At 34.9% G+C, this 72,089-nt stretch overlaps 1 protein-coding gene and 3 long non-coding RNA genes across 5 annotated transcripts; 1 reads left to right on the plus strand and 3 right to left on the minus strand.

Moving 5' to 3' along the window:
* Positions 1-24,418: 24,418 nt before the first annotated feature.
* On the plus strand, positions 24,419-25,831 carry LOC131655468 (probable indole-3-pyruvate monooxygenase YUCCA10). The gene is made up of 3 exons (XM_058925334.1): positions 24,419-25,030; positions 25,141-25,500; positions 25,595-25,831. Exons 1-3 carry the CDS (start codon positions 24,419-24,421, stop codon positions 25,769-25,771), a joined length of 1,149 nt encoding a protein of 382 aa, XP_058781317.1. The 3' UTR covers positions 25,772-25,831.
* Positions 25,832-30,130: 4,299 nt separating this feature from the next.
* Positions 30,131-31,545, minus strand: LOC131655469 (uncharacterized). The gene is made up of 2 exons (XR_009299779.1): positions 30,887-31,545; positions 30,131-30,475 (listed from the first exon to the last, which is right to left on the minus strand). It is a non-coding gene; the product is annotated as an uncharacterized LOC131655469 (long non-coding RNA).
* A 3,541-nt stretch (positions 31,546-35,086) lies between these two features.
* LOC131655470 (uncharacterized) lies at positions 35,087-37,082 on the minus strand. 2 transcript variants are annotated; one of them, XR_009299781.1, is made up of 4 exons: positions 36,668-37,082; positions 35,943-36,073; positions 35,709-35,845; positions 35,087-35,561 (listed from the first exon to the last, which is right to left on the minus strand). It is a non-coding gene; the product is annotated as an uncharacterized LOC131655470 (long non-coding RNA). The 2 variants fall into 2 exon arrangements; XR_009299780.1 differs by lacking the exon at positions 36,668-37,082 and having other exon boundaries at positions 35,943-36,169.
* A 15,393-nt stretch (positions 37,083-52,475) lies between these two features.
* LOC131655471 (uncharacterized) lies at positions 52,476-54,596 on the minus strand. The gene is made up of 3 exons (XR_009299782.1): positions 54,361-54,596; positions 52,876-53,939; positions 52,476-52,791 (listed from the first exon to the last, which is right to left on the minus strand). It is a non-coding gene; the product is annotated as an uncharacterized LOC131655471 (long non-coding RNA).
* Between the last annotated feature and the right edge of the window lie 17,493 nt (positions 54,597-72,089).

The raw sequence follows: 72,089 nt of genomic DNA on the forward strand, positions 1-72,089 counted from the left end.
ACACCTCTACATTAGAGATCTTGTTGAGGACAAAATAATTGACTTGGAACATGTTGCTACAGACCTTCAACCTACTGACATTTTTACAAAAGCCTTAGAGACAAATCAATTTGGAAATCTAAGAAACAAATTAGGCATTTGTCTTTGTGAAGGATTATAGCAATTAATTGGGGGTGGGGCCAGCATTATTTCTCTCTCCAAATCTTGGATATCATTACACATTAAAGTGCATTTTCCCCCCCTTTTGCAAGTTACCCAAACGGTTTTCATTCCTCCAAAACCTCTCTTCCACACTCACGTTATCTCTTTGTGTCTCTGCATTCATCACTCTTTACCCAGCCTCTCATTTTCTCTCACCATGCCTCAGAATTCTTCCTCAAAGAAATCTTCTCCTATCTCTGAAACAGCATCAGGCTCTAGGGCACCAAATGTTGTGAGCGATCAAGATGTCGTGCTGGATGTTGTGCCTTTGAACTCTGTTCCTGCCTCCGATTCTGTTCGCAGTCAACCAAGAAAGATGCATGCAAGAAAATCAACCGGAGGATCTGTTCCAGAAACTTTTTCTGTCCAGGGTAGAGAGGGCTCTTCCTATGTTCATAATGCGATTGCAAATATGGTCACCAGAATCTTGAATGAAGGGCACAAAGTTGAAGGAATTTCTGTTCCTCTAGCCCAAATGCCTGCTTCCGATATTGATCAAGGTGTGCAAGATGATGAGACCCCTGTTGCTAAAGATGTTGAGACAACTGTTGATAATGATGAGACATCTGCTGAGAAAAATGATGAGATTCCTGTTACTAAAGATGTTGAGACATCTGTTAATGAGACCCCTGTTGCCAAAGATGTTGAAACATCTGAAGCTATCAATGTTGAAGCATCTGATTCCAAAGATGATGAGACTCTTGCTCCTGAGAAAGATGAAGAGGTTCCTGCTGTTCCTGCTAAGAAAGATGAAAACCCTAATGTGCATGATGTGGTGGATCTAGATGAACTTGATGATCCTATTGATTTTGCTGATGATGACCTCATCTCCAGCATCTCCAACAGGGTCAAGGCTCGTAAGGGAAAACAAGTCTGTGAGCAACATTCTCTCAAGCCACGGGTTACTCCTCTGAAGACTGTTACTAAAGATAAGATGAAGAAAGATCCTACTGGACCCTCAAAATCTGGAAGCAAAGTCAGTGTGAAGAAGAGGAAGGAAAGAAGCATTTCTGACTCTGAAGCTGATGTCCCAAGTGATGTCCCTGACATCCCCTCCAAGAAGAAGATTGCTGTTACTAAATCTGCTACAAAGGTTCGTGATGTTCCTTTGGATAACATATATCTGCACTATGCCTCTAATGCAATCCAGTGGAAATTTGTGTATCAAAGAAGGCTGGCCCTTGAAAGAGAGTTAGCAAATGATGCTCTGGAGAATCAAGAGGTAATGCAGCTCATCAAAACTGCAGGTTTGATTAAGACTGTTTCTCAATTCTCTAAATGTTATGAAATGCTTGTGAAAGAGTTTATTGTCAATTTATCTCAAGACTGTGCTGATGGTAGAACAGATGATTTTCATAAAGTTTATGTTAGAAGAAAATGCATAGAGTTCTCCCCTGCTGTTATCAATCACTATCTAGGTAGAAATGCTGAAGCTCAACCTGAGCTTGAAGTAACTGATAATGAGGTCTGCAACACCATCACTGGGGGTAAGGTTAAAAAGTGGCCCATCAAAAGCAAACTGTATGCTAGTCTCTTGACTGTTAAGTATGCTCTGCTGCATAAAATTGGCTCTGCCAACTGGGTGCCCACAAATCACACCTCTACCATTGCTGTTGGCTTAGGTAGATTCATTTATGCTATAGGGACCAAGACTGTGTTTGACTATGCGACCTATATTTTTGACCAGACTATGAGACATGCAGGTACCTCTGCCACTAAGCTTCCTATTGCCTTTCCATCCCTAATATGTGGAATCATCCTGAAGCAATACCCTGGCATCTTGAAAGCTAAAGATTCTGTCTGCAAAAGGGAAAGTGCTTTGACTTTTCACTACAAGCTGCTTCAAAGGACTGATGCCTCAACATCTGCTGGGACATCTCAAACTAGCAAGTCTGTGACCAAAGCTTCTCTTATAGCTGAGCTGAAGGAGACCTGCAAAGAGCTGGAAAATAGGAAGATGAAGCTTGAACAGCTTATACTTAGTCTTGAGCAGTCTGCTGATAGTGGTGTTGATGATGTTGCTGGTAGTGATGGTGAGAAGATGGATGCTGATAGTGAGGATGAATATAAGGTTGAGGATGATGAGGATGCTGATGCCCAGACTGATAGCTCCAGTGATGTGGAGATGAGTGAGGAGGATGATGATGGTACTGCTGGCTCTGAAGATTAAATCTTCATTTGATGTTTGGCTCCTTTTGTGGCTAAAAAGGGGGAGTAGTGTGTTTGTTGTTTTGATTGTAATGGTTGTATTGATTGTCTTGATTGTTCTGATGATCTTTTGGTCTTTTGGTTTTTCTTGGACAATGTTCTGTTTGGTTCCCTTTATTTGGGTGTTCTCTGGTTCTCCCTGACAGTGACAAGTGGTTTCTGTAATAATTGATTAAGTAGTTGGTTTTTGGTGATTAATCAAGTTGAATCAAGTTGCTGCTGTTTTTTTTCACAGAATTTATTTTTCTGTTGTTAGCTGCTGTATGCTCTGATATCTGTTTGCATCTATTATTGTTTTAGCCAAAAATTCGCCAAAGGGGGAGTTTGTAGATGTTGTGGATTGGCTGTAATTTTTGGTAAAACTAATTGTGGTTCTATCATGTCAAAAACAGTATCATGACATGCTTTCTGTTGTTGTGAAGTCCTTCATTATGCAGGCCTTTACCTGATGTCAGGGCCGATGTCATGACATTCGCAGCTGTTCGTTATTTTCTATTACTACTTATGGTTGTATGATCTGATAAGACCTTATGCGCTATATTTGGTAATAATGGATTCTGATCTGTTTCAAGGACGTCTTGGATGATTACTATTATGGGTTCCTTGTGTAATGGAGATTTGTTTTAATTAGGGCAAAAACTATTTTGTGGATCCAAGGCCCAGTTGCTGTATTGTCTGAAGGCTATTTAATCCTTGCAGGTGCTGCTGTTGTCGTCAGGGGTTTTTGGTTGAGAAACTGTTAGAGCTCTTTTTGATTTAGTTTTCTCGTTGTAGTTTTCTTGTAAGCCAAACAATCATCATGATGATTGTCTTGGTCTAGGCGTTTTTGTTTTGAGTTGTAGAAGTACTCGAAGCTTTTAAGCAAGAGTACTATTGTACTTGATCAAAGCTTTTAAGCAAGATCAAGTTGTGTTTTTGAAGAGTGTCTTCTTATGGTTTTAATTGGTTAGTTTTTCATCACTGCTGTGATTGAGGGGGAGTGAGTAGGATCTCTGGTCTAAGTTGTTTAGATTGAAGTTGCATTGGGTAGATAGTAAGTGAAAGGCGTAATATTGAGTTGTATTACCTTGAATTGATATTACTTATAGTGGACTTCCTCCCTGGCTTGGTAGCCCCCAGATGTAGGTGTGTTTGCACCGAACTGGGTTAACAATTTTCCTGTGTTGTTTTCTATTTACACTTTGTTCATTTGTTTAAAAACATTCAGATAGTGATGTCGTGACATCCTGTAAGACATCGCGTGTCTGAGTCCAGAATTTCAAAAAGTTTCTTTTCTTGCATACTACGTTTTCCTCTCATTTCGATACCATTTGCAAAGGATAAATTATTTTCATAAACTTTAACTTGGATTTAATATGAGAAACTTACAAACTTTCAATACAAAAGCAATAGGATAAAAACTACGAAATCTACGGAAAGCTACATACGCCCTACGTTGCGATCATTCTCATCTAATACAACTCTTTCACGAAGGATAATATCAATGAATCATTCAAATACAATCCGAACTAGGATTCACGAACATTTCAAAAGGGGTTAAACAAAGGCAATGGGTGATGAGGAAATAAGGTGTTATCATACATACTCATTTGCATACACGCAACATTTACGTGTGTAAACACTCATACATATACATTATACAAACAACAGGAGCATATGCATACGCATGATGCATATGCATTTACAGAACAAACGTCTACGCAGGTGAACTTTCCCGAACCAGGGTAAGCGATCCTAATGGTGCAGGTGAAATATGTCCGAACAAGGGCAGATGATCCAAATGGTGTAGGTGAAATTTGTCCGAACAAGGGTAAATGATCCAATGGTGCAGGTGAGACTTGTCCGAACCAAGGCAAGTAATCCAAATGGTGCGGGTGAAATTTGTCCGAACCAGGGCAAATAATCCAAAAGGTGCAGGTGAAGTTTGTCCGAACCAGGGCAAATAATCTTAACAGTGCAGGTGAAATTTGTCCGAACTAGGACAAATGATCCAAATGGTGCAGGTGAGCTTGTCAGAGCTATGACAAGTAACCCTATGGGTGCAGGTGAACTCACTAGAACTATAGCAAGTGATCTTTTGGGGTTTCACAGACTACAGAAACTTACTAGAACTATAGTAAGTGGGGTTCACAAACTGCGAAAGCTTGCTAGCAATAATAACAAGCCGATCATACAATTGATTGCAAGTCCTTGCTATGTAGGACCCAGGCTTTGGCAGGATAATTCTTTTTTCTCACACTCAAGCAGGAGGTAAATTCAGGGGTCTTCCATTATTTAATAACTCTTCAATCCGAAAAGCGTGAGACCTGCGTATTCTCACACCATTCAATCCAAGATAATTAAATAGGGGTAGCTGTCATACCGCAAAATTTACCCGTTGTAATTCACATCTATTGATTTATTAAGGGTGTTAAAAATTAAGAGCCATAGAGTTTAATATATCTATTATTAAATTCGATCTCTTATGAAATCCCCTTATAAATTAATTAAGGTAAAATGAGGTGTGGGTAGCAAGTATTTGGATCCAATTTACTTTGGCCCATTTATCCCTTTGGTTTTCTCTTTGTTCCTTGGTTCTCTGATTATATTTTACCATTTCTATTTTTAGGATTATCAAAACAAATATTGTTGCTAATTATTGTTATGGTTTTAGTATTAGTATTAATTAATTAATGTTAGTATTAATTTAATTATTATTAGTACAATAGTATTAATTTAATCATGTTAATGCATTAATATTAGTTTGATTATTATTAGTACGTTAGTTAAAAATCAGTATTACTGAAAATATTAGTAATTAGTATTATTAATTCCATTTGTAATTATAAGTTATTTAATGATTTATTAATTAATTAAATGGGTTAATTGTGTGTTTTTTGGTTTTTTTGTTGTTGTTGTTCGTCTGGGCCGGAAAAAAAAGAAGACAAAAGAAATATGGGCCGGGTATGACATGGGCCAAACGCACCAAGGTAGTGAACCGGGTCAAACCGACCCGGCCACTATTCATCATCTTCCTCCACGCGAACCCTAGTGGCCGCCGCTCCCTCACCAACCAAACCCTAGCTGCGAATTCAACACCCAGGCCCATAGATCAAAATGCAAACAAATCTTCAATCAAATTAAAACATAAACTAAATCTAATATTAACAAAACAGAATTGAATCAAATAATTTTTATTAAAAATTTTACAAACCAATTTACAAACGAATCAATCTCTAACCTAAAAGCAAATCAAATGTGAAATTGATAATGAATCCAATCCCTAATTTCCTAAATGAATTTAACCTAATGTTATAAAAGAAATAGAAGAAGACAGAAAAAGGGTCGGGAAAAATTTTGGAAAAGAGGATATCTTTTGCGCCTCCGCGAGCACAAACCCTAGAACATGGATCTTCAATCAAACCTGTAAACAGAGAAAAGAGAAGAGGATTAGAGCGAGGGGGAGCTTACACGATCCAGAAAATCAAGAACACAAGGTAACCACCGTCAAAATTAGCTTAGGGCTCCGATGCTTGCGTGATTTTGTGTTTGCTTTGTGTGTTTAAATCTCTAAATTGCATGTCGAATTTAAGAATGCTATGTGAATTCGGGTTTAATTTGGGGATTGGGGTTGTTATTCTATATTGTTTGTTGGGTTTTAGATGAAGGTGTGTGATCGGAAAAATAGCAAGTGTACTATTTTCTACCGATGTAGTTTATAAAGTGGAGATTATCCAAGTATCGATCTCAAGGATTGCTGTGGAAATATAAGTTCTATAATGATTCAATCAAACTAAAAGAACCAGGGGGTTTGGTTTGATGTTGTAAAATAATGACTAAAATTATATAAAACAAACGATAAAAATAAATCACAAATTATCAGATATGAGCAGATTGCTAGGGGGGGTCAGTTAATGATTTCACTTATAACAAACTTGTCTTCTTAATGCAACAACGTAGGTTCATCAGTTAATTACCGGTTCTCTATAGTGTCTTATTCTAAGTCCTTAGTAATAAGATTTTCTTGACGTCTCTACCTAATCACTATGTCCATAGGTAATTACGGTAGGAACAAGTATTCAAATAACAAGAATTCCGGTTATAATAAGATATCCCTAGTCCTAGGTGATATAAGTTATAATATGTTCTGCATCATGTCAACAAGAGAATTACTGTCCAGTTAAAATCACTTATCAAAATCACCATCCATTTTTCTGACGGGAAGAGCATTACGATCAGACAAAGAACAAATCAACTGAATGAAACTAATATTATTATTGCATCAATTCAACATGTTTATCACAATTGAAATCAGAATCATCCCCCTAGCAATGGGGGGTTTAGCTACTCATAACAGAAAATATAATTAAAATAAAAATAGTGTTCATTACAGCAATTTTTTTGGATGAATCAATCTTCAGACGTATTGTAGTCTTCAATCATGAAACTTCCGCCAGTCCTGAGTTCTCCAGTATTCTCAAATCTATTTTCCTCTGTAAAATTCGTCGAACCCGCTCCCAAACGCGTTTCCTTCCTTTTATATTTCTCTTTCTGGGCTTTTTGCAACTAAAGCCCAAAATATCACGCAGAGACGCGTGTGGAAACGCGTATGGACCAGAGAGACGCGTCCAGGGACGCGTGTGGCCAGAGGGGACTTCTCCTTTGCTTTTTCTTCAGTTGGAACGCGTCCTGGGACGCATGTGGCCAGAGACCACAATTCTTGGCCTTTTGAGACGCGTCTGGGCATGCGTGTGGGACGCAGAAACGCATCCAGGGACGCGTGTGAGCAGAACATTAACTTTTTGACTCCCTTCTGGAGTGGGACGCGTTTGGGGACGCGTATGGGTAGCAGCATGGTTTTCTGGCTTCCTGGAGGCTTGGAGACGCGTTTGGACATGTGTTTGGGCAGAATGTCTTTTTCCTTAACTTTCACACATGTCCGGAGTTGCGTCTGAACAATGCTCGATTCCCTTCTTCGCCATTTTTTCTGCAAAAACACACAAAATCTCCCTACAAAGATCAGTAGTCTCGGAATCAAACCAATTAGCCAAACAATTATAAAACAATGACATCTTTATTGTAACTGGCTTAATTTAGTAACCAAACATCACAAAAATTAACCGAGATGACTGATGAATTATAGCAAAACTGTGACTGATCACAACCCCAAACTTAGCTCGTTGCTTGTCCTCAAGCAACTTGTTCAAAAGAATCACACATTTACCTCATTCTTTCCTTCTTTAGTGTTCTCCAATGATAGTTACCTGCTGGAGTGTTAGCTATGCATTTTCATCACATCCAACTTGTTCACCAACGTTTCACATAAACACAATGCATCAGTCGCTATCCCATAACACACTCTCTCAACATCTCTCGATTGGTTGCAAATGTTCGATCGCTCAACAATCTAGATATGCACTTTATACCATAAGCTTGAAAATATTCTCACCAGATTCTGCTATACTGACACACACACTTTTTGAGGTCTTCAGGGTTGTAACGGGGCTATGGTTAAGGTGGGATAAGAAAAGTGACGGTTACAGGTTTCAGGGTTCAGAGTAAATGTTACCCGTTCTTTCACTGTATATCTTCTCACATCAAATTCTATATTCTTTTTCAATCAGATCCGAGGTACCACCAGATTTCTTATTATTTTTTTTTATATATTTTTTTTGAATGAACTCACCGAGTATTTCCTTTAGTGAGTGTTCCTCTTTTCTTCCTCTTTTATTTATTTTTTTTTGTTTTTTTAAAAGAAGAATAAATTCCTTGTACTCAGTTATCTGTGAGCAGTACCCTAAACTTAAAGGTTGCTATTCCAAACGCAACCCCAAACTTAGAAAGAAACACATATTCAAGAACGACCCACATTACTCTGAATATGGTAGGAAAGTGTTTGGGCTAATGGTTAAATGATGGTGAATACAAAATGGAAAACAAAGAAAGAAGAAAAGAAACAAAACAAAACTTAATGGGTTAAACAAAGGATAGATGATAAACGGGGATGGAAAAAAAAGTTTTGCCTCGGTGTGTGTGTCAAGTCTAGTGTGAATCACGAAGAATAAGTGCAAGTCCTGGATAAAGTAACATACCAGACTTCCCTCAAAAGATAAATGGTGTTTGGCTTTTTCTGATTCTCACAGGTCGGGAAGGGATGAGCGACGTCTACACTGTATTTTTGCTAGATGCAGTGTCTCAATCAGACGTGGTGAACTTGCAGCTTTTTCCACAACGCGTAATCTACCACAACAGAACAACAAAAGTTATCAAAGATTGGAAGTACACGTGTGAATTAGTATATATTTTTTTGTTTATTTTTTTTTTATAAAAATAAAAGGTGTGTCTAGTCAACCAGTTTTTGCCATTATTATCAATACATACCACAACTATTTCAGAAAATAAAAGACAAACATGTTTTCATGAATTTCAGACAAGACTTACATACTAAAGCTCACAGAGGAAATAAAGACAACAAAACAGAATAAAACACACACAAATTGCATCAGGAAAAGGAAAAATAAATAACCAGAATAAAACCCAAACAACTACTAATCAGCGAGGCCAAGATCCTTGTGAATGCTACCAATATCTGCCTGACGAAGTATCTCCATGTCATCAGCAGTAGGCTGGAAGTGGTCCATGGGATCAGTTGATGGTGGAGGTCGCGGAGCTGCTTGAGGCGCTATGGGTGTGCCTATCTGCATATCATGTGAAAAACCGGGTACCTGATAACGACCATAAAAAGGAGCCGGAGGATCCGCAGCTGCACGATTTCTGTAACGCTGTGCAGCAGCCCATGTATCAGTCTCGTGGGTGAGATATCTTCCAGACATATTGAATGTGGCGCACATATCCTGCATGAAACAAAATTGGCGCATCTCTACCCGATGAGCATACGAATCCTCATCCACAAATGTGTGATGACGGAAGGTGGGGGTCACTCCAGAAGATGTGTCAGGCATGGGGTGGTCCTCTTGGCCCAGATCTTCAGGTTGGTTTCGGGTTCCCTGTCGGTTGATTTCCTCATTGGCAATCACTGTCATCTGAGCGATCCATGTGGTATCAATCGCTTTAGAAGGCATCACCTGAATTCCACCTATAGAAACGTCAACACCTGCCTTCAGACATAACTGTAGAATCACAGAAGCGTGGCCCAATGCTTTCTTTGTCTTAGATTGAGCAATAGCTTCCATGTCATCTGCAATAATCCTTCCCAGATTCACTGGTTCATTGTTCAGCATGTAGTAGACGGCTAAAGCTCTCCCTGTAGTTAACTCCGAGCCACTAATGTTGGTGTCAAAGTTATGGTGATAGAAGGAGACCCACGCCTTCGGGACAGGTGCTAAACAACGAGAGAAAATTTTCTTGGGAACATTCTCTGGGTCATTACTGGGAACAAAACCATACCATCCCTGTCCTTGAATTGCCAGTGTATTTAACATTTCATCATATGGCCAACTCCTACGCATCGCCCTTTTGTTTTCAGCATACTTACAGACTGGATCTTTGAACTTGAGTTTCAGCACTTTATCAATAGATTTCCAACCGAAAGGAACTTGCTTCCCTCTAACAAAACTAGTGAATTGAGGTTCCTCAGGAGAGACCCTGTATGCATTTGCATAAAACTCCTTTACCAACTCCGCAAAAACAGGTTGAATGATGCTGTTGAAATGCTTTATCTTGTATTTGTTGATGGTGGCCACAATATCAGAATACTCTCCTTTCTTCAAGTCAAATTTTCTTTCAGCGATAAAATTCCGCTCAGCCAAACTCTCATACCTTTGTTCATGAGCAGAAGATGAGAACCTTTCCTTATCAAATTCAAAGGAGGAAGAAGATGGCATGACCTCCTTTCCCTTGTTGGATCTCTTAGCCATAAGATGAGAGTGGTGGAGAGGTAGTGATACAAAGATCTGCACACAAGCAACAAACAACTTGCCAAGAAATCGAAATTTACACACAAAACGCGTTTGGAAAAGTAGGAGAACCAAAATACAGACAGAGGCAAGATGAAACGCGTTTGGAGATATGAAGGGGGTATTTATACTCTTTTGCAAACCTGGAAACGCGTCCAGAAACGCGTGTGGGGATTTGTTACCGTTGGGAACGCGTTCTGGGACGCGTTTGGAGAAGGGGGACGCGTTTGCAGACGCGTATGGTTGGAGGAACGCGTCTCTGTACGCGTTTGAGAGGATGGTCGTAGTTCCTGCTTTGGCATGCGTCCCTACACGCGTTTGGGCAGCAGTGTGAGATCATGGACGACCGGACGCGTCCGTACACGCGTTTGGGCAGGCATGTGGAGGTTTAGAGACAAGTACGCGTTTCAGGACGCGTCTGGGCAGGGCCTTTGCAACTGTAGTTGTATGTATGCAAGGATGTGCTGTTAAACATCTTCTGTGCTCTTATTTTCCCTGACTTACACAAAATCAAAACACACCAAAATCTGACAAGAAAATAATACATAAAAATAAAAATTAAGAAAATTAAAATTTGAAATCACGCAATAAAAATACTTCCCTTGGGTTGCCTCCCAAGAAGCGCTTCGTTTAACGTCGCCTGACTCGACGGTCGTTCATCTTACCCTGTGAGACGAACATTATCGATTAAACCACTCCCTTGTCCCTGATAGTACGGTTTCAGTCTCTGTCCATTCACCTTAAAGGTGTCTCCGTTGACCTGATTTTTCAGTTGTACCGCTCCGTGGGGAAACACTTTGTGAACCAAGAATGGTCCTGACCATCGTGATTTTAACTTTCTAGGAAATAGCTTCAACCTGGAATTAAAGAGTAATACCAGTTGTCCTTCCCAAAACTCTTTTTTTTGAATCTTTTGGTCATGCCATTTCTTTGTTTGTTCTTTATACATTTTAGCATTCTCATAAGCGTGATTCCTAAACTCTTCCAACTCCTGGAGTTGAAGAATTCGAGATTCACCAGCTTTTAACAGTTCACAATTTAAGAACTTAGTAGCCCAAAAAGCTTTGTGCTCAAGTTCGAGCGGTAAGTGACAGGCTTTACCATAAACCAGTTGATAAGGCGACATACCTATTGGCGTCTTGTACGCTGTTCTGTAGGCCCATAGTGCGTCATCTAACTTCATAGACCAGTCTTTTCGAGAAGCACTAACCGTCTTTTCAAGGATTTGTTTTATTTGTCTGTTAGAGACTTCGACTTGTCCACTCGTTTGAGGATGATATGGGGTAGCAACCTTGTGTTTGACATTATACTTCCTCAACAAGTTTTCCATCAGTTTATTTAAGAAGTGAGTACCTTCATCACTGATTAGTGCTCTGGGTACTCCAAACCTAGAAAAAATGTTATGCTTAAGGAAATTCACCACAACTTTAGCATCATTGGTGGGTAATGCTACAGCTTCAACCCATTTTGATACATAGTCTACTGCCACAAGGATGTAATTTTTTCCACAAGATGGTGGAAAAGGTCCCATAAAGTCAATTCCCCACAGATCAAACAGCTCTACCTCCAGCATTGCATTCTGAGGCATTTGGTTTCTCTTGGAGATGTTACCTGTTCTTTGACATCTATCACATTCTCGGACGACATGATGAGCATCCTTGAATAGGGTAGGCCAACATAAACCCGATTGCAGAACTTTTGCAGCAGTTCTGTCTCCACTAAAATGCCCCCCGTACTCCGAGTCATGGCATGCTTTGAGTACATCCCTTTGTTCCTCCTCTGGGACATATCTTCTAATCAGCACATCAATTCCTTTCTTGTACAAGAAGGGGTCATCCCATAAGTAAAACCTGCAATCATGCAAAAACTTTTTTCTTCGGTTAAAATCAAAGTCATCTGGGATTACCCCACCTACCAGATAGTTAGCATAGTCGGCAAACCAAGGTACACCAATAACAGCGAGGATGTGTTCATCTGCGAATTCATCCTTTATTGGGCGTTTGTCTTCGGTCTCCTCAATGGGTGACATCCGAGAAAGGTGATCCGCCACCGTGTTTTCACACCCTTTCTTATCACGAATTTCCACATCAAATTCCTGAAGGAGTAAAATCCATCTCAGCAGTCTTGGTTTAGAGTCCTGTTTAGCAAAAAGATACTTCAAAGCAGCATGGTCAGTGTAAACAATTACTCTAGAACCTAACAGATATTGCCTAAATTTATCAAAGGCATAAACAACCGCTAGCAACTCCTTTTCAGTTGTTGCGTAGTTCATCTGTGCAGGGTTCAAAACATGACTAGCATAATAAATAACATGTAGCAATTTGTCTCTACGCTGTCCTAGGACCGCCCCTACTGCGATATCAGTAGCATCACACATGATCTCAAAAGGTAGAGACCAATCCGGTGCTACAACAATTGGTGCTGACACTAATTTGTTCTTTATTGTTTCAAAAGCTACAACACAATCATTATCAAAAGCAAAAACTTTATCCTTAACCAAAAGAGTAGTTAAGGGTTTGGCAATCTTAGAGAAATCTCTTATGAACCTGCGGTAGAATCCCGCATGCCCTAAGAAACTTCGAATACCTTTTTCATTCATTGGCGGGGGTAGCTTTGTTATTACCTCGATCTTTGCTTGGTCGACTTCTATTCCTCTATGGGAAATTTTGTGACCCAACACTATACCTTCTCGCACCATAAAGTGACACTTCTCCCAGTTTAGGATTAAATTTGTCTGTTGGCATCTTTCTAACACATGAGCAAGGTTAGTTAAACAATTATCAAAAGACTTACCAAAAACTGAGAAGTCGTCCATGAACACCTCCATGTGCTTTTCAAGCATATCATCAAAGATGGCTTGCATGCATCTTTGAAAAGTAGCGGGGGCATTACATAACCCGAATGACATCCTTCTGTAAGCAAAAACACCAAATAGGCACGTAAATGCGGTTTTCTCTTGATCTTCTGGTGCCACTGCTATCTGATTATACCCCGAATAGCCATCGAGGAAACAATAATAGTCGTGACCTGCCAACCTTTCCAGCATCTGATCAATGAAGGGTAACGGGAAGTGATCCTTCCTCGTAGCCAGATTCAACCTTCTATAATCTATACAGACTCTCCATCCAGTTACCGTCCTTGTTGGGATTAATTCATTTTTTTCATTCTTAATCACTGTAATTCCTCCTTTTTTTGGTACTACATGAACAGGGCTCACCCAAGAACTATCAGATATAGGGTAAATCATCCCCGCATCTAAAAGTTTCACAACTTCTTTTCTGACAACTTCTTTCATCGCGGGATTTAGCCGCCTTTGGGGTTGGACTACCGGTTTTGATCATCTTCCATGAGAATTTTGTGCATGCAAACCGTAGGACTAATTCCTTTCAAATCTTCAATCGACCATCCCATGGCACTTTTATGTTTCTTCAGAACTTCGACAAGCCTGTTTTCTTGAAGAACTTCAAGGTGGGAACTTATTATAGCCGGGCATTTACTTTCGGTGTCTAAAAAGACATATTTGAGGTTTTCCGGAAGTTGTTTCAATTCAGCCCCCTTCTTTGATTCACATTTCTTCTCCTCCATTAAAGGTTGCCTTAAATCCTCCCATCGGTTTTGTCGAGAGCCTTTACAAGTTGGTGACGCTCCCATCATTGCTATTACTTCCATTTCTTTTTCGTCAACCACTTCCGTTTCATCGAAAATTGATAGACTCAACACCCTCTCTAAAGGTAATTGTTGTGACTTTAAAGCATGTGCATCAATAACAATTTGATCAATTACCTCAATATGTTGACTGGTTGCAACATCATCCTTATACTTCATAGTGTTTCGAACATCAATTTTTAACTCCTCATCATATACCTTCAAAGTCATTGTGCCTTCTTCTATATCTATCAAACATCTTCCAGTCTCTAAGAATGGTCTTCCCAAAATTATCGGAATTTCTTCATCCTCCGGCATCTCTAAGATGACAAAATCCACCGGGAACACAAACTTATCAATCTTTACAAGCACATCTTCTACTATCCCGTAAGGTCTCTTTACTGAGTGATCCGCAAATTGGAGTGTCATCCTTGTATCTTGCACTTTGCCAATTCCTAGTCTTTTGTAAATAGATAGCGGCATGAGACTCACACTTGCTCCTAAATCGATAAGAGCTTTCTTGAAGGACCGATCCCCAATTGTGCAAGGGATAGTCACAGAACCTCGGTCCTTCTTTTTCACCGGGATCTTCATACCCTGCAAAATAGCACTACAAGTTTCGGTTAGAATAATAGGGTCATGATCGGTGGTTCTTTTCTTTGAGATGATGTCCTTCATGAATTTGGCATATGTAGGCATTTGCTCCAACGCCTCCAGGACAGGAATATTTAACTCAAGCTTTTTGAACATCTCCAAGAATTTTTCAAAATTTTTCTCATGCTGCCCGTTCTTCTTATTTCTTGTAGGGAAAGGAAGTTTAATGGTTGGTTTTGGCTCAACCTCCTTCTCTTTTGTCACAGGTTCCGACACAACCAAATCTTTAGCTTCCACCTCATTCTCCTTTATTTCTAGATCAACTTCCAATAATGGCTCTTCTCCTTCGGCATTTTCCTTCATAGCTTCTTTTGCTTTACCACTTCTAGTGATTATGGCACTCACATTATTGTGATCTTTGGGATTTGGAATTGTTGCACTAGGCAGAGCACCAGGTTGTTGGGGACTTGCTAGTTGTTGTGCTATCTGACTCATCTTAATTTCAAGATTCTTAATGGATGCACCTGTATTCCGAAAATTACTTCTTGTTTCTTCTTGGAATTGACAGCTCTGAGCAGCCATTTTTTCAATGGCAATTTCCCAATCTGCTTTTCTTTGTCCTTGTTGCTGAAATTGTTGCTGAGGTTGTTGATATGGTTGTTGTAGTGGTGGCCGACATTGTTGTTGTTGTTGTGATAAACCTTGATATGGAGTAACCCCTTATTTAGGAACATTTCCTTGTTGATCTTTCCATGCAAAATTCGGATGATTTTTCCATCCTGGATTATAAGTGTTGGAATAGGGATTGTTCTGCTTCAAAAATTTAATTTCCTCAACTTGTTGTGCTGTTACCACACAATGCATGGCAAAGTGAGGTCCTCCACATATTTCACAATTTACCGCTTGACTCGGCTGAGCTGGTTGAACCTGTGCAACAGTTTGCTTTTCAAGTGCCATTTGTTTCAATCTGCGTTCAACTTCAGCTGCGATCTGATCTTCCATTTTCACAACTTGATTTGACAGCTTCAAATCAACTAACCCCTCGGGTTGATTAACACAGCGGTCATACAGCTCTAAATGTTCGTTTGCCGCAATAGCATCTATGATCTTCTTTATCTCCGTGGCTGTTTTAAAATTTGTTGAACCACCGGCAGCTGTGTCAATTAGTTGCTTAGTTTTCAACTTCAGACCATTCACAAAGTTCTGCATTTGTTCGGTTACATCCATGTTATGAGTTGGGCATGCAACTAACAACCCCTTGAACCTTTTATATGCATCTCCAAGTGATTCTCCTTCCTTCTGTTTAAAATTAACGATGTCATATCTCTTGCGTTGTCTCCATTTGTTGCCAAGTTGTGATACTTCCAGCAGGCAAAGAGTAAAACCACTCTTCAGCATCATCTGACAAAGTAAATGGAAACATTACCAGTTTCTTCGCCTCTTCAGAATGCCCCTCTATTTTTAACGACGTTGTCATAGTAAGAAACCTCTGCAAGTGTTTGTTTGCATCTTCATTGATTCTTCCAGAGAAAGGTTTCTTTTCAAGTTGTCGTATCGTTGCTGGGTGCAACTGAAAGTGAGCGACATCGACCGGTTGATTCACAATCGTCATCCGGCCGGTTGGTGCATTTGCTCCACCATAATCACCTAATAATCTTTCTACGGGAGCTGCCATTGTTTCAGCTTCCGAATCCAAATGCTCTGAATGAATAGAAAAAGTCTCGTCTCTTTCAGATTCCGAAGATGTTTGGTTCTCTTTTATAGCTTCCAGTCTATCTCGTTTCGCTTTCCGAAGTCTAGCTTGCAACGATCGTTCTGGCTCTGCGTCAAAGAGAAAATCTGCTGAGGCCTTACCTCGCATAAAAGATTAGACAATTATTAGTGATGAGCAAACAGCAAACAAAATATAATTTTAGTTGCTGAGCAACAGAAAATTCAATTGAATTATTATTTAACTTATATTTTGGCAATCCCCGGCAACGGCGCCAAAAACTTGATCGGAAAAATAGCAAGTGTACTATTTTCTACCGATGTAGTTTATAAAGTGGAGATTATCCAAGTATCGATCTCAAGGATTGCTGTGGCAATATAAGTTGTATAATGATTCAATCAAACTAAAAGAACCAGGGGGTTTGGTTTGATGTTGTAAAATAATGACTAAAATTATATAAAACAAACGATAAAAATAAATCACAAATTATCAGATATGAGCAGATTGCTAGGGGGGTCAGTTAATGATTTCACTTATAACAAACTTGTCTTCTTAATGCAACAACGTAGGTTCATCAATTAATTACCGGTTCTCTATAGTGTCTTATTCTAAGTCCTTAGTAATAAGATTTTCTTGACGTCTCTACCTAATCACTATGTCCATAGGTAATTACGGTAGGAACAAGTATTCAAATAACAAGAATTCCGGTTATAATAAGATATCCCTAGTCCTAGGTGATATAAGTTATAATATGTTCTGCATCATGTCAACAAGAGAATTACTGTCCAGTTAAAATCACTTATCAAAATCACCATCCGTTTTTCTGACGGGAAGAGCATTACGATCAGACAAAGAACAAATCAACTGAATGAAACTAATATTATTATTGCATCAATTCAACATGTTTATCACAATTGAAATCAGAATCACCCCCTAGCAATGGGGGGTTTAGCTACTCATAACAGAAAATATAATTAAAATAAAAACAGTGTTCATTACAGCAATTTTTTTGGATGAATCAATCTTTAGACGTATTGTAGTCTTCAATCATGAAACTTCCGCCAATCCTGAGTTCTCCAGTATTCTCAAATCTATTTTCCTCTGCAAAATTCGTCGAACCTGCTCCCAAACGCGTTTCCTTCCTTTTATATTTCTCTTTCTGGGCTTTTTGCAACTAAACCCAAAATATCACGCAGAGACGCGTGTGGAAACGCGTATGGACCAGAGAGACGCGTCCAGGGACGCGTGTGGCCAGAGGGGACTTCTCCTTTGCTTTTTCTTCAGTTGGAACGCGTCCTGGGACGCATGTGGCCAGAGATCACAACTCTTGGCCTTTTGAGACGCGTCTGGGCACGCGTGTGGGAGGCAGAAACGCGTCCAGGGACGCGTGTGAGCAGAACATTAACTTTTTGACTCCCTTCTGGAGTGGGACGCGTTTGGGGACGCGTATGGGCAGCAGCATGGTTTTCTGGCTTCCTGGAGGCTTGGAGACGCGTTTGGACATGCGTTTGGGCAGAATGTCTTTTTCCTTAACTTTCACACATGTCCGGAGTTGCGTCTGAACAATGCTCGATTCCCTTCTTCGCCATTTTTCCTGCAAAAACACACAAAATCTCCCTACAAAGATCAGTAGTCTCGGAGTCAAACCAATTAGCCAAACAATTATAAAACAATGATATCTTTATTGTAACTGGCTTAATTTAGTAACCAAACATCACAAAAATTAACCTATATGACTGATGAATTATAGCAAAACTGTGACTGATCAGTGTGGGTCGGGAATGATGAAGATTCCTCTGAATCTTCATCGGAAACTGGGGTTTGTGGTGGTTGGAAGGGTGGGTCACGGTGGTGTGAAGGTGGTTTCTGGGTTAGGTTTGAAGGGTTGAGAGAGAGACGAGAGAAGTAGAGAGAACGAAGAGAGCAGAGAGATAAAGGAAATGTGGAATGAAGAAGAAAGAGGGGAAAGGGATTGGGTGATGGCTATCACCGCGGTTCGATGATTGACACTTGGCCTCCTGATGGCCACCTGTCGGCGTGAGCGAACTTGATTCGCTGCGTGTGTCCCACCATACACCTCTAGCATAGCACATGCAAACCATACGATTAGATCATATCCAAATTCCACGCCCCAGATCTGTGTACGCACTGCAATACCACGCATGCGCCCACACACGATCCAACGGATCTTAAAACCTTAATGGGCTTACCTCTTTGTTGTTAAATCCCTCAAATTCCTACCTTGAACACAAAATGCACCCCCCTTGCGCAAACAAAAAAAAGAAAAAAATAATTTAAAAACTAATTAAATTTTATTTGATAATTTTATCAATTGTTTAATTGTTTTTTCTGATAACTCAATTTAATTTTCTCCTCGAACCGACTAAATCTATTAGTCGCATTAGACGAGAAATAATTTTGATTAATTTAATTTATTTGGGAATAATAATTTAATTAATTCTTACTAATTCTCTCCTCGACCCGACTAAAGCTATTAGTCGCATTAGACGAGAGATAAAAAAATATACATAATTTAAAACACATTTAATTTGTTGCCCGCGATGATCGAACCTATCGATCTGAGTAACCAGCAATGACCATTAATCTGTTAGCTATACTGACCAAATCTATTGGTCATCGCATCTAACGATGACATATCAAATCAGGGTTGTATGCCAAACCTCGAAACTTTTTTCACCTTCAAATCAAATTCAAAACTGCGATAGGCCACTCAAAAATCCTTTAAACAATTTCAAACCATAAATTCTAATTCTAAGGCGTACAACCCTGTGCCCCGAACTACGTTGATTCTGATTCTCCATAAGGAGATACGTAGGCACTTGGTAACAAGGCGAGTCTCCCACCCTATAATCTCAATTCATTTTAAAAATCTCAATTTTTACCCTTTTTAATTAATTAGCTATAAACATCATAAATATTGCCATAAACCTTTAACTTTACAATGTAGCCTTTAGGAAAGGATTGAGGGTGCCTAATACCTTCCCTCAACCTGACTATAATAACTTACCCCGATCTCATATCTGCGTAGGGTTTCCTATTCTCCCTTCAGAATAGGTGGCGACACTAAACCTTTCAATTCTAGGGCAGGTTGCTACAATGCGCTTTTGAGAAGCTATGTGCTTTGAGAAAAATTAACTAGCATCTTATAGATCAGATGCGTCTTACTGATTTGGACTCAGGGAAGTTAGAGATTAATTCCTCAGTTTAGAGTTTCTAGACTTCATCATGAGGTTCTTTATCAGAGTCATAAGTTTACCATCTTCCTTCTCTACTTAAATAAACTCCCAATGAGATCTGTATGAGAAAGTCAAGGGCAGACTAATCCAATTCTTGAAAACATCTCACACTCACCAGGAACTTATCTTTAGCAAACAAGGATGTGTTGATCTTTCGGTTGAAGTTTTGAGATATGCATTCAACAGATATTACTCCTTATCTGATGAATCTATCTTATCAGCTGATTCTTCATTTTTTTAAAAGAAGATGAAACATCTGTTGGCCATAGTATTTCTTCACAGCATATGGATCTATATCTGACACTATTAGGTGCTTGATAACGACTCGCGCTCATTATCATACTCAGAACTGGGGCTCTAATACCAATTGAAGGTGAAGAAAACACTAGAAAGGGGGGTTTGAATAGGGTTTTTACTCTTTGAATGTTTTTCGCTTCTTAACATTACAATGGGAATTAATAATTTATAAAGACAATGCGGAAGTTAGAACAATAAAGCAAGAGAGTAAAGAACACACACTATATATTTTGGTTCACTTGAGAAACCCTCAAGCTAATCCAGTCCACCTTTCTGAGGTGATTTTGCCTTAAACAAGGTCTTAATCCACTATAACCGAACCGATTACAATTGCACAGGCCAATTGCCGGTGACTAACGTTGCACAGACAATCCTGTGACTAACAACCTGCACAGGCAACTCCTGTGACTAACAACCTGCACAAGCCACTGCTTGTGACTAACCAATAATGAAATGTTCAGTGATTTGAGTTAACAAATATAACATTCATTGACCCCTTTAGACTCGTGACCTTCACTCGGTCTTCTAAGAGGATTTCTCACAATGACCGCAGTCACTGTCTTCTCGAGCTTCTGACCTTCACTTGGTCTCTCAAGGTATAATCAAACAACGGTTTGAAGAGTGTTTGTTTACAATTAATTGCTTCTACACTAGCTTAAGTAAACTCAATTAAGTACGTCAGAATATCATAATATACACTAAGAATATTACATTGTATTATAGCTTGATGTGTAGTCTTCTGTTCTTCAAGTAGCTTCTTACAGACAACAGCCTAAAGCTCTTGAGAAGTACGACCACATCTATCCTTTTTCCATAAAGCACGCTGAAGGAGAGATAGTGGTATAAACCATTTATGGACTTTATACTTTATCATTGATAATGGTAACATTTGTCTTCTCGACTTCAGAGGCTTTTGATGATAGTTTATTGAAGCATGAGTAGAGGAGTGAAACGAAATTCTTATCAGGTCTTCAGTCTTTGGGATTTGTCCACTTCAAAACCTCTGTCTTCGAAACTGCATCCTTTATCTTGAGGACTCGTTCTTCAAAACTTCAAATCTTCAGAGTCTTCAGAGCTGCGTCTTACGAGTGTTTAGTACTTGGTCTTCGGAATTCCATTGTATTTAGGAGCCAAATCTTCAGAACTTCAATATTCAGAACCTTCAGTCTTCTGAATCTTCAACACTTGTTCCTTCAGAACTTTTAGTCTTCAGCACTTCAATCTTCAGAATCTTCAGCACTTCAGAATCTTCAGTCTTCAGAACTTCAATCTTCAGAATCTTCGGCACTTCAAAATCTTCAGTCTTCAGAATCTTTGGCACTTGGTTCTTCAGAAGATCACTCGTTCAGAATCTCTGCAGGCTTCTGAATCAGGTTCACTTCTCAGAAGAGAATCCATAGGATCATTTCAACAACAATACCAGATGTCCTAATATCTTTCCAATTATGACCAGATACAAAAGAATACATGCTTATTTTGAAATGTTTGCGACTTGTGTTACACATAGTAACTTCGCATATAATCTTCAACGCACATCTTGCAGTGTTTGTTTGATCTGATAATTTTGATAAACATAATCTTGCACAGAAACAAACATCACAATACAGATAGTTCTTTCACAAATACTTCATTGTTATCATCAAAACATGGAGACGTATTGCATAACCAAATCTTGTTCTAACAAAAAATTCAAGATGTTAGAGTTAAACTGAGGCTTCAAGATAAGATTTATGGGTTTCTGGAAGATTGGTCTAAAAAATATTTGGTACAAACTTTATTAGTTGGGATACCTATAAGACATTATGGATTATGGATAGAGAAGGTGGTAATGCTAACAGATATGGCATCCCATCTACTTGACTGATGATCTATTAAGGATCAATGTATCCCGGGCTCAACTTCTTGGTCTTGAAGGGTCCATTTAGTTCAAGCTTAGGGTAACCTTTAAAAACACACGGTCTCCCTCTTGAAACTCTAAAGGTCTTCTCCTCTTATTGGAATAACTCTTTTGGCAGTCTTGAGCCTTTTTCATATTTTCCTAGATCACTTTTATATTCTTAGTGGTCTCTTGGATTACCTCTGGTCTAAGAATGTCTCTCTCTCTTCCACTTTCTTACATATAATGCCTCATATGGCCACTCTGATACTAGAGTGGTAATTGTTGTTGTAAGCAAAATTAATCAAGGTTAAGTGATCTTTCTAACTACCTCCACTCTCCAAAATACAAGCTCGTATCATATCTTCAATGGTTTGCATATTTATTTCTGTCTGTCTATAGGATTGATGGTGGTTTGAGGTACTAAGATTCAAATGAGTCCCTATTTCATGGTGAAAAGCCTTCCAAACCTCAAACTAAACTCCATATCTCGATTGAATACAATACTGGTTGGTATGCCATGCAACCACATTATCCATGCAATGAAGAATATTTATAAGTGAATGACTTTATACGTTGTTTTATCAGGCAGGAAGTGAGTCGGCTTAGTTAATCTACATGTGATCAAATGAATCGAGTCATGGCCACAAAGCGTACGAGGTATTTCCATTCTGAAATCCATTTATATGCTCTCCGATTTCCACTTGGGTATATCAAGTGGTTGTAACATTCTACCTAGCTTCTAGTGTTCAATTCTGACTTGTAGGCATACTATGCACCGAGCTACAAATTCTTCCACATCTCTCTCCACTCTATGACATATGTAGTTCGTTTTCAGATTTGGATACATTTTAAAGACCCATGGTGAATGGTAAAGTGGCTCTTGTGGGCTTCCTCCAAAATCATCCTCTTCAATTCTGGATCTTTAGGTATTCACATCCTCTGGTTATAAAATAGAATTTCATCCATGGATCGGTTGAAACCTGGATGGCCCTCCCTTGATAGCAACTGTGAATCAAAGGGATAATCTTGTGTTACCACATCTCTCAAATCACACACGATTCTTAAATTACTAAGAATCGGCGCCCATGTGAACTAGAGATCAAGATTTATGAATCTTTCTAAAAGATTGTGTTTGAACATCATCAACTCCTCTGTGTGCATCTCTTTCATGCTAAGAGTATCATCCATTTTGTTGTCCATATACGGATGGTACTTCAAATCAAAATCATAATCATTCAGAAATTTCACCCACATGTGTTGTCGCATATTCAATCCTTCTAAAACAAATATAATAAACAAGCTTACAAAAGAAGAAGAATTTTATGTAAGGGCCAATAACAAATTAGAAAATTAATTAAGGTTCAATAGATACCTATTTGCCTTAATTCCTTATCTCACACAATGATTCAATACTGGCACAGAAGTGATGTTACTCCAATTTTGGGTTCTTCATCAACATAATTTTTCTAATTTCTTTAAAAATCAACATCACTTACCTCATGTCCACAAACACTGCATTATTTCTTCTCATTCTATTTACATTTACATTGTCTCATGTCTTCCAATTTTATTTTTATCTTTCATCTATATAATTTTAAATGTTTGTTATAATCAATTTTTTAATCTAAACAAAGAAAACAAGTGAAGTAAAACATAAAAATTAACTTTGATTTTTTGAACCATCAACTTCAGCGAAACCGATCCCAAATTTAGAGTTACTTTGATTTTTTGTGGTTAAATATTTTCAGTATAATGCTATGTTTTAAAATTCTAACCAGCATAAATTTAATCAAATTATTAGATTATTGGATTATTGATCAGATCAATGAGTTATTTGTCGATCCACGTGACTCTGATTTATACAAATCAAAAATAAAAATATTTATAAAATAGATTTCTTAACGTAATTTTATGATTGTAAATTTTTTAAATAAACTATAAAATTATTCATGCCAATAAATGAATAACAATCTTACATAAAATTTTTATTTCCAAACGTAACAAGTTTTAAATATTCTTAGAAATCAAAATCTAAAAATAATTTTAATACATATTAAAAATATATAAACTTAAATAAGATATATAAATACATCAATATATATTTTTAAAAAATTTTAAGTAAGGGAGGAGAAACATTTTTGTGTTTCTTTCAAATATTTTTTTATTGTTTTTACTCCACCCAAAAATCTATTGTTTGGATGAATTACAAATATACATATATACATATAAAGATCAATCTTTTAATTTAAGAAATTCACCGTTTCATTAATCTAATTAGTGAACCGGAATAATTACAAATATGATCATATGCTGTTATTGGATTGTCGGACCAATTTCCGGTCTAACCGGTTTAATTCAGATTTTAAAACACTGGAATCATTGAATATGATCAATATGATTTTACCATGTATAGAAATCTAGATGAATAAACATTGTAATCTTATCACCTTATTTTATACCATTTTTAAGATGTAGAATACATTGCATTGAGAGAGAGAAAAACATGAATATACACGTTTTTCATATAGAAAGTTTTGAAAAGAAAAAACATATAGTAATTATCTGAATACACGGTCAAACTAAAATATTATCAACAAATTTTTTATTTTTACATTCATGTACCGATGCGCCAAAACATATTCTTAACCTTCCACCAGTGCTTATAAATTCTACAAGTTCTAGTTGAATAAAAACATTGAAGATACTTAGATCCTAGATTACTAATAACAATATGCAAGAATTCACTGTTGTAATTGTTGGTGGTGGTCCTTCTGGCCTAGCAATTTCAGCTTTACTAAGTCAAAACTCCATTTCTCACGTCATACTTGAAAAAGAGGAGTGCAATGCTTCTCTTTGGAGAAAAAATGCTTATGATCGTTTGAACCTCCACTTAGCTAGTGAATTTTGCTCTTTACCCCTCATGCCACATCCATCCTCTAGCCCAACATACCTAACCAAAGACCAATTTCTTCAATACATAGATAAATATGTTGATCATTTTGACCTAAAACCTCGTTATTACCGTGTCGTTGAGTTTGCTAAGTATGATGAAGTTAAAAACAAATGGGTTATTGAAGCAAAAAACACCATTGAAGGTACCTTAGAAGTTTATGGGGCAAAGTTTCTTGTGGTTGCATCTGGTGAAAATAGTGAAGGTTTTATTCCGGATGTGTCTGGATTAGGACAATTTGAAGGAGATGTGATACACTCCAAGAACTACAAATCTGGTTCGAAATATAAATCAAAAGATGTTTTGGTTGTTGGGTGTGGTAACTCAGGAATGGAGATTGCATATGATCTCCATAACTGGGGTGCTAACACTTCCATTGTTATTCGAAATCCGGTAAAGACATTTCTTTATTTACTTTTTTCATGCAACTTAGGTCAATAATAGTTTATTGAAAAATAAATGTGTTGTTATAATATTAATAGCTTAATAACATTTTTTTGTAGCTTCATGTCTTCACCAGAGATATGATTCGTTTAGGGATGCGCTTGGTGCAATATATTCCTGTTTATATAGTGGATACAATCATTACACTCCAAGCAAAATTCAAATATGGCGATCTGTCCCAATACGGGATTTATCGTCCTAAAGATGGACCTTTGTATCTCAAAAACACTACCGGAAAATCTGCCGTTATTGATGTTGGAACCATTGAAAAAATTAAGGAAGGAGCTATAAAGGTTGTTCCTTCAGGTATAAAGAAAATTGTGAAGAAAAATATTATCTTTGAAAATAATGTGGAAAGAGAGTTTGATGCAATTATTTTTGCTACCGGTTACAAAAGTGTAGCTAATGGATGGCTAAAGGTACAATTTTATTTTTTCTTCTTTGAATTTTATTCTTTATTTTCTCAAACTCTTTGTAATTATAATTTATAAATTGTTTGATTATTTTTTTAAGGATTATAAATATGCTCTTAATGAAAAGGGATTTCCTAAAAATCCTTTTCCAAAACATTGGAAGGGAGATCGTGGATTGTACTGTGCTGGACTTGCAAGAAAAGGTTTGTTTGGAGTCAAAAAGGATGCTGAGGCAATTGCTGAAGACATCAAGCAAATTTTAAAGTTGAAAAATTAATTATTATTATGCATTGAATAAGTCTTGTATGCCCTTTTAGTTTCTACATTAATTAATGAAATCTAGACTGAGAATTGAATAATGAGTTGTGTTGTTATCTAGTTATAACAAGTTCTTAGAATCTATATTCTGTAATGAATCTCTTCTAGAATACTATCATTCAATAAACACATTGTATTTTCCATTTCTCATATATATATATATATATATATATATATATATATATATATATATATATATATATATATATATATATATATATATATATATATATATATATATATATATATATATATATATATATATATATATATATATATATATATATATATATATATATATATATAATTATCGTTATTCTCTTGTTAATAAAATTTAACCCATTAGTTATAAAGAAGAATTAAAAGCTTCAAAACAAACACAATTGAAATGTGATATGTGTTAGGTTAAATTCTATTTGCATCTTAATATTAAGACTTTCAAAACTCTATGAATTTCTATCAAACAATAACAAAACCTACCCAGATCCATGATGCCAATTCCTGTCCGGTTTTGATTCTTTATTGATTTTTTCTCTCCACTCTTCATTTTTCTTTTATGTATCTTTGATTATAAAGATACTAATATTTTGTTTTATGGGTTAGAAAATTCTTATGTATGCGTTATATTCAGGGGAAACCCTGAGCACGGGCTCGCAGGACGGGAGTCCAGGGCCCCATAATTTTAGGGGCACCAAAACTTTTTTTTACCCTATATATATTAAAAGAAAATTTTCTAATATAAAAATACTTGCTAGAATTTTATTTTTGAAAGATACTGGGTATCAAAATTATAGGGGCACTACAAAGTCAAAATTAATTAATAAAATAATGTAATTTCCCATAAATAAAATATATAGTAGAATAAAATCAATTAATATTATGATGAAAATTCCCTAAAAACAACACTATGATGAAAATCCGTCTCAACTCATACGACTGAATCTTGAGTCTGCTGAAGAGTCTTTCTGAAATAACTATTTCTTATATATTGTAGATCAAACAATTGGCTCACTTAGAAGATTTGAGCAGTATAGCACATATAAAAATATTTTTGAATTCTTGTTTAGTATTGAAAGACTTAGATCATTATCTGATAGGAACTTGAAAGCATGTTGTAAACATCTTGAAACTTGTTTAAAACATGACGATTCTCTTGATCTTGATAGTGAAATTTTGTTTGAAGAATTTAAAGTCATTAGAAAAGTTTTAACAATTGAATCAAAATCAAGCTATATGATATTGAGTTCTTTAAATACTTTTAATTGTTTTCCTAATGCACGCATAGCTTATAGATTAATATTGACTATTCTTATCAGTGTTGCATCTACTGAAAGAAGTTTTCTGAATTAAAATTATTAAAATCTTATTTGAGATCTACTATGTCACAATATAGATTAAATAGTCTTGCGTTAATTTCAATTGAAAATAATTTTTTGAAGAACCTTGAGTATGGGCAAATTATTAATGATTTTGCAATAAAAAATATTAACAGAACGATATTGAAATAATTTTAAAGGTTTGAAAAAAATTCATAGAAAAAAAGATCGGATCAAGAATAAGAATAATAAGTCTTTTTATAGTGATTTATGTTTTGATGTAGTATAAACATTGATTCAAAGATTCATACTTGTATTCTTTTTGCAAGATGTCAAATAAAAATGTGTTTTTATCCTTATGTATTTATTATTAAAAACAATTTTTTGGACACTACTTTTTTGATTTGCCCAGGGCACCCAAATTCAAAGGACCGGCCCTGGTTATATTCCTTTGATTTCTATTTTCTTAGCAAAAATATCAATAAGCATATTCCCAACAATCATGAAGGAAGATGAGAGGGGTTTGAATTTTATTTTTAATTTCAAAATAAAAATTCCATTGGCAAAACTATCATTAAGCCCGAACAATCATCACATTAGGTCACCTTTCATTTAAAGTCAAATCATTATTCACATGAGTCAAACAAATATATTTATTTAATAATCCAACAGTCTCTCACTTTACTCATATGACAACTTTGATGTTTAAGTATTATACCATGATTGTGAACCATTCATTGAAAGTATCAAGTCATTATCTTTAAAGAAATCAAATGGTTAGATAATGGCGGTCACAAGTTATTAATCAACTTGATTCCTTCCATGTGTCAAGGATCAACCCAATTCAAATGACTCTAGGGGATATAATAATGATTATTTTGTGTATCTTTAAAGATATCCTTGTCATGACATATTAACAATAACATATATAACATAATAAGGATAACAAAACTAAGTAGAAAAATAACCTTAATTAAACCATACATGTACTCATTTTCCTTTTAACTACCTAAGAACCTTCTTTGCATCTTTCCTATGATCCATTCAAAGATTACTTTGATATAAGCCCAACATACCAATAAAAAACTGATATTTGGCCAATACATGTTTAGAAATACATCAAGCTCTTGACCTCTGATGCATAAGGAATATACTGTGTTTTTCATTCTAATTCATTTCTGGGACATTGATTTTGACTAAACTTTTCCCTTTTCTAAATAGGAACTATCTATGCTATGAATTTATCAATTTTGTGCTTGAGCAAGGAGGTGTTTGGAATAGTCACCTTCCCCTAATAGAATTTACATATAACAATAGTTACCATTCTAGTATTGGAATGACACCTTTCGAAGCGTTGTACGGTCGAAAGTGTAAAACTCCATTGTGTTGGTCTGAATCTGGAGAGAGTGTAGTGCTTGGACCTGAAATTGTTCAACAAACAATCGAGAAAGTGAAGTTAATTTAGGAAAAGATGAAGGCTTCACAGAGTAGACAGAAGAGTTACCACGACAAGAGAAGAAAGGATTTTGAGTTTGATGAAGGAGATCATGTGTTTTTGAGAGTCACTCCGGTGACCGGTGTTGGAAGGGATTGAAATCGAAAAAGCTGACATCTCGGTTTATTGGCCCGTATCAAATTTCAGAAAGAGTGGGAGTTTTTTCTTATCGAGTGGCTCTGCCGCCTAATCTGTCAAATTTGCATGATGTATTCCACGTCTCACAACTTCGGAAATACATCTCGGATCCGTCTCATGTGATTACGATGGATGATATACAAGTACGGGACAACCTTACGGTTGCGATGTTACCGGTAAGGATTGAGGACCGTGAAGTGAAGAAGCTGAGGGGAAAGGATATATCCCTCGTGAAGGTAGTTTGGGAAGGAGCTACCGGTGAAAGCATGCCATGGGAATTAGAAATCTCGATGCGGGATGTAACATCCTAGTTTTATTAGATTTTATTTAATTAGGTTTATGTAGTGTTTTATAATTGTTTGTGTGATTTATATTCACATCCTCTGGTTATAAAAGAGAATTTCATTCATGGATCGGTTGAAACTTGGATGGCACTGCCTTGATAGCAATTGTGAATCAAATGGGTGATCTTGCTTTACCACATCTCTCAAACACACGATTCTTAAATTACTAAGAATACTCGTGTCGGTGCCCATGTGAACTAGAGATCAAGATTTATGAATCTTTCTAAAAGATTGTGTTTGAACATCATCAACTCCTCTGTGCGCATCTCTTTCATGCTAAGAGCATCATCCATTTTGTTGTCTATACAAGGATTGTACTTCACATCATAATCATTCAGAAATTTATGTGTTGTCGCATATCCAATCCTTCTAAAACAAATATAATAAACAAGCTTACAAAAGAAGAAGAATTCTATGTAAGGGGCCAATAACAAATTAAAAAATTAATTAAGGTTCAATAGATACCTATTTGCCTTAATTCCTTATCTCACACAATGATTCAATAGAAGTGATGTTACTCAAATTTTGGGTTCTTCGCCAATATAATTTGTCTCATCTCTTTCAAAATCAACATCACGTACCTCATGTCCACAAACACTACATTATTTATTCACATTCTATTTACATTTACATTGTCTCATGTCTTCCAATTTTATTTTTATCTTTCATCTATATAATTTTAAATGTTTGTTATAATCAATTATTTTAATCTAAACAAAGAAAACAAGTAAAGTAAAACATAAAATTAACTTTGATTTTTTGAACAATCGCGAAACCGATCCCAAATTTACATTTACTTCAATTTTTTGTGATTAAAAGGATTTTATCCAAGTTTTATAAACCCGATTTATTGATCCAAACTAAATCAAATTAGACTACGGTTCAAGGTTAAACCGGTTCAACCGAAGATTTCGATCCGATTTCAAAACATTCCTTTCCCTTGAAAAATAACTATTTTGTTCTATTGGACATATTTTCTAATCTCACTATCAAAAAACAACTTTTAAATGTTCGATTATCAATAATGAAAATGGTGCAAAAATTTTCTACTTTTCAGATGAACATCAACAAACAATAACAACAATAGTATTTCCTAGGTCCAAGTCGGCCTAGTGCACCTAAGCAAGCAAAGCAAAGATAACACAAAATACAAATTATTATAAAGACGACAAAAAACACAAGAGCTAGCGCCAACTTATGTTAACAACTCCTTTTGCAATAGCAATGACTGAAGAATCCTCTGCATTTACCACCTGCAATATAACCTTCATTATTACAAACTCTAGCACAACTGCGATCACTAAAACAAATTCCTTGAAACTGAAAACTCTCTGATTCACAACGTGTTCCATCGATTTGTACCACCATCTCTGCATTCATTCATGGAATCAATCATTAATATGATTAACACATATATACCTTAATTAAATACATATAATCAATCTTTGGATATAATAAATCTTTGGGTTAAATATATATGATATCCCTATGCCATTGTAGCGGTTTTAATTTTTTCTCCTATAAATTTTTTTTTGATTTTTCCCCTGTAACATTTTGTTTTTTAAATTCCCCATAAGTGTACAATTTGAACACTGAATTTGAGAGGATTAATAAAATTTAAATTTACAGGAAATAATTTGTACACTTAGAGAATAAAAGACGTATAATTTTTACTTTTCAAGGGAGAATCCAAAAAAAAAAAACATTATAAAAGATAAACCGAATCTCACCTATATTATATATATAATCCTAAATCTTTAATATGTACATATAAGACTTACCAGTAGCAAGGAGAATAAGACAAATGAATAAAAACTTGTTCATGATTTATACTCACTACAATCTTCACTTATAGATCTATTAACACGTTAATAAACAAACTAACATTGTGTTATCTATATATAGAAATTGAAGGGTCTATGAAATTGTTTTGTTGTTGTTGAAAACTTGGCCTTTAAATTCATTTTGGAGTTATATGTTCCTTCGGTTACCATACTAGTTTCAATGAATTTACTATAGAACTCATGTTTGGCTCATGGAATATATATCTTGCATATATTCCATAAACATAACACTAAATAGATAATTTTGACGTTAATATGTGTAAATACATTAATGATTATATATATGTTGTTATATCATTCATAAGATCACATACAAGAAGGAAAGAAAATAAGCAAAATGAAGAAAATTCTAAAGTGTGCCTTGTTCATGATTACATGGGAATAAACAAACTTGTTGGCCCCTCGTATCTAATTTTTTTTATAAGCAAAAAATTATATTAAAAGAGCACATGGGTGCTAAAAACAAAATCATAAAAGCTATTCATCTTCTAGTAAGGATGAAAACTAAAGAAATTTAAAAACTACACATAACTGTTCACTTTGATATAGCTGAGAAGTTATCATCCATTCATTTTTATCTGTTTAGTTTAATACAAAATTACTTATTAGGGTTTATGTTAGTGCTTTTAAAGGTCTCAACAAATGAAGGCGTTTTTATCATAATAGGTAGAAAGAAAAAGAAAGACAACCCTTTTATATATGCATAAGTGTTTATGTTCCATTAATAGATTTTAATTGGGACGATGTTGTCTAAATAAAATGTTGTAGAAGATAAATAAGGAGAACACTTTTTTTTTTTTAAAACTCCGATTAAACTTGCAAATATTAATAGTTCTTTTTATTAAAAAAACTCTCTTTCTGATTTATATAAGAATACCATAAAACAATAATACATCGAAAAAAATATATTCTATGACAAATACACATCATCATATAAAAAATATTATACATCTGTAATATATCGAAACATATTTATATATTTCCATGTGAAGAGGTCTATATATTCATGAAGCATATGAATGATTTCTTTATTCAAATATTCATCTAAGAAAGAAATCACATATATGGGTGTAGGATTTTCTCTTTGTTTTAAAAAATTGATCTCTTCAAGTGAGTTTTATGTCTCGAGTTTTCCAATCTTGTAAGGCCTTATTGCACTTCAATTAACAAGTATAATATTATCGCATCTACAAAGATTGGTTGTACTTAAAAGACAGGTTTAGTAATTTTTATAATTTTAAGTAAGGGTTTATAGTTGTTTGGTTGTGGAAAAGTAAATGAGAGAAAATAAATGAAAATTTCGGTTTTAACCGTGAAAAAACTTGCAAGGAATAGATTTTGTCATCATTTATCCCCATGAATAATCATTGGTCATCAATACGCTCTTCTACTCAATTATTAATATTATCACATGTTAATTGTTCTCATCGTATCTCATCCAAGTCTTCATCTATATTAGGTTCAATCTCTCGCACTATTAAATACAATAACATTAATTTCTAACAGTGATATAAAGATATTGTTACTTCCTTCGTTCTAAATTATTTGTCGCAATAGCTCACTTCACACAGAATAAGAAACAGTAATAAATGAAAGAGAGAGAATGATGATTTTACCAAATTATCTTGATTAACTATTGGTGTATTCGAAATAACATTAATATTAAGTGAGAAAACAATAAATTAAGAATATTTATTAGAGGGTACAATTGGAAGATTAAATATAAAATTGTATTGGTAATGTAAAGTGACAATTTTTTTGGGACAATTTTTTTCCCAAATGTGATATTTATTTTGGGACACAGGGAGTACTAATTATCAATATTTTGTAGATAGTGAACCTAATCCTATATCTTGGCATTAGCGTCATATATATGGAGACTTGGATCTAGTAACAACCTGCACCTCTTATATGTCAAGTTATACCATAAAAATGTATTTTAGGTAGCTAATCTAAAATAAACATAAGAATGAAGAATTGTCAATATTAAAACTTAAGTAGAATTACATAAAACGTCATGGTCGTAATTAATATATATGAATATAAAGATTATTACACCTAACCCCCAAAGGAAGGGAATTAGCTACACTTACTCATCATAGATGTACAAGTAATCTGGAGAGGACAGACATAGAAAGTCATTTGCATCAATATCTCAAGTTGCGCTTCTTCCTCTAATCTCCTCTCATATTCTCTTATTGAGACTAGTGTGAACCTACTATATTTCATTACTACCTTAAATCCATTGAAACTCTCTTTGAACTTGAAACTGGACGTCCTATTTATAAGCTTGAGAAAGATAGGCATGCTAGGCGCACTATCCATCTTCTCCTAGCTCGCCTGCTTTCTCCTCTATTAAGAAATTCCAACTCACCCTGCAACTAGCTATAGCCACCCTAGCTCGCTAGGCATATTGCTCATCTTATCATAGCGCACAAACCTTTCATTCACCAAGAAGTTACTTATCCTTGAAATATTTTGTCTCGTGTGCTCGCCTAGCACGTACATATACATGACCTAGCAAACCTTGCTTGTAGGAAAATGGTTTTGGAAAGGTCTTTGTGTGTTGCTTATTGATTTTTTAATCATTTTCACTTGTTTTTAATAAATATGCAAGTAAACAAGTTTAAAAAGGTGTTTTTATCATTTTTCATAGATAAATCGAGGTTTTTTCTCTAAATTGCTTGTAAAATAAGTAAATAAGTGCCTACGTATTTTACGTAAGTTAAGTACTTATTAGGATGCATGTTATTGAAATCTAAGAGTGAATCATCAAGAATGTAGTAAAAGATGTGATTGAAAAGCACTATGTTTTTCTTTTCTTGAAACCTCTTCTGTTTGATGGGATGGGTATTCTCCTATTTCATCTCTTTATTCCTCTTATGGAATTTAATTCGCTTCCTCTTCATAACCCTCTCATTTTGGATAGTATTGCTTTATCCTTTTTTTTAAGGTTGACCATAATGGTCATTTCTTTTTCTTCGACTAATAAGGTCGTCCTCAATTTATTTTAATGATTGTAACATGGTATCAATAACTAGATAATGTTCGTGGTTCTCCATTCCACACAAAAATAGCCAGCATTGTAGATTTCTAGTTATTCAATTTGAATGCCTAAATATATAGCCTGATACTAGCAAAGAAAGTTGGCGGAAATGCCTGGTATTGCATAAGTTCCCAGTATAAGTTGTATAAACCCTAGTGGATTTCCATAAGGAGGTTTGGTTTTGTTTATTCTTTGATTTAGTGAATTGTCCAATTGATGATAGTCAGTTTTTCTTTGAATGATCAACGAATCGTAAGGTAAATTTACTTGGAGTACTTGATCTATATTATTATCTTGGTTATTTTTTATGTTAAAATGCTATTACACTACTAGAAATACTCAAATTTCCTGCGGATTTACCTGCGGAATTTAGCTAAATTTCCGCAGGAAACACGTTACCTGCGGATTTTCCTGCGGTTTTATGTCCCCAGCTAAAACCTTCGTGGGTAATATTTTCGGCAGGAAGTTCCGCAGGTAATTCCGCAGCTAAATCCGCAGGAAAAATGCGCAGGTAATTCCGCAGGAAAAATGCGCAGGTAATTCCGCAGGTAATATATTTTTAAAATAAAAAAATATATTATCCATATTAATATTTGCTCCCCTAGCAGTATTACAGGGAGGGGTGTACCACGTGGTGTTGGACTTTTCAGAGCATGCAGGTCATTAACAATTTATCTATTACTGCATAAACTAGTGAAACAACAAAAAAAGCATTCATTGTACATTAATCTAATGAAAAAAGAAACACATTTTGAAACAAAATCATGAATAATTGAAAAAATAAGTAAAAAAAGCATACTCAAGAGTGTTTTGACTTTATTGCTTTGCAAATGGCCAATGAAGTGCCACTGAATGTCTTGTGGAAGCTGCAGACAAGCCCCAATATAAAATTATTAGAAGTTACAAATTTGTAGCGATACATAATGAAAATAACACACTATAACCAATAACTGAAAATAATGCACAGAAGATTGTATTTCCAATGACAATCTACAAAACATTGTGTGCACATGCTTCCAACTTTGAGACTATCACATTCAGCTAAGAACTTTCTAAAAAGTTGATTTACTCTATGCAATTATAACCCTTAATCATAGACCACGAAAATGCAATCAACAGCCAATCCTTAACTACCCTCGAGTTATGAAAACTAGAGTTATCCCTCAAAGAAGGATACTCAACAATCAACCAAGGAACAGAGAAAAACACCAAACAACAAGGAGCAATATAGTGTTTGGAGGTTCTGTTGATAAAAGATTAGCAGCATATGCAACAAATCAAATCCATCATCGGTTCGGTTTCACCCACCTTGATGATACTACAAATTCGATTATGAGAAAGCTCGGAAAACAATTTCATACTATCTAACAAATTTATGAGTCAATGATTGTAAATAAGAAATAGCAAAAATTGATTCAGAGAGTATTTAATTTTGTTCTTTACCTTCCGCATCGTATAATCTTCCCAATGCTGCAGGAGGCCATTGACAGGAGTGTTACCCATGAGAATGATTTCGTCAACGTCGAACGCAAGTTTACATGTGAACAACTGAAACAAGGGCTCTCACTAAATGACAAAAGATAAAACAGGATGAGCAAATCTGGTCCTAAAACTTAATATTAACTCTCGCACTAGTAAATAAAGCAATAACCTTAACGTCGAGGAAGCAATGATTACGACTTGTGCATGTAAGAATAAAACAAAAATATTGACCTTTATATTCAATGCATCTTTTCATTATTGGAGATGGTGAACACGACGAGTCGTCTTTGTAAAACTACGAGTCAAGAACTGATACGGGACTCGGTTGTTGTAACTCAATATTTCCGCTATATTGTTCAGTAATTAACCTATGCACCGTAATTAAACTAATCTCATTAATCAATTAATTAACATCCAATACCATTAATTAAATTAATAAAAAAAATTAAATCCAAGTTAACAAACCTCTGTGTCGGTGTGTGAAGAGGCACTGAAACTACTGTCAGAAACCATCCCGAGATTTTCATGATTGTTGTAACTCATCAGTCACCATGTCACAGTATAGTATAATATCCTGAGACTCATCATCTTCCTCCCTGCTAATGAAAGTACTCTTAACTGTTAATAGTTTACAATTTCCCTATTCTATTTGAACAAGCTTACCATTAAAATAAGAATAAAAATACCATCACTAAATACTTTTAATCTAAATAATGTCGCAATAACATCAAAGAAACATGAAAAATGATAATATGGTTCCTCTGACATTTATTTACTCAATGAAAAATAGCTAGAAAACTATTAATATTTCAAATTATATAACCTACAAGTAAAAGTTTACATTTTGTCCAATATTCAGGCTTAAAAATAAATGTTTAAAATATAATTAAAATAACTTTTGAACCATTCATACGTTGAAACAAGATATACATTGAGTATGAATCACATGCATCAAAAGTAAAATGACATAATGATGCAAGTTAAATTAGCAATCAACTTGCAATAAACTTATTTTTTAATTCAATCATCCATATATCAAGAAATATATAAACTATTCATTTTATTATGATACTTTCTCACTTAGTTAATTTGTGTCACTTTTTTTAAAAGTATCAAGACAGAAATCAAAAAATAAATGTTTAGATTTTCCACTCTTATCAAATTGACAGCAGTATAATATAGAGCAGCACCTTAGGTGGTAGTGTAGAACCAGCTTTCTCGCATCCCATAGTGTCTACTGGTGCATCTGCATAACACCTCATTTTGCAAATACCTTCAAGCGTCTCTTCCCAGCGAGTAGGTAATCCACCTATATCATATATGAACTAAACAATTAACTTGGACACACCTTTAATCTAAAGTGTTGGTACTAGTACTACATAGGAAGTGAGAATGAGTGAGAGAAAGAAGCTATGACTCAGTGACGACTATAAATTTCAAGTAGACTACTAATATAGTTTACGGTTGATTCCTGAAGCCCAAATAGGAAGCATTCTAACGATGGATTTTAGTTCCTCAACTCTATGGACAGTAACTAGATTCCAAAGGTTTGGTGGTGCATTTGAATCTTTTGCATCAACTTCTGTGACAATTGTAGCCTTGTCCAACCACCTGTAGATATATCATAGAGTCATTAGGTAATCCTCCCCGTTAGTTCTATTTATAAGAAAAAATTTATTTGTTAGATTCATTGAATAGATAAAATATCTGATCTATATATTGTTCAGATATATTAGTTATCCAATGTATCAGGACTTACTTATATTGATTTGAGTGTAAAAGATAAAAGATTAGGTTAACATGGATAAATTCTATTATTGGATAACGAACATCAATATATGCATCAACTAAGGAGGTTAGGTTAACAGGGATAAATTCTATTATTGGATAACGTGAGCATCTTAAAGATAAAAGATTCACGACATCAATCTTGAGTGTCACATCATGAACATAAACTAAATTGTGAACATCAAATTTGATTCTCAATTGCCTTAAGTAGAAATTTGATTCTCAATTGCCTTAAGTAGAAATTGCACACTATGCCTTATGTTCTCCTAATAGCAATCATCCAAAATCAAACGCGGTTAACATCATACTCCGCAATCTTAGCTAAATCGCATACTCTCAAACAAATTCATATTTCGAAATTTCATAATAATGCATCAAATCTCATTCAAAATGAAACTGATACGAATATGAAAAAAAAAAGAAAGCAAAAGCCAAACTGAAACAGAAAAAAAAGTGAAAGAACTTACTTTTCATCAAACACCTTGTGTGCAAGATGAAAAACTATTTACTTTGAAAGCAATTGGTAGCAAGAATAGAGCATCAATCAATAATAATACCAACATTTGAACCTTGAGCTTCCTTCAAATCTTCTCTAGTAAAATCTCTTGATTTCTTATCCTTGAGTCGTGCTTCCGCACCAAGCGAAGTGAACCGAAATGGTAGATTTAGCCGCATAAAAGATAGGGTTTGCTGAGATCCTGCAAATGCGATGATTGAAAGCAAACATATTTTAGGAATTCGAGTGAGAATGAAAATTAAAAGCGACGTGAACTGAAATTGTAGAAATCAAAGACAAAAAATGGAGAAATTTGAGGAATTTGCGAGAGGGAAAACGAAGACTACGACCTAGAATTGAGATGCTCCATACGGAGGTGACACAATGGTTGACGGAGAGGGTTTATGAAACAGTCGATTGAGATGATTCACAATTAGGGTTTCCTCCATTGCATTTTGCTTTTACGAGTTGTGGTTTTTTTTTCTTTTATGAACACGAAGGATATTTTATTTGAGACTGCAACATAGGAATAGATTCATTCAAAGTTAAAATTTAAAATTAACACAATTTACATTAAAAAAATTAATTAATATAATTAATCTTTAAAATTTTATTAACTTTATTATATAGACTTTAGGAAAAACAATAAAAAGACATATAAATATACACAATTAGTTCTTACTTGTAGTTCCGCAGGAAAATATAATTAATCGTGCTCCGGCGAGATCCTGGCAACAGAAATCGGGTTACGGCTAGGGTTGCGGCAACAGAAATCGGGTTACGGCAAAGGTTGCGGCGAGGTTACTTTTTAGGTTTTCCAATTTTGTTTGAAGGAGCTGATACTTTAGACGTTGCAAGGAATTGATACTATTGGCTAAGTGTCTTAGTGGTTTAACAATTAGTTTAAAATATAACATTACTAATGTATAGATCATGTTTGTTTCAAATATACTAAAGTTAAATTTAGTGTCCTATTGGTAAAGACGTAGAGTTTTTGGGATCAAAACTGTGGTTCGATTCCTTGCCAAACATATTTCACCTATTTTATAATTTTAATCTTTATCAGATTTTTCCATTTAATTTAATAATTATATTCTTTAAAACTTTTATAGCTACTATTAAAATATAAGTTGAATAATTAAATAAATATATATATATATATATATATATATATATATATATATATATATATATCAAAATTTGCATACAATTTATTTTATTGAAAACTAAGATTAAAATAAAAAATTAATTAAAATATATCATAAAAGTATAAGTTGAATAATTGAATAAATATATATCAAAATTTGCATACAATTTATTTTATTGAAAACTAAGATTAAAATAAAAAATTAATTAAAATATATCATAAAAGTATAAGTTGAATAATTGAATAAATATATATCAAAATTTGCATACATTTTATTTTATTGAAAACTAAGATTAAAATAAAAAATTTAATTAAAATACATTATAAAAATAATTAATAACGTAGATAAAATAATGATCAATTTTTTTTATTAAATTTAAACAAAAATTAAAATTTTTATAGGAAAAAATATAAATATGTCTAATTGGCAGCAAAATCCGCAGGAAATGTTCCTGCGGAATTACCTGCGGAATATGTATTGTTGTTTAATTTTATAAAATTAGCTTTCCGCAGCAAAATCCGCAGAAACATTTCCTGCGAAATTACCTGCGGATTTTGTCTTGTAGTCAGATTTTTTGGACGAAATATATATTCCGCAGCAAAATCCGCAGGTATTCCTGCGGAATTTTCTGCAAATTTCTTATCCGCAGCAGAATTTATTTTATTTAATAAAGTGGCAGGAAAATCCGCAGGTATACCTGCGGAAAAATTTCCGCAGGAAATTCCGCAGGTAATACGTGTATTTCTAGTAGTGTTAGTTCTTTTTCAAGACGGATGGACCATTTTAACTTACGCGGGTGCATACAAATGTTTAGTTTCAAAACAAACTATTTTGTAACTACTCAGTGCCATTAAGTTATTTGTATATTATGATTTTTTTTACTACTAATAGATCTTATAGTCAAAACCTTAGGGGTTCCAAGTTAATATATTTACGATTCGAGTCTTATACATGAATTAATTAATAATTAAGGATTTTGTTGGAAGAGGATGAGGCTGCTATAGTGCTATTAACAAAATACAAGTAACAAAACTAGAAAATGACTGAATACCGGCAAAAACTAATAGTAAAAGTTGAATAGAATTAGAAAAGATTAAAATTGTTTCATATTTTATCCTTTTCTCTATGATCTAATTCATTTGCACTAAACATATTATCTGAAACATGGCAATGCTTAAGCTAAAGTATCTTAATTGTTTAAAAACATCTTGCATAAATATGTGTTTGTTCTTTAGTTTATGATTTTATACCTTCCGAGTGTGTCTTCCTTTAAATTTTTCCTACTCTCTTGAAAACTAACTTTTTGTGTTCATTTCGACATATCTTCTTATTTCTCCCAAAAACGACAACTAAATAGGGATGTCAATGGGGCAGGGCGGAGACGGGGGATGCATTCTCATCACAATCCCCGCCCTCGAATTTATTCTCCATCACCGCTTCGGGTCCCCGCTACGGGGGAATTTTCTCCCCCATCCCCGTCCACGGAAATCCCCGCGGGTCCCCACGGATCCCCAAGGTTCATGCGGAGATCCATAAACATGATTTTTTATTTATTATTTTAAATCAAATTAATAGTAAAAGCTTTAAAAACTAACCACAAAAAATTTAAAAATTATTCCTTTATGATAAATATATTGCTTTAACAATACTTAATCTATAATATTGAGTGTCATGACCACAAAAATTTCAAACTAAAAAAATATTGAAATAATAATTTAGATCCCACTCTTTTACTAACAATACATATATATTTTAAATTTATGTATAAGATTAATTATATGAAATGAAAAATAAATTTACATAATAATTTAAAATTATACATAAATTAAGGACATTGTGCTATTTTAGGCGGGGCGGGGACTCCACGGGGCGGGGGATATTTACGCCACCCCCGTCCCCGAAGTGCCTTCGGGAAGACTTTGTTCCCCATCCCCGTCCCCGTGGGGAGAAAATTCCCCGTCTTTGGGGCCCCAAACGGGGAATCCCCACGGGGATCCCCACTAACAGAGGCAAGTTGACATCCCTATATACAACTAAAAATAAACGGGTGAAATTATCAAAAATGAAAATGGTGCAAATTTTAGTACTTTTTGATGGAAAATAAAATAAGGAAGAATAGAAACAATAGTATTAGATTATTGCATGCTAGCTTCAACCCAACCTAAATTGTCTGAGCTAATAAATAGAAATCAAAGGAAACACAAAACTGAAAACATACTACTTAAATATCGCCATAAAATTTATTATAAAAGGACTTAGAACACATTCTCCATACATAATGTTTTTAATATACTCTTTTTTAATAAATAGAAAAAGTTTGTTAAGAAACTTTTTTAAATTAGAGTACACATTAGCACCAACTTATGTTAACAACTCTTTTTGCAAGAGCAGTAACTAAACAATCCTCTACATTTACCACCTGCAATATAACCTTCAACATGACAAACTTTTGCACAATTGCGATTACTCAAACAAATCCCTTGAAATAGATAACTCTTTGTCTCACAACGTGCTCTCTTGGATTCTACCACCATCTCTGCATTGATTCATCTATCAGTCATTAATATGATTTACACAAATCAATACGGATTAATTATTTCTATAAGTATACGTGTAAAACTTACGAGAAGCGAGGAGAATAAGAAAAATGAAGAAAACCCCAAAACGTGCATTGTTCATGATTAATACTTACTATAATCTTAATAAACAAACTAATATTATGTTATCTATATATAGAGAGATGGAAGGTTTATGAAATTATTTAGTTGTTGTTGAAAACTACTTGGCCTTTAAATTCATTTTGGAGTTATATGTTGCTTCAGTTATGACATTAGTTTTAGTGAATTTAGTATAAAACTCTTGTTTGGCCTATGGAACATCTAAAATAATTTGCAACTCTTCTGCACCATGTTGCATGTATTTCTTAAATATAAGACTAAATAGTAAGTTTTGTCCCTTAAGTATTATCCACTATCCAAATTAATTAGTAAACTTTAAAATATAATAAAAGATCCCGAAGTTGTGAATATACATTAATGATTGCATTTTTTTAATATCATTCATAAGATTATGAGAAAATTCCACCACAGCCAAATCAAGAACATCTTTAGTGGCCTCCACCCATTTTGAGAAAGATATACGTAAATTTAATCAGGTTTTACTCTCAAAATGGCTTCGGAGAATTGTGATTGAAGAGGAAGCTATTTAGAAAGGAATTCTGCTTGTAAGATACGATGATTTGAGAAAGAGGTTGTGGACTTCTGCAGATGACTGCACAAAACTCAAAGAATCCATTTGGTGGAGGGACATAATGTTATTGTGTAAAGATCCTCAAGGATTCATGAGAAAAATTTCAATAAAGTTGGGAGAAGGGAATGTGACTAATTTCTGGAAATCTTGTTGGTTGGGGAGGGGTTGTTTGGCTTATCATTTTCCAAAGTTATACCAGGAATGCTCTTTTAAAAATGATTGTGTCAATAGTATAAGGGCTTAGCATGGGGATGTGTGGTTCTAGAAGATCATTCGCGGGGAAGAAGGTCTTGGGAGGGAGGCTACTTGTGAATTTGAGGATTTGAATGTGATGTTATATGGCATATTTCCTATTGTGAGTTCTACTGATGTGATTATTTGGCCTTTTGATACTTCAAAAGTCTTTACTGTGAGGTCTTTTTAAGATAACATGAATCAAGCTCAAGTTGTGCATATACATTAATGATTGCATTTTTTTAATATCATTTATAATATTATAAGAAAATTCTACCATAGGAAAATCAAGAACATCTTTAGTGGACTTCACCCATTTTGAGAAAGATATACGTAAATTTAATCAGGTTTTACTCTCAAAATGGCTTTGAAGAATTGTGATTGAAGAGGAAGCTATTTAGAAAGGAATTCTGCATGTAAGATATGGTGATTTGAGAAAGAGGTTGTGGACTTCTGCAAATGACTGCCCAAAACTCAAAGAATCAATTTGGTGGACGGACATAATGTTATTGTGTAAAGATCTTCAAGGATTCATGAAAAAAATTTCAATAAAGTTGGGAGAAGGGAATGTGTCTCATTTCTGGAAATCGTTGGTTGGGAGGGGCTGTTTGGGTTATCAATTTCCAAAGTTATGAGTTCAACTTACTAATTAAAATAAATTTAAATCCTCACCTCACCCTTTATTATTCTTTCAGACACATTCAAAATACAAGAAAATCAATTTTATCATCTCATAATAATGACTCATAGCAACCAGTAATGAAAACAGAAGTCTCCAGTTCCAAAACAGTGTTCAGGTGAAATTCAAAAGCAAACTACTTTAACTTCGTCTTGAAAAAACAGACTGTAGATGACGTATTTAGTCACTTATTTTACTTTATCACTTCTACTTATCTTAAATTCTTACTTCTTTTTCAGATAGGAGTAAGTTTTAATCGCATAATAAAAAAGAGAAATGAGTGCACTCATTTAATCACTAAAAACACAACTGTAGATGTTTTCAAATTGGCTGCATTTGTGGTAAAACATTTATGTGTGTTATGATGTCTTGACTAATGTCATGACATGCTGTGTGTAATGTTATGCAAGGTTTGACTTCTTGAGCTAATACAGGTTTTGGTTGGATGTCATGCAAGATGTCATGACATCAGTATCTGACAGCAGTGACTGTTATGTTTAGCTATTATATTTAGCTGTTATGTTTCCTTATTTATCTCAGGCTACAATTTAAGAAACTAAATGTTGAAAGATTTTATAGGAGAATCTGTTGTAAAAGTGTAACAACTTACTGTTGTTACTTGGAGCATATTTTATGGAGATACTTGCGGATAATATCTTGGAGCTTATATTGTGGAGCAATTTTAGCAACAGTTTGTTATGTTAGTTTGTTACAATTTGAAGGCCCAAATCCAGTTAGGTAATAATAAGCAGTTGTAACCTAGTTTTAGAAAGCTAGCCGAGTATTGACAAGACGTAGTTTTTAGGGTTAGCCATGTAAGTGAACCACCCGGACTATGGAATGGTCACTGATTTGTGCCTTGAAGCCTGTAGGCAAGAGGTTTATTTTACTCACTCAGAAGTTGTGAAGCAATGAGTGAAGTTTTGTTCTTAAAGAAAGCTTGTAAGCAACTTCAAGTTAGGTTTGTATATGTGCTTAGAATGTTGGTGAAGGGCTGTTGATTCAGTGAATGAGGTGTTGACTGCTAGACATCATTGTGATGATTGCGAGTGAGAGGGGTTTCTCATATCTAGGGAGGACCTAGGTAGAAGGGTCATTGGGTAGTGATTAAGTGAGGAGTTGTAAACTGGGAGTTTAGCTCTGAATTGATACTGCTAATAGTGGATTTCATCTCTGGCTTTGTAGCCCCCAAAGTAGGTGTAGTTACACACCGAACTGGGTAAACAATTCTGTTGTGCTTTTATTGCGTTCCTGCACTATTATTTGTACTTCTCCCTTGTCTGTTTTATAATGTCAGATCAGATGTCATGACATTGCATATGACATTCGAGTTCTGTCATGCCAGAATCTCAATTGGTATCAGAGTAGGCATCTTGTCTGTTTCTGGATGAGATCCAAGGGGGTACTTTCTGGTTGTGACAAGGTAGAAGATTTTTTAAACAATGAGTGTTCATATTGTATGGTACCTTGAAGTGGAGGATGGGCCTATTTGTGGAAGACTAGACCAACCTGAACAAAGTAGTTGTACCTTCTTGATGAAAGAAGATGATGAAGCTGGAACAAAGAAAGTTAAATTCAAAGACTTCATGCGGGAGTGAAGAATTTGAATTGAATTGTTCATCTTATATTTAGCACAGAGATGGAAGTTATCAACACATTCATGCGGGAGTGAAGACATTAATAAGTTAATCCTTGTATTTATGTGATACCAGGTGGTCAGGATTTTGGTTGGGTCTAGGAAGTTGCTTGATAGAGAAGCAAGCAGATTGTAGGATTGATTTGTTTTCAATCACTATGTATCATGCTTACAATTGAATTAGGAGTAAGCATTGTGTGAATTCTGTTGAAGTATGGCTATTTTTCGCTGCATAGCCTCTGATGCAACCCCTATAGGTAGAAGAAGTCTAGGGTTATACTTTTATCGACAGAATATTTGGCAGATTTTTCAACTATATTAAAATTGTCAAAGATACTTGAGTCTTTCTCAAGTCCAATCATAAAGATATTTGTTAATATAGCTGATAAATGTTAACTGATCAATGATATTCATAATCATTTGCAAGTGTGAACCTTGAAGAATTTCAAGGCTAGAGTGTTCCTAGAAGGAGGAACAGATGTCCTACTGGATGTTGGGACATTAATACTGGTATGCAGCTACCAGTTGAAGAACAGATGTTTTGGTGCTAAACTAATGTAGTGTGAGTACATTGGCTTGGAACCTTCTCCTAACTTGGAAGAGGAGACATCTGATCATAAGTTGATCAAGACACGATCAACATGTACTTCTACTCCAAAATCTTAATTTATGGGAGTTTAGAAGTAAAATCTCAGTGCTAAAGAAAACTCATGAAGGTATTCCTTTCTGATCCTTTATGTTTAAATCAATATGAGCTTACATCTGGTATTTTCTCTGATCAAAGGAACCAGATATGTGGATCTTTCATTCATAACCATGGAGCAGTTGTTGGAACTGAATATTATGTCTCAACCGCAGCGAAATATGGTCACGAATGTTGTCTGCCCTAGTTGTTATCCAGAAAGGATAGTGTTATTTAAATTCAAGGAAGTCAGATGGCTCAGAAGAATCTGATTAACTCAGTGCTATGCCATAACTAAATCTGTTCTAGAAACCTAAATGAGGGAATCTCTTCTATAGGTACAGACTATGGCATCCATCATCTCAAAATCAGAATGATAGTCTGAAGAAAAGCTTATTGAGATGTTGGTTATTCTATTCCTTGATATGTCTGGATGTTGTTGATAATTACACTATATTGTTTCAACCCCAAGTGCTATAAATTAGATGTTAGAGATGTTAACCAAGAACCATGAAGGATGATGTCATATCAGATGTTACAACATTATCTCAAGGTCTTCAATTTTTTTTAAATAGTTTATTGTCAAGAGGAAAGTATATAAGTGTGAAGAGGTAATCAGTCAGAATGATCTAGTGTGAGTAGTCAATTCTATCTGACTAACTAATAAGTACTTTGACGGGAGACTTAGTACTTATTAGGTGTAGAACCTAGATGCTAGACTGTGAAGAAGAAATCAGTCAAGATGAACTAGAGTGAGTAGTAAATCTTACTGAGTAACTAATGAGCACTTTGACGGGAGACTTAGTACTTATTAGATGAGAATCCCGAATACAAGTTCCAGTTGTGTATTCAAGGACTAGTGTGAACTAAATGTTAACGTTCACTGTTATCTTAACAAGTTTAGGAAGTTTAGCAATGGTATCAGGTGAAGCATACTGATACTATTAAATATCTTGATGGGAGCTGGATATTTGCAATAACTGTATGAAGAGGAGAAGTATGTGATGAAGAAAAAGCTCTACATGAAAATACGTCATCACTACTGTTGAAGACACCAGAGAGATAAGGTTCAGACTTATCTACTGAAGATTGATTTATGGTTATACAATTAAAGTTTCATCTACTTCAAGTTGTAGAGTGTGGCAATTTGAATCTTGTGTAGCAAGCAAACTAAGGATTCTGAATTTGAAAATTGTGGCAAATTCCAAATGAAGAGTGCTTCAAGGACAAACATCGAAGATGTCCTCAATTTGTATATCTCAGGGGGAGTAAGAGAGTATGAAGATCAGCAAGGACAGTGTTATTTTGCTTCTAATCAAATGGAAAATCTCTCAAAGACTAATCTTTAAGCCAGAAAAACAATGTCCTACAAGATGTCAGAACATAACTCAAGACATGTTTTATCCTTAGAGACTAGCAAGGATAGTTCTCAAACTATTCATCTAAAAACATGTATTGATGGTGTGTATCACTTGCTCTGACTTAGTGTATGTTCCAACTAATGCACAAATTCAACTGATGCAGTCCTTTTTCAAATAACATCTCTTGAACAAGACATTTGTTACAATCTAGGTATGTTATTTCCAATTGCTCAGGTTTTTAGAAGTCATTTTTTCCTTTCTTTTCTTTTTATTTTCTCTTGAGTCTTATTTAAGTCTCTCATGTCGTTCTTTCGGATATGGGTAAGTTTATAGTTTATATAGGTTATGTTTGTCAACCTGTGACAAACATAAGGAATAAGGATAGTGTTCAGACATTGTTAAGTCTGAGGTCCTTCTTTGCAGTTGTATTTGCAAAGATATTGAATATGTTTTCTATTCTAGGTCAGTATGTCTTATTGTTTTGAGTCTTGTTTTCAAGTCATGAACACAAATAGTGTCTTGTGTTCTGAGTCATCCAATATAGAGGTTTGGGTCTCTATGTTTGTAAATGGATGGTTCAAGTGATTATGTCTATAAGTTGAGTCTCCTCTTATGTTCTAGGAGAGGAAGTTGTGTAAGTTGTGTCTATTGTCAGTTTGAGGGGGAGTGTCTTGTATTTTCTTCCTCATGTGCATCAACTAATGTTAAAGGGAAAAAGCTGATGAATATGTATACTGCTGCAGACATGGAAGTTTTTTTAAGAAGCAGTATATTATCTCAGAGCCAAGGCAGATGGACTCTTTGTGGATGTCCCAAAGGATGTTGGAACATAAAAATTAAAAATGGTGATGACAGCTTTAATTCTGATGACTAGAGTCTTGCTGTCCTCCTTAATGATTTCTATTTTTGATGAGCTTATGGTCTGTAATCCTAATCTAAATATCAGAGTTGCTTTGGAAACTTTCTGGCCAAAAAGGGGGAGATGTATGATGTGTTGCATTCACCATGTCTAAGAAGGATGATGTAAAGATAAGCTATATATTTCAGTAGAAAATGTTGATATTTTTTTCTGTTATCAATGATGAGGTTGAGGGGAGCATACAATGTCCCCAAAGATGTTATGACATCTTTTCTTCTGCTACTGTTTATGGTCTCTGATGATTGTGTTTGTGAGCTGCTTCTGATATGTGTGTTGTGTGTGATCAACAAATTCCTGGCAGTTTTTCATGCAGTTTACATATGTTGTTTGATGTTGGTTGGTAGTAGAAGTTGTGACTGATGTATGCTGGTTGGTAGTAGTAGCATAATGGTAGTTGTGTTTGATGATTTCTTGTAGCCTATAGCTGTATTAGCTTATCCATGCCTATGGTTGTATGGTGGTGTGGTTGTGTGATTGTGTTATGCTGCAAGTATTATCTCTGATGTGGTGACAGGTTGTTTTAGCCAAAAATTTGCCAAAGGGGGAGATTGTAGATGTTTTCAAATTGGCTGCATTTGTCGTAAAACATTCATGTGTGTTATGATGTATTGACTAATGTCATGACATGCTGTGTGTAATGTTATGCAAGGTCTGACTGCTTGAGCTAATACAGGTTTTGGTTGGATGTCATGCAAGATGTCATGACATCAGTATCTGACAGTAGTGGCTGTTATGTTTAGCTATTATATTTAGCTGTTATGTTTCCTTATTTATCTCAGGCTACAATTTAGGAAAATAAATGTTGAAAGATTTTATAGGAGAATCTGTTGTAAAAGTGTAACAACTTATTGTTGTTACTTGGAGCATATTTTATGGAGATATTTGTGGAGAATATCTTGGAGCTTATATTGTGGAGCAATTTTAGCAACAGTTTGTTATGTCAGTTTGTTACAATTTGAAGGCCTAAATCCAGTTGGGTAATAGGTTATTAATAAGCAGTTGTAACCTAGTTTTAACAAGCTAGCCGAGTATTGACAAGATGTAGTTTTTAGGATTAGCCATGTAAGTGAACCACCCTGGCTTGGTAGCCCCCAGAGTAGGTGTAGTTACACACCGAACTGGGTAAACAATTCTGTTGTGCTTTTATTGCTCTCCTGTTCTATTATTTGTACTCCTGCCTTGTCTGTTTTATAATGTCAGATCAGATGTCATGACATTGCATATGACATTTGAGTTCTGTCATGCCAGAATTTCAACAACTTATCATCTAATTAACTTTGCAAAGCAAACATCTAATCAATATTTCAAAAGCATGCAATTCACAAAAGAGTTAGAATACTAAAATACCGTAGTTTTTCCAAACATACAATCTACCATGAAAATTTGGTTTTCACATATATCTAATAACCCCCTTAAAATAACTTAGGGGTATTCAAAATCAAAGCGATCAAATAGAAAATCCTAAAACCAAATTAAACTAAATCGAAACTGCAAAGAGTTGTATTTAATATAGGTGTATTTGAGACATTTTCTAAAAGAACCGCGCGGTTCGGTTTTGTTAGCGCACTACAAGAAATTCTGCAATTTGCCAGGGGCTAAGCTCCTCATAAACTACAAAAACCCCTCATTAGATTGAAAATTGCGAAGGGACGGGACTCTTGGCAAAACACGGGGTCGCAAATTGATTTTCTAGGTGGGAAGCCCCTCGCAAATCGTAAAGCACAGATGACACGCATGCCTAGACCCAGTGTAGTGGTGCAGATGGCGCAGAATAGCAGAGTTTTGTCAGTCAATTTGCTTGGGGTTTTCCCCCTCGCAAAATGTATACGCTTTTCAATTGCTTGGGGTAAACCACCTGGAAAACTGTTAGTGTGTGTGTATATATATATATATATATATATATATATATATATATATATATATATATATATATATATATATATATATATATATATATATATATATATATATATTGACAATTAATATATTCAATATTATAATTTTAAAATAATATAAATTCATAATTTATAATTTATAAAAATATCAAATACTAATTAAAAACTTGAAATTATATTCTAAATAGTTAAAATAATATCCATACATAATATTAACCTCCATACATATTAAACTACAAATACTAAGTAAAATTCATACAAATACTTAACGTTCATACAACTTTAAAATTCATAGATATTCAAGATATTTATAAAAAACTTCAAACAAGCTCAAACATTCTCTTCCTCTTCATCTACCTCTTCCTCTTCAACAACTCCTCCATGTCCACTAACACCTCCATATCTACCACCTGAATTTTGTGAAGCAAAAAATTGATCAATTATTTGTGCCCGCTCATTTGCAATCCGCATAGCTTCTTGATATTCAAGTGTTTGCCTCATCATTTCTTCCCGCAACTTTGTTTCTCTTCTCATCATCTATTTTTGCATCTCTATTTGTTTTTTCTTCATTTCTTCTATTTTTTCATTTCTTGCTGCCACTTCACGTGCCGCCTCAATATTCGTAAAATTTCTCACAGTTTCAAGCATTTCAGCGGTTAATATTGGTGGAGTTGATGATCCTTCTCCATCAGCAAGTCTCATTCTAAAAGACCTATCACGCCGCTTCATAGTTTTTGCATACCCTCTAGCACCATAAACTCTCCCATTTTTCTTCTTTCCGCCAGAAACATCATACCATGTACGAAAACCCACATTAGGATCTACAGGATATCCCGATGGCGGGGTTCAGGTATTTCAGGATGCTCTGACAGCCAATGAGCAAGTTGTCTCTATCAAACTCCTCCTGTAAAAATAAAATAGTTAAATATCATAATGATTTAAATAAACTAGGTATATAAAAGAAATAAATAAAATAACTTAATATAAGAAAAACTTACTTGAGTGTTTTTTGAACGCTCATCAACAAACTCTCCATTTCTCTTAAGATGAGTCTCCATATGGAGCTCATTAAGAAGTAGATTTCTATCCAACTCTTCACGTTAATTAAATGAAAAATAAATAAAAATTAATTAATTATGAATAATCTAAATCTATTTAATAAATTAATAAATAAAGTTACCATCCTCCGTGCAACTTCAGCAACACTAATACTGTCTGCTAGGTAGTTGCAACCGCCAACTTTAGATGCTCTATTTTTTTGCCTTTTCAGATGTCTCTAAAAAGGCTTCAGAAGTCCAATAGGCAATAATCATTTTAAATAAGTCTTCTCCTATCCAACATGGACGTGTTCCTTTTTTTCCCATCTAAGTCTAACATTTCTCATGGTGTCAGAAAATCGGGCAGCACATTTTATGTGAAAAATTTCTTTAATTTGGACTTCATCTCTAACATCCCAACAACACCTCTCCTACATTGTATGAATTCAAAAAAATATTAAATAAAGTATAATCATAAATATATAAATAAATATAAAAGAAATGCTTAAATGAGTAAGTTAATTAATTATACCTGAAACGCTCTAAACCAATCATCCCTATCATCATCAAGTACTGCTCCATAAGTCGGCCAGTATTTTTTATACTTCTCCTTAATAATGTATGTTATGGTCGATGCTGACTGATGTGACGGCAAGATCCTAAAGCAACAAAATATTAAATTTGTATTTATTAAATAAAAGTCAAACTTAAAATATAATATAAAAACTTACGATCCTCCATCGGGAAAAATGATAAGTCTCCCTTGATGATATTTAATTTTCACTGGTGCATTTCTCAGGATGCGTCTCCTCCTCCTGTCCTCCTCGGGAGCACTGGTATCCCCATGAGCACTGGTATCTCCGTGGGCACTAGTATCTCCATGAGCACTGGCACTTGCTATCAACCGTAGATATATTCAACAAATGGAGAAAATCTGTGAGAGTTGACACCATATTCTGATGTTCTTCCACCCCAACCAGAAGAGCATCTGGAAGGCCAAAGAAAAGAAGGAACAAAGATGCTGATGAAAAAGGAAAGACATAAAAAATGTATCCAGAAAGGGGTTGCCAAACAAATGCTCAGCATGTGGCCTTTCTGGCCATAACAAGTCATCATGTCCTTCTGCACCAAGACAATCCCATAGTGTCACAACAAGTCAAGCCCAAACACCTACCACTGCAGTCCCAACTATTCATTCTCAGCCAACTCAGAGGGTTCAGACCAGGCAATCTCAAGATTCCAACAATCAAACTCAACCTTCTCAAAGGGTTCAGACTAGGAAATCTCAAAATGCCACTAGCAGTTCCCAACCAACTCAGAGGGTTCAGACAAGACAATCAGCCTAGAACCAAGGAGTACAAACACGTCATTCCATCACTATTTCTCAGCTACTTGCCATGAGAAGGGCTACACAAAGTCCAACAGCAGCATTTCAGCCACCAACAACTCAGAGACTAAAGATGCCTTATAAGAGAAAGTCCACATAGAAAGTTGCAAGAATTCTATTTTTTTAGGACCACTAATTATGTACTTTAGGAGTATGATGTATCTATGCTTATTTTGAATCTTTAGGATCATCTATTATGTAATTTAGGAGTATATTATGGAGTTATAACAATATTTAAATGCTATATTCTGAATGTTGTATCTGCTATATTATGAATGCTATAAATCAAAATTTTGAATGTAGGTCCTCCTTCATTTTAGATTGTATCGACCAGGACCTACTTCTTATTAAAATGTATCAAAGTTGTCCTTAATTATTTATTAATTGCACATGGTATTAAATTATAGAAACAAAACTAGAAGGCAGATATATCTAAAACTAAGCAAAACTGATATTAATCTACAATTGTCATCAAAAGATTACATCAAAGTACCATAATCCATGTCTTACAACGTTAACATAAACTAAGATCACCTATTTTTAAACAACATACAAATCAACACTACAATAATCAGAATTAAACATATCATGGCATAAAAAAGCATCTTCAACATCTTCAAGATGTTCTTCATCATCTCCTTATTGCATGTGTCGTCCTTCATAAGCATCTTAATTTGTACCTCCTTTTTATCACATTTGAAACACTTTAAGAATGCATTTGGTGGTGTCTCTGGTTTGCCTTCATCACTTTGTTGGTTTTCATACCACATACAAAAATTGTAGCCAACATTCTCATGTTCATCCTGCAACCAAAATCAGTAACATCAAACCCATCTCAGGAAAACGAAGGAGAATATACCCAAATTATTCACAACATACGTACGTACCTTAAAGTATATGCAGCCCCAAAAAAAGCTTACCCAAGTTCCTTCCTTTCTTCTTAACTGAACGTATCACAGCTATGGATCCACACATGCATGTTGGTTCGATTCCTGATTGGGATCCACTTGAAATTAGCGAAAAGGCGTTCTCAGCTCTCACATTTGTTCCACTGCCACTGTATTGAGCCATTGATGATGAATTTCAAAATTATGGTTCTGGAATTTGGGGTTTTATGTTTTGTTCTTCTAATTGTTAGTTTCAGCCACTTATCTTTCTCTTTAAGTGACTTAACAGACATAGTCAGCAAGGTTAAGTCACACCTAAGCACCGTTTGTGCCACATCACGTTTTTTGGAACAAAATCTGTGGACAAGGGCAACGCTGAAGGCGTTAGCCAACTTAAAGGACATAGTTGTAGTGAAATCAACATAAGGGACCAAAGTGTTACAATTAAATTACTTAAAGGACCACGAGAGTAATTTAGCTTAAAAATTAACTTTGATTTTTTAAATCATCTGCTTCAGCAAAATCGGTCCCAAATTTACAGTTACTTCGATTTGTGTGGTTAAAACGGTTTTTTCCAAATTTTATAAACCCGGTTTATTGGTCCAAACTAAATCAAACTAAACTACGGTTCAAAGTTGAACCAGTTCAACCGAACAGTTCAATCCAGTTTCAAAACAATATTTTCCCTTAGAAAATAACTATTTTGTTCTCTTGGACATATCTTCTAACCTCACTCAAAAACAACTATTAAATGTTGGACTATCAATAATGAAAATGGTGCAAAATATTTCTACTTTTTAGATGAAAAATACATTGAGAAACAATAACACAAGATGCAAATTATTATAAAGACGACAAAAAACACAAGAGCACCAACTTATGTTACAAACCCCTTCTGCAATAGCAATGATTATAGAACCCACTTTTGGTTTCATTGCATATACCACCTGCAACATAACCTTCAATATTACAAATTCTAGCACAACTGCGTTCACTAAAACAAATCCCTTGAAAATGATAAATCCTTCTTTCACTACGTATTCCATCGATTTGTACCACCATCTCTGCATTCATTCATGGATCAATCATTAATATGATTAACACAAATATACCTTAATTAAATACTAAAATTTATTAAATACATCTAATCAATTTTGGATATAATCTATCTTTAGATTAAATATACGATACTCTTCTGCCATTGTAGAGAGTTTTGATTTTTTTCTCCTATAAAAATATTGGATTTTTCTCCTGTAATATTTTGGTTTTTTAATTCCCCCATAGATGTATTTAAACACTGAATTTGGGAGGATACATAAAAAAAAGTTTACAGTGGTAACTTGTATATTTAGAAGGTAAAAGACATAAAATTTTCATTTTTCAATGAAAAATTTATTTTTTTTTTGTAAAAAATAAACTAAATTTCACCTTTATATTACATATGTATTATATAATTAATCCTAAATATGTACTTATAAGACTTACCAGTAGCAAGGAGAATAAGACAAATGAATAAAAACTTGTTCATGATTTATACTCACTACAATCTTCACTTGTAGATCTATTAACACGTTAATAAACAAACTAACATTGTACTATCTATATGTAGAAATTGAAGGGTCTATGAAATTGTTTTGTTGTTGTTGAAAACTTGGCCTTTAAATTCATTTTGGAGTTTATGTTCCTTCGGTTACTTTACTAGTTTCAATGAATTTACTATAGAACTCATGTTTGGCTCATGGAATATCTAAAATAATTTGCAACTCTTCTGTACCATATCTTGCATATATTCCATAAACATAACACTAAATAGATAATTTTTCCCTTAATATGTGTAAATACATTAATGATTATATATATATGTTGTTATAACATTCATAGGATCACATACAAGAAGGAAAGGAAATAAGCAAAATGAAGAAAATTCTAAAGTGTGCCTTGTTTATGATTACATGTGTAAACAAATTTGTTGGGTCCTCGTATCTATTCTTTTTTTTTTTTTTTTAGAATTTCTTTATTAACCCTCTTATGGAGGTGATTCTCAGCAAAAACCCCAACTTACTCCTGCTTCTTAGATGTATCTCCGAAATATTTTTTTTAAAATTTTTTCAGACTTTCGAAATGCATCTCCGAAATCTCCAAAAAATTGGTGTTTTCAGAGATACATTTCTGAAATGAATGAAATTTCAAAAAATACGTTGTTTTTAGCAGTCAGCTATTATTTCGGAAGTACATTTCCGAAATAACGTGTTCATATACCATTTTCCCTCCTTCACTATTTCATCATTTTTCTCCAAAACAAACTCAAACCCTCTCAAAAACTTCCATCAATATCAATCCATTTTTTGTCTCAAAATCAAGTTTCAAACCGTTGATCACGTTAAAGGGAGCATAGAAAGCTACAATTTGAGGTAAACATCTCTCATTTCATCCCCTATTTCACTACATTGTTGCTGATTTTTGTGATGAAAACTGCGATGGTTTGAAAGTTCATTTTTGAAATAAGTTACCTAACAAGTTTCGAAAATGCACTTCCGAAATAATGTCTGGCAGTAAAAAAAAAACAGTTTTGGTCATTTTTGCTAATTTTTGCATATGTTAGGTATGGTGCATCCAGACAACATTGTCGCCGATGACGTAGTAGTTCCGGAAGATGTCAACGTTAATAACGATCCGGTTAACGATGTTAAATCCATGATCGATGCGGTGGATGTACGACAATAATTTACAAATGATCGGAGCTTCGATTGTAGTGAACAATTACTTGATTGGGTTCGTAGTGAACCTAGTAAACTTGGATTTGGCATTGTCATTTTAAGGTCCGACAATGGAAATAGTATACGGAAAGCTTTTGTCATTTTGAATTGCGAGAGGGGTGGGAGGTATGTACCAACAAACCGGGTATTAAAACACGAAGACACGGGATCGAGAAAGTGTGGGTGTCCGTTTAAGTTGCGCGTGACTTGGAGGGTTGATGATTTGTGCCGTTTAAGCGTCATTTGTGGAAGTCATAATCATGCCTTGGATGCCAAGCTACACGGGCATCCGACGTTATCAAAAAGTTGACTCATCCTCACCTACCCGTGTTTAACAATATGTAACTTTAATTTTATGTAATGTGATCGATGTAATCTTCATCCTTTAAATAAATCGAATTGTTGTTGTTTGTTATTTTTATTCTGTATCAGACCTTATTTCGGAAGTACATTTCTGAATTCTTCCAAGGGGGTGAATTCGGAGATGCACTTCCGAATTCACATATTTTCTGGAGAAAAAAAAACATTATTTCAGATGTACATTTTCGAAATCAATTTTTTTCATTAAAAAAAATATATTTTCGGAAGTGTATTTCCGAAACCACCTTTTTTTTCATAAAAAAGTGACTTCGAAAATGTATTTTCGAAGTTTAGGAGCATTTTGGAGTTTTCGCCAGAGGTGGCCAAGAAGATTGAGAGATGAATAAAAAAATTCTATTTTTTTTATAAGCAAAAGAATTATATTAAAGGAGCACATGCATGCTAAAAACAAAACCATAAAAAGCTATTCATCATAGTAAGGATGAAAACTAAAGAAATTTAAAAACTACACATAATTGTTCACTTTGATATAGCTGAGAAGTTATCATCCATTCATTTTTATCTGTTTAGTTTAATACAAAATTACTTATTAGTGTTTATGTTAGTGCTTTCAAAGGTCTCAACAAATGAAGGCGTTTTTATCATAATAGGTAGAAAGAAAAAGAAAGACAACCATTTTATGCATAAGTGTTTATGTTCCATTAATAGATTTTGATTGGGACGATGTTGTCTAAATAAAATGTTGTAGTAGATAAATAAGGAGAACACTTTTTTTTATAAAACTCCGATTAAACCACTACAAAAAAACTCTAATCCAGCGACATAATTAGCGACGTGTGAACCACGTGGCTAATTAATGTTAGTTGCGACGTGAAATTAACATCGCCACCTGTATTTTATTATTAAATAACTTTGCAGTATTAAAGTGGTTGGGAGTCAGACATGGGGGGCTGTGAACAACAGTTGCGACGTTGGTAGCACGTCGCTACATTAATGACATAAATTAATTCATCACACCCCATAACGTTCAAATGGGGGGAATATTCAAATTTTTTTGAAATTTGGTGGTGACGTTATTGTCACGTCGCTACATTTATAATTCAAAATGGGGGGAAATTTGATCTAACCTATTGGCAGCTTTGCAGGTGTGTAAGTGACCGTTGACGGTTGCGACGTGGATATCACGTGGCAAGTAGCGATGTGCCTTCCACGTCGCTACATTATGTTTATTATATATGTTTATTTATTAGGTATATTATAAAGTTTTCATTTTTAATTTTTATTATATATATTAGATATGTTTATTATACTATATTTATATATATTTGTTTATTAGATATGTTTATTATATATGTTTGTTTATTAGGTATATTATACTTTATTATAAAAAAATAGAATATTTATTAAAATATTTATATAGGTATATGTTTATAATAAAAAGATAATATTTTTATATTATGGATTATGAAAATAAAATATTAAAAAGAAAATAATTTTTTACATATAAGTTATGAAATTTTTATGTTTATATAAAATAAGTTATTTTTTTGAAGAATAGAAAGATAAACAAACTATAATTAAAAATACATCATTTTATATATATTTGATAAAAATAGTTTTATTAAAAAAATTCTAATAGAATATGTTTTATATGTAATATATATTATTGTTTTTAAAAATAGAAATTATTATTAAAAATAATATACATATTAATCTTAATGAGTGTAAAAGTTATGTTTACAATATATTAATAGTTCTTTTTATTAAAAAAAGGCGCTTTCTGATTTATATAAGAATACCATGAAACAATAATACATCTAAAACAATATATTCTATGACAAATACACATCATCATATAAAAAAAATTATGCATCTGTAATATATCGAAGCATATTTATAAATTTCCATCTGAAGAAGTCTATATATTCATGAAAAAAATGAATGATTTCTTTATTCAAGTATTCATCTTATAGAAAGAAATCACATACATGGGTGTAGGATTTTCTCTTTGTTTTAAAAAATTGATCTCTTCAAGTGAGTTTTATGTCTCGAGTTTTCCAATCTTGTATGGCCTTATTGCACTTCAATTAACAAGTATAATATTATCGCATCTACAAAGATTGGTTGTACTTAAAAGACATATTTATTAATTTTTATAATTTTAAGTAAGGGTTTATAGTTGTTTGGTTGTGCAAAAGTAAATGAGAGAAAATAAATGAAAATTTCGGTGTTAACTATGAAAAAACTTGCCAGGAATAGATTTTGTCATCATTTATCCCCATGAATAATCATTTGTCATCAATACGCTCTTCTACTCAATTGTTAATATTATCACATGTTGTTCTGTATCTCATCCAAGTCTCCATCTATATTAGGTTCAATCTCTCACTATTAAATACAATAACATTAATTTCTAACAGTGATATAAAGATATTGTTACTTTCTTCGTTCCAAATTATTTGTCACAATAGTCCACTTCACACAGATTAAGAAACGGTAATAAATGAAAGAGAGAATGATGATTTTACCAAATTATCTTGATTAACTATTGGTGTATTTGAAAAAACATTAATATTAAGTGAGAAAAAAATAAATGAAGAATATTTATTAGAGGTACAATTGGAAGGTTAAATATAAAATTGTATTGGTAACGTAAAGTGACAATTTTTTTGAGACAATTTTTTTTCCAAATGTGACATTTATTTTGGGACAGAGGGAGTACTAATTATCAATATTTTATATATAGTGAACCTACTCCTATCTCTTGGCATTAGCGTCATATATATGGAGACTTGGATCTAGTAACGACCTGCACCTCTTATATGTCAAGTTATACCATAAAAATGTATTTTAGGTAGCTAATCTAAAATAAACATAAGAATGAAGAATTGTCAATATTAAAACTTAAGTAGAATTATATAAAACGTCATGGTCGTAATTAATATATGAATATAAAGATTATTACACCTAACCCCCAAAGGAAGAGAATTAGCTATACTTACTCATCATAGATGTACAAGTAATCTGGAGAGGACAGACTTAGAAAGTCATATGCATCAATCTCTCAATTTGCGCTTCTTCCTCTAATCTCCTCTCATATTCTCTTATTGAGACCAATGTGAACCTACTATATTTCATTACTACCTTGAATCCATTGAAACTCTCTTTGAACTTGAAACTGGACGTCCTATTTATAAGCTTGAGAAAGATAGGCTTGCTAGACGCACTACCCATCTTCTCCTAGCTCGCCTACTTTCTCCTCTATTAAGAAATTCCAACTCACCCTACAACTAGCTATAGCCACCCTAGCTCGCTAGGCATATTGCTCATCTTATCTTAGCGCACAAATCTTTCATTCACCAAGAAGTTACTTATCCTTGAAATATTCTCTCTTGTGTGCTTGCCTAGCACGTACATATACATGGCCTAGCAAACCTTGCTTGTAGGAAAATGGTTTTGGAAAGGTCTTTGTGTGTTGCTTATTGATTTTTCAATCATTTCCACTTGTTTTTAATAAATATGCAAGTAAACAAGTTTAAAAATGTGTTTTTATCATTTTTCATAGATAAATCAAGGTTTTTTCTCTAGATTATTTGTAAAATAAGTAAATAAATGCCTACGTATTTTACGTAATTTAAGTACTTATTAGGCCGCATGTTATTGAAATCTAAGAGTGAATCATCAAGAATGTAGTAAAAGATGTGATTGAAAAGCACTATGTTTTTCTTTTCTTGAAACCTCTTCTGTTTGATGTGATGGGTATTCTCTTATTTCATCTCTTTAGTCCTCTTATGGAATTTAATTCGCTGCCTCTTCATAACCCTCTCATTTTGGATAGTATTGCTCTATCCTTTTTTAAGGTTGACCATAATGGCCATTTCTTTTTCTTCGACTAATAAGGTCTTCCTCAATTTGTTTGAATGATTGTAACATGGTATCAGAAGTAACTAGAGAATGTTCGTGGTTCAACATTCCATACAAAAATAGCCAGCATTGTAGATTCCTAGTTATTCAATCTGAATGCCTAAATATATGGCCTAATACTAGCAAAGAAAGTTGGCGGCAGTGCCTGGTATTGCATAAGTTCCCAGTACAAGTGGTATAAACCGTAGTGGATTTCCATAAGGAGGTTTGGTTTTGTTTATTCTTTGATTTGGTGAATTATCCAATTGATTATAATTAGTTTTTCTTTGAATGATCAACGAGTTGTAAGGTAAAGTTACTTGGAGTACTTGATCTATATTATTATCTTGGTTATTTTTTCTGTTAAAATGCTATTAGTTCTTTTTCAAGACGGATGGACCGTTTTAACTTACGCGGGTGTTCAATTGTTTAGTTTCACAACAAACTATTTTGTAACTACTCCTCAGTGCCATTTAGTTATTTGTATATTATGATTTTTTTACTACAAATAGATCTTACAGACAATTTAGAATTTGAGTCAAAATCTTAGGGGTTCCAAGTTAATATATTTACGATTCGAGTCTTATACACCGATGAATTAATTAATAATTAAGGATTTTATTGGAAGAGGATGAGGCTGCTATTAACAAAATACAAGTTACAAAACTAGAAAATGACTTAGTACCAGCAAGAACTAATGGTAAAAGTTGAATAGAATTAGAAAAGATAAAAATTGTTGCATATTCTAACCTTTTCTCTATGGCCTAATTCATTTGCACTAAACATTATCTGACACAATGCAATGCTTAAGCTAAAGTATCTTAATTGTTTAAAAACTTCTTGCATAAATCTGTATTTGTTGTTTAGTTTATGATTTTACGCCTTCCGAGTGTGTTTTCCTTTAAAATTTTCCTACTCTCTTGAAAACTAACTTTTTGTGTTCATTTCGACATATCTTCTTATTTCACCCAAAAACGACAACTAAAACTGAACTAGTGAAATCATCTAAAATGAAAATGGTGTAAATTTTACTATTTTTTGATGGAAAAAAAAAAGAATAGAAACAATAGTATTATATTATTGCATACTAGCTTCAACCCAGTCTAAATTGTCTGAGCTAGCAAATAGAACCATACAATTTATTATAAAAGGACTTAGAACACATTCTCCATACATAAAGTTTTTAATATACTCTTTTTTAATTAATAGAAAAAGTTTGTTAAGAAACTTTTTTAAAGAGAATATTGTTTGCATTCTTCTTCTTTATTATTAGAGCAATACAAGTTAGAGTACACATTAGCACCAACTTATGTTAACAACTCCCTTTGCAGGAGCAGTAACTAATCCATCCTCTGCATTTACCACCTGCAATGTAACCTTCAACATGACAAACTTTTGCACAACTGCGATTACTCAAACAAATCCCTTGAAATAGATAACTCTTTGTCTCACAACGTGCTCTCTTGGATTCTACCACCATCTCTGCATTGATTCATCTATCAGTCATTAATATGATTTACACAAATCAATACGGATTAATTATTTCTATAAGTATACGTGTAAAACTTACGAGAAGCGAGGAGAATAAGAAAAATGAAGAAAACCCCAAAATGTGCCTTGTTCATGATTAATACTTACTGTAATCTTAATAAACAAACTAATATTAGGTTATCTATATATAGAGAGATGGAAGGTTTATGAAATTATTTTGTTGTTGTTGAAAACTACTTGGCCTTTAAATTCATTTTGGAGTTATATGTTGCTTCAGTTATGATATTAGTTTTTGTGAATTTAGTATAAAACTCTTGGTTGGCCTATGGAACATCTAAAATAATTTGCAACTCTTCTGCACCATCTTGCATGTATTTCTTAAATATAAGACTAAATAGTAAGTTTTGTCCTTGAAGTATTATCCACTATCCAAATTAAGAAGTAAACTTTAAAATATAATAAAAGATCTCAAAGTTTTGTATATACATTAATGATTGCATTTTTTTTAATATCATTCATAATATTATAAGAAAATTCTACCATATGCAAATCAAGAACATCTTTAGTGGACTTCACCCATTTTGAGAAAGATATACGTAAATTTAATCAGGTTTTACTCTCAAAATGGCTTTGAAGAATTGTGATTGAAGAGAAAGCTATTTAGAAAGGAATTCTGCATGTAAGATACGATGATTTGAAAAAGAGGTTGTGGACTTCTGCAGATGACTGCCCAAAACTCAAAGAATCAATTTGGTGGAGGAACATAATGTTACTGTGTAAAGATCCTCAAGGATTCATGAGAAAAATTTCAATAAAATTGGAAGAAGGGAATGTGGCTCATTTATGGAAATCTTGTTGGTTAGGGAAGGGTTGTTTGGCTTATCATTTTCCAAAGTTATACCAGGAATGCTATTTTAAAAATGATTGTGTCAATAGTATAGGGGCTTAGCATGGGGATGTGTGGTGCTTATTAAAAAAAAATCAAATATTTCAGACTTAAATATACCATTTATACAGCTAAAATAGTAAAATAGTGATGTTACAACTTATGTTCCCTAACCCTCCACTCCTAAATCTAATCCTTCCCATACACAAACACCAACATCCAACAATCTCTCTCCTAAGTTATTAATAATGTATTAATTTATGAGTTCAACTTACTAATTAAAATAAATTTACATCCTCACCTCACCCTTTATTATTCTTTCAGACACATTAAAAATACAAGAAAATCAATTTTATCATCTCATAATAATGACTCATAGCAACCAGTAATGAAAACAGAAGTCTCCAGTTCCAAAACAGTGTTCAGGTGAAATTCAAAAGCAAACTACTTTAACTTCCTCTTGAAAAAACAGACTGTAGATGACGTATTTAGTCACTTATTTTACTTTATCACTTCTATTTATCTTAAAATCTTACTTCTTTTTCAGATAGGAGTAATTTTAATCGCATAATAAAAAAGAGAAATGAGTGCACTCATTTAATCACTAAAAACACAATTGTAGATGTTTTCAAATTGACTGCATTTGTGGTAAAACATTCATGTGTGTTATGATGTCTTGACTAATGTCATGACATGCTGTGTGTAATGTTATGCAAGGTTTGACTTCTTGAGCTAGTATAGGTTTTGGTTGGATGTCATGCAAGATGTCATGACATCAGTATCTGACAGCAGTGACTGTTATGTTTAGCTATTATATTTAGCTGTTATGTTTCCTTATTTATCTTAGGCTATAATTTAGGAAACTAAATGTTGAAAGATTTTATAGGAGAATATGTTGTAAAAGTGTAACAACTTATTGTTGTTACTTGGAGCATATTTTATGGAGATATTTGCGGATAATATCTTGGAGCTTATATTGTGGAGCAATTTTAGCAACAGTTTGTTATGTCAATTTGTTACAATTTGAAGGTCCAAATCCAGTTAGGTAATAGGTTATAAATAAGCAGTTGTAACCTAGTTTTAGAAAGCTAGCCGAGTATTGACAAGATGTAGTTTTTAGGGTTAGCCATGTAAGTGAACCACCCGGACTGTGGGATGGTCACTGATTTGTGCCTCGAAGCCTGTAGGCAAGAGGTTTATTTTACTCACTCAGAAGTTGTGAAGCAATGAGTGAAGTTTTGTTCTTGAAGAAAGCTTGTAAGCAACTTCAAGTTAGGTTTGTATATGTGCTTAGAATGTCTGTGAAGGGTTGTTGATTCAGTGAATGAGGTGTTGACTGCTAGACATCATTGCGATTATTGCGAGTGAGAAGGGTTTCTCATATCTAGGGAGGACCTAGGTAGAAGGGTCATTGGGTAGTGATTAAGTGAGGAGTTGTAAACTGGGAGTTTAGCTCTGAATTGATACTGCTAATAGTGGATTTCATCTCTGGCTTGGTAGCCCCCAAAGTAGGTGTAGTTACACACCGAACTGGGTAAACAATTTTGTTATGTGTTGAAAGTATTTGTGGGTAAATATTTTCTGTAATATATCGTATCCACAGGGATTGGTTAATATCACTGCCGTTCTATAGTTGTTTATTTTGAGTTAAGAAATTTGGTTTGGTTTGTTTTATACTAATAATAATATCAAAAGCAAATAATAAAATAAAAGCAAGTAAAGGACTTTGTGTTAACAATTAAAGAAAGATGTTGAGTCTTTAGGGTTCATCAACCTAATCCTATACAATTATCAATTAATCCTCAATAGAACAATCCTTTGAATCATTATCTTCACTTATCCTCAAATAAGATTCCATGTCTGCAAATCAAATTAGATAACTTTTACCGGTATGAGATTCGATCTCTCCAAATCACAATAACGATAATAGTGATTAAGAACGATAATTATGAAAACCCAATTACAATTCCATCTCTGCAAATTGCAATTGAATCAATATAGTAACCTAGGGCAAAAGTTAAATCCTTTCTTTCGATCAAAGATTCAACAATGATGTAAATTAAAAGCAAGGTTTCTTATTGATAATAAATTCAAACAATTGTTCACAGGAATTAATCAATGGTAATGTATATTCATAGGTTAACTACTACCTTAGACTCAACAAGAGGGATTTAGCTCTCCATAGACATGAAGAACATACACAGATTAATGGAAGAATTCATCTTCATCAAAGGAATGTCTTCGCTTGATAGAGAATTGGTCTTCAATTGATGATTGTGGCTGCACCTTCAGATTGCTCTCCTAATTTCGCTCTTCACAAAGTTATTTTTCTCTTGGAAGCTAGGGCTTTTAAATAGAAGTTTTGGGCCTTTAACGCCGAGGCCGCGGCGCGGCAACGGGCTGGCGCGGCGCGCCCCTCAAACAGAAGTATTTTCGCGGCGCGCCTAGGAACTCTCGCGGCGCGCCCTTTGTACTTTCCATCTTTTTCTTCAGCCTTTGAGACTTCCAGCTTTCTTTCCTCCTCATGTTCTTCTTAAGTTCTTATTCAGCTCAAAACCTGCAACAATAACACCCACAAGTGATTCGATTTGCTTTACGCACGAACTAAACTTATTCAGTTCAATTCTTAATAAAAACCTATGGATTCATCACATTTTTGCATTGGTCTAGAGAAGAAATCACTTATATTAACACATGAATTTACCATTAATTTACTCCTAACAAACTCTCCCCAACTTAGAGTTTTGTTTGTCCCTAAACAAAATTACTTACCTCCAGCAAAGTTTACCGACAATCAAGCAACAAGTTTTTCAAAAAGTTTTTCTCAAGTGGTTCAATCCAGTAACTAAGTCGAATACTCCTCTTCTACCTGCAAACTCAGAATATACACATGAAACAAACGTTGAAAGCAAATTACCTCCAGAAGTTCAAAACACTACACAATTGTAATTGAATCAGCACTAATCACTCTCATCAAAAAGTATGATGAATAAAAGAGGGGTTAAACACTCATCCAAACAATTAAATCAACAAAGATCCATATCATACGTTCACCAAATTGCTCGCATCATGTCTTGTGGAATCTGAGAATCAGAAGGTCTTTCTATGGTTGTAATGTGGTTTAGATTCAAAGAAAAGAAGATAATCAAGGGTTGTTCCTAATATAGGGAAGCATCCAATTCATAACTTATTTTTTTTTTCTCTAAAACTCTACTTCCTTTACCTGTCCATCTTTTTTTCATTCGTAGCTTGGTTTTTCTTTTTCACTTTTTTTTTCAGCAACCGTTATATTCTAACGTTGTTACTTCTCTTTTTTTTTTTCAAGCTACGACTTCTTTTATCTTTCACCGATTACCATAAGTACTTACTCTTCTTTTGAATGTGACTCTCCCCAACTTGGAGATCAACCTGTATTCAGATTATATGAATGCTCCCCTACTTTCTAAAAAGGTCAAAGAGAAAACACATCACCAAATTTTATGGTTGATGGTCCAAAACAAAACTTTTTATTGAGATCAAACTCACCAGCTATTTCCTTGGTGCATATTATGATACTTACCTTGACCTCAGGCCCAAAGAATGGTTAGCAAAGGATCACACTCTCACAGAAGCAAATAAGTTTTTTCATTGGAATAGGCTAAAAGAACTCTCAGATTCAAACAAGTGCCTCAATCACTTTCACAGATTTCCACAAACGATGCAACAAACGGTTTAGCATGATACAAACACGTCAAAATAATTGATGGTCTCCTGCATATAGTAAACAATGGAAAGCTTTCCTCACAATGGTTAAGGCTAAGCCGATCCAACAAACAATGTACCATAAAGAACTTCTGACAGTATTTACTAACACCTTAAGTTTCATTGCACACATTAAGAGTTTGAGTTCAAAAATTCATACCTGCTTTGTTACTTATTGAAAAAGAAAGTGAGAGTGAAAAATTTTTGAACATTCACTTCCTACCACTTTTCATACATGTTGCTTCCTTGTTGATACTTCGCTTGAGATTCTCGCTTTGTTATGGGACTACTTACTCTAACTGGGAGTACAAAAACTAGAATTGAAAGAAACAACGAATTGCAATACTTAACATAACTTAATTTAATAAAAAAAACAAGTCATAGTGACCACTGAGGTTCACTAGAGTCTAGATCAGATAACCACAAAAATAAACAGCAGTCTTATCATCAATTCAGTTACCAACACAAAACAAGTTTTTCACTCATTCGCACATCACCTCTAATCATCTCATACAAACATGGCGTCAATATCATCATCAATATTCGCCTCATTATCCTGGCCTTGGTTATCAGCCCCAGCTGTACCACCTGCATCTGCACCTGTACTACCACCTGCATCCCCCCCAACAGGAAAAGGGTTGGTCTCCGGCCAACCACAGTAAGTGAAATAGCTTTCCCTGGTGGGGAAAGTTCTCTCTTCAGGGGCTATAGACATGTTCCTGAATTGCTGCTGCAAAGCATCGTGCAGAAAAATCTGGGACCTCTGATTTGCTTCAAACATAGCAGAATAATAATGATGGGCTACCAGAGGGTCAAAAGGGGCTGCACTACCCTGAGGGGGTGCTGCAGAAACGGAAGGTCCAGCTGGAGGAGGATCGGTTGCTTGATCCCTGTAATATGGCTTCGCACAAAACCTGTCAATAAAAACATCATCAATAAAAGTGTTAATAACGTGATGTCCCTGTGCAGGAATTTCCACTCCGGCGTCTTTACAAAGACCCATAATCAATCCAGGTAATGGCAACACACATTTGGCATTAATGCCATGTTGTGTGTCACTCAAAGCAGCTCGTCGCAATTCCTGGGAGAGGATGAATGCGACATCAACAGAGTTTTCCGTCATGATTGTGGTTATTAAGAAAGCCACATCAAGAGGAATGGTGGTGACATGAGTCCTTGGTCGGATGTTGTAGAGGATTACCGACAGAATTCCCCTTGCGGAAACCTTTAGATCCTTCCTGTTGTAGTGAGTTGGATTCCCTTGCCGACTAAGCTCTGGTCCTCGCCCCCTAGTACAAATGTTCTCCGTCATCAGTTCCACAAAGTCGACACAATTGTTGACATTCTGCCGGTAGAAGCATTTTTCATTCTCACCCAATTGGAGTGGTTCCCCTAAGAATTCACTAATTGACTCTCTGTCAAACGCCACAGTTTTGCCTCTTACATAGGACTGATAAGAGTAAGCGACAGATTCATCAGTAGTCTTGATTGCATTGGCATAAAATTCCTTGACTATGTCATAGTCAATCACTGTGTGTGGTTCAAACACTTTTTCCCAATTCCTGTTTTCCAGAAAACCCCACATGTTAGCATAAGGAGCATCTTCATCTCCCCGAGGTACAACGACTTTCTCAGCCAGGATGGTTCTAGAGCCCAGAACCTTGAACCTGTCGGCCTGAGCCCGACCTAAAAACTTGTCAGATTGGTTGCCCGCAGCACACGATCCGCGAGGACCTGAACTTGTGGACTTTGTGCGCACTCTCTTGGCTGGGTTCATCTGCAATTAACACCACACACAACAGACCATAGATAGGGTTAACACACAGTAATACAATTCTTTAAAAAAATTCTCCAGCCGCGGCGCGACTGCGAGTTACCGCGGCGCGGCTGCGGCGCAACTGAAAGGGTTTGCCTTAGTAAGGGTCCTTCTTTCAGCCCCACACCTTTATTCAAAGAATCAGAAACTTCAGAACCATAAATAGAAGTTGTCTACCCTAGGGTTTGCAAAGGAAACAACATTTGGCTCCTAATCTTGAAGATTTGCGAGAACCTATTGAGAGGTTCCATTACCAGAACAAAATACTGAGGAGAGAGATACATACCTTGCCGCCGAATGAGTAACGAAGAAAAATAGCGAACTGGGTGTTGATTGGAGCTCTGAACCGGAGGTTGCGCTTTTGGACTTGGAAGTTGCAAAAGATAGAATGAGGGGGAAGTGAGGGTTTTCAAAATAAAACCTATTTGTAGCCTTGTACCGCGGCGCGCGAGCGTACCTCCGCGGCGCGCAAATACTTCTGTTTTGCGTCACGGCGCGCGCTTAACGCCCGCGGCGCGATCCTTTTTTTTAAAAAAAATTCTTTTGTTCCTTGTTCCCCCACTTCGCTCTTTTGCAACTTCCCTTGTGCTGATGGCACTGATTGATGATAACTGAATAAACTAAAAAGATAAAAGAAAATTACTTAAATTGAAAGATGCTTACTCTGTTGGGTTGCCTCCCAACAAGCGCTTCGTTTAACGTCGCATGGCTCGACGGTTAAACCCCTTTGACTAGGAGTTCAACAGGGAGATTGTGCATACTTCTCTATCAAACTCTCCCCCAAGGTAGCTTTTTAACCGTTCTCCATTAACGGTCCAACTGTCTTTGGTCTTACCATCTTCAATAGTAATGGCCCCGTAGGGTTTAATTTCCTTGATTATAAACGGTCCTGACCACTTAGACTTCAATTTGCCTGGGAAGAGCTTGAGTCTGGAGTTGAATAGTAATACAAGGTCGCCTACCTTGAACTCTTTCTTCTTGATTCTCTTATCATGGTACCTTTTCATGTTTTCCTTATACATTTTATTAGACTCATATGCAAGGTACCTGAATTCCTCAAGTTCATGGAGTTGATTCTTCCTCTTCTTATACGCCAAACTATCATCTCTATTGAAGAAACGAAGGGCCCATAGTGCTTTGTGCTCTACCTCCACCGGTAGATGACATGCCTTACCGTAAACCATTTGAAAAGGCGATGCACCCGTTGGTGCTTTGTATGCTGTCCTATATGCCCACAAGGCATCATCTATCCTTACCGACCAGTCTTTACGGGATTCTGACACTGTCTTCTCGAGAATGTTCTTGATTGCTCGATTGGAAATCTCTGCTTGCCCGTTAGTTTGGGGATGATAAGGCGAAGCTATCTTGTGGTTGATATGATATTTGTCCAGCACTTTTGCCACCTGTTCATTAACAAAATGAGATCCACCATCGCTTATGATCACTCTAGGCATGCCAAAACGTGTGAATATGTTACGATTTAAAAATTTTAGCACTGTTTTGGCATCCGCCTTTGGTGTAGCGATGGCTTCAACCCACTTGGAAACATAATCTACTGCAACTAGAATATATTCGTTAGCAAAAGAGGGAAGAAATGGCCCCATAAAATCAATGCCCCAACAATCAAAAACTTCTATTTCAATGATGGTTTGAAGTGGCATCTCATCCCGTTTGCTTATCCCTCCAACTCTTTGGCATTTGTCACAACTCTTTGCATGGTGATGGGCGTCTTTAAAAATTGTTGGCCAGAAAAATCCGGATTGGAGGACCTTTGTTGCTGTCCTCCATCCATTAAAATGACCACCACTTGGTGAATTATGACAATGCCACAAGATTTGTTGGGCTTCTTCTTCAGTCACACATCTTCTTAGAATTCCATCCTTACCTATCTTGAACAAGTATGGGTCGTCCCACACATAGTACTTTGCATCGGCTAACAACTTTTTCTTTTTGTTCCAGTCAAAGTCCTCCGGTATCATACCGGTTGCTTTATGATTAGCCAAATCGGCGAACCATGGTCTTGTTTGAATTTCAAAAAGTTGTTCATCCGGGAATGTCTCATTTATTTCAGCTTCTTGGTTGGTGACATTTACATTGACCAACCGAGATAAATGGTCTGCTACCACATTCTCTGACCCTTTTTTATCCCGGATTTCTATGTCAAATTCTTGTAAGAGAAGGACCCAACGAATGAGTCTTTGCTTCGAATCCGGTTTGGTGAGCAAATATTTTATTGCTGCATGGTCAGTATAAATCACCACTTTTGACCCAATGAGATAGGATCTGAATTTTTCAAGAGCATACACTATGGCTAAAAATTCTTTTTCTGTGGTAGCATAGTTGACTTGAGCGTCATTTAGCACCTTGCTTGCATAGTGTATGACATGAAAAATTTTTCCTTTCCGTTGGCCTAACACCGCACCTATGGCATAGTCGCTAGCATCACACATCAGTTCAAAATGGTTTTTCCAATCTGGTGCTACTATCACAGGTGCGGTGGCTAGCCTTTCTTTCAGGTCATTGAAGGCTTTAACACAAGATTCATCAAAATTAAAACACGTACCTTGGTTGAGTAGATTACTCAAGGGCTTGGCAATCTTGGAAAAATCTTTAACAAACCTTCTGTAGAATCCTGCATGACCTAAAAAGCTTCGTACTCCTTTGACATTGATTGGAGGTGGGAGTTTTGAAATTACCTCCACCTTGGCTTGGTCTACTTCAAGTCCCCTTGAAGATACTTTGTGTCCGAGTACAATTCCTTCTGTTACCATAAAATGGCACTTCTCCCAATTAAGAATCAAGTTGGTCTCAATACACCTTTCAAGTGCCACGTCCAGATTATTCAGGCATGTATCAAATGTCTTTCCGAACACTGAAAAGTCATCCATGAATACCTCAATACTCTTTTCAATAAGGTCAGAGAATATGGCTTGCATGCATCGTTGAAAGGTTGCTGGAGCATTGCATAGTCCAAATGGCATCCTCCTATATGCGAAGATTCCAAATGGACATGTAAATGCTGTCTTCTCATGATCTTCTGGGTTGACAACGATTTGATTGTATCCGGAATATCCATCCAGAAAGCAATAGTAATTCTGCCCCGATAATCTCTCAAGCATTTGATCCATGAATGGTAATGGAAAGTGGTCTTTTCTCGTTGCTTTATTGAGTCTCCGGTAATCTATGCACATGCGCCACCCGGTCACAGTTCTAGATGGTATGAGTTCATTCTTGTCATTCCGGATTACCGTCATGCCTCCCTTCTTTGGAACAACTTGAACCGGACTTACCCATGCACTATCAGAAATTGGGTAAATCATTCCTGCTTCAAGGAGTTTGATTACCTCTTTCCTTACTACCTCTTTCATTGTTGGGTTCAGTCTTCGTTGTGGTTGAGCCACTGGTTTGAAGTCTTCTTCTAACATAATCTTGTGCATGCAATATGCGGGGCTGATACCTTTCAAATCTGCCAATACCCATCCGATTGCTGCTTTATTCTTTTGAAGGATTTGTATGAGTCTTGCCTCTTCGGTCGCATTTAACTTTGAGCTAATAACGACCGGCTTTCTTCCTTCTTCATCTAAAAATACATATTTCAAATGAGTTGGAAGCACTTTTAATTCTAACTTCGACTCTTTCACTTCTTTTTTCAGCTCCAAATCCTCCACTTTGTCTTCTTTGTTGGATGTGTTGCCACCTTTCTCTAATTCTTTTAGAAACAACTCAATTTCTTTTTCTTCTTCTTGAGTGAGTACATTAAATGACTCAACAAGAGACCTCTCTAAAGGGTTAGAAAGATGAATTTGGCTTGCTACTTCTTCGACACTTGTTTCAGTTACATCCATGCGAAAGCAATCATTCTTGTCTTTGGGTTGTTTCATGGCATCAAAGAGGTTAAAACATACCTCTTCATCTTGGACTCTTAGCTTCATTATACCGTCATCGATGTCAATCATCATCCGGGCTGTTTTCATGAATGGTCTTCCAAGAATGATGGGTGAGACTTTATCTTCTTCCATATCGATTACCACAAAATCTACCGGAAACAAAAATTTGTCAACTTTCACTAACATGTCTTGTGCAATTCCATATGGGAGAGTGGTAGACTTGTCAGCTAGTTGCAGAGTCATTCTTGTTGCTTTCATCTCAATATTTCCCAGCCGCTTTACTATTGATAAAGGAATTAAATTTATGCTGGATCCGAGATCAATCAATCCATTCCCAATATTTTGATTCCCTATTGTAACCGGTAAAGTAACTCTTCCAGGATCTCTCGCCTTTTGAGGAAGACGCGATATGA

The sequence above is a fragment of the Vicia villosa genome, linkage group LG3, assembly GCF_029867415.1.
Source record: "Vicia villosa cultivar HV-30 ecotype Madison, WI linkage group LG3, Vvil1.0, whole genome shotgun sequence".
Classification (NCBI taxonomy): Eukaryota; Viridiplantae; Streptophyta; class Magnoliopsida; order Fabales; family Fabaceae; genus Vicia; species Vicia villosa.

Coding starts and splice junctions, on each gene's coding strand:
- LOC131655468 (XM_058925334.1), top strand. CDS start 24,419: ATGCAAGAATTCACTGTTGTAATTGTTGGTGGTGGTCCTTCTGGCCTA. Junction 25,031..25,140: donor CCATTGTTATTCGAAATCCG/GTAAAGACATTT, acceptor ATTTTTTTGTAG/CTTCATGTCTTCACCAGAGA. Junction 25,501..25,594: donor TAGCTAATGGATGGCTAAAG/GTACAATTTTAT, acceptor TATTTTTTTAAG/GATTATAAATATGCTCTTAA.